Source organism: Lepisosteus oculatus, chromosome 27 (genome assembly GCF_040954835.1).
Source record: "Lepisosteus oculatus isolate fLepOcu1 chromosome 27, fLepOcu1.hap2, whole genome shotgun sequence".
NCBI lineage: Eukaryota > Metazoa > Chordata > Actinopteri > Semionotiformes > Lepisosteidae > Lepisosteus > Lepisosteus oculatus.
The window spans coordinates 1,086,764-1,157,588 of NC_090722.1; the positions used below are offsets into that span (position 1 = coordinate 1,086,764).

Genomic DNA, 70,825 nt, shown 5'->3' on the forward strand with positions numbered 1-70,825 from the left:
CTGTAGTTCTACTTCTGAGTCTGCCATCAGTGCCACATCATCAGCAAAGATGAGTTCCCAAGGCACTTCTGTTCTTACCTCCTCTGTCAGTGTGTCAATAATGTTTATGAAAAGGAAAGGACTTAGTGCTGATCCTTGGTGTACTCCAACTGTGATTTCAAACTCTTTTGTCTCTCCCTGTTGTGTTATCATCTTCGTAGTTGCATCTCTATAGGTTGCTTGAACTAACTTCACCATGCTTTCTGGTACTCCTTTCTTCCTCAAGCACCAATACACCACCTCTCTGGGCACACGGTCATATGCCTTCTCCAAGTCCAGAAAGGCCACATACAGCTTTTTCCCTTTCTCTAGTGTCTTCTCCTGTAACTGTCTCATCACAAAAATGGCATCTGTTGTGCTTTTCCCCGCTGAGAATCCAAATTGTGAGTTGTGGATCCTGATTATCTTCCTGAGTCTCTTGTCCAGAATTTTTTCCAGGATTTTCAATCCATGTTCCAGAAGTTTTATTCCTCTATAGTTTTTACACTCCATTGGGTCTCCTTTCTCCTTGTAGATGGTAACCATACTGCTTTTTGTCCATTCTTCTGGAATTCTCTCTTCCTTTGCAATATTGTTTAGCAATATTCTTCATCGAGGTTCTTAAAGTGTTCTGCTGCTATTCCTGATGGTCCAGTTGCTTTGCCCACTTTCATCTCTTTGATAGCTTCTGTCACTTCCTTTACTGAAATTTCTTGGATTGGTCCACACACTACGTCTGCCTCCACTAGGTTCTCCCTCTCATTTTCTACATTTAACAGATTTTTGAAGTACTCCAGCCATCTTTGCTTGATCTGTTCTTCTTTAATCAAGACTCTGCCTTCTCCATCCTTGAGTACCGCCACCCGGATAATATCTTTTTTCTGTCTCGCTCTATGTTTAGCAATCTTGTAGATTTGGTCCTCTCCTTCCTTTGTTTCAAGTTTCTCATACCATTCTTTCCAGGCTCTTTCCTTTGCTCTTGCTACACTTCTTTTTGCTACCTTCTTTAGTCTCTTATATTCTTGTAATTCTCCAGTGCCATCTTTCAGTGCCTTGTATGCTTTTTTCTTTTCCTTCAGTGTTTCCTGAACTTCCATATCCCACCACCACTCTTCATTTTCCCTCGGTCTGCCTCCTCTTGTCTTTCCACAAACCCTGGTAGCAGCCTCTTCTAGGATGTGGCTCATCTCAGTCCACTCTTCTTCAACTGAAGGCTCCTCTGTTTCCTCTGTGTTGTTTTTCATTTCTTTCACCAGCCTGTTGAAATCTACTTTGTTTTCTCTCAGTTTCCACACTTTTGTTCGTGCTGGGTGTTTCCTCTGCCTTATTCTTCGCTCCTTCAATATTGTGATGTCCATCACCAGTAGCCTGTGTTGTCTGGTAACAGCCTCATAGGGCAGGACTTTAGCATCTTGGACTTTCGCTCTATCAATTCTTCTCACTAATATGTAATCTATTTGGGTATCATGGTCTCCACTCCTGTATGTCACCTTTTGCTCATAATTCTTCGTGAACCCTGTGTTCACTGCAAACAATTCAAGAGCTTGGAGTGTTTCTAGTAGCCTTCCTCCTTCTTCATTTCTCTCTCCTAGCCCTCTCTGACCATGTTCATCTGGATAATCTGGGCATTTCTCTCCTAAATGTGCATTGAAGTCTCCTCCAATTACCACCATTTCATTTCCTGGGATTCTGCTAACCACTTCTTCGAGATCTTCCAAAAAGCTATCCTTTTCCTCCTGTGGTCTTCCTACCTGTGGTGCATATACAGAGATGATATTCCATAACCCACTCTCAAAAGCCACCTGTACATTGATAATCCTGTCTGAGTGTCTAACCACCCTCACTATCTTGTCTGCTAGGTCTTTGCACACTATCACACCCACTCCATTCATTTTGGTACTCTTTCCAGCATATAGAATCTTGTATCCCTCTCCTAGGTGTCTTGAGCTGTTTCCTTTCCACTTGGTTTCTTGCACACACAAGATCTCCACTTTTCTCCTTGCCATAGTTTCAACCAATTCTCTCCCTCTCCCTGTCATGGTGCCAACATTCCAACTCCCCACTCTCATTGACTTAACATTCCTTCCAGGCCCCTTCACCTTGTTTCTTTTCTGTAGCCCCCACTCTACAGTTTTCCCCACAGTAGCATAATTTCCATTAGTACCCTGTTGGGACACAGCACTAATGGCGGACGTTGTTAACCCGGGCCCCGGCCGATCCGGTATGTGCTTTGTGTTCTTTGCAACCATGGTTTTGGCAAGATGGTTTTACGTCGGATGCGCTTCCTGACACAACCCTTTTAGTCGCCTCTTACGACAGGCAGGGATACCCAGGAGGTATTCTGATCCCCCTCCCGAGGGAACATCCTTCCTCCACCAGACGCTATAAATCCCAGTATGATTTCCTCCTCTCCCTCGCATGCGACTCTCGCACTCTCGCCAGGAGGTCGGCCCTCAGCCCAGCTGGGTAAAGGCAATATCCGCTCCATAATAGTTCATCACGCTTTGATCTCGGGTGTTGTCACTCCCAGTGAAACACAACACACGTTTTGTGCAGAAACAATCTCCTTCTCTTCTCTTCCTGTGGTATAAAACAGATCAGCGGGTCCGTGTTCCCCAGTCAGGCTGGAGAACAGCGCCCCGCCCACTGTGCTCCGTCACAGAGGGGGCAGAGCCTAGCAGCACAGACTGAGCGCTAATGGCACCGATCGCGTCTGCATTTATAACTTAGTGTTTAAAATTAATCAAACAATGTTAGTCATTTCTTTTTACTTCAAGTCCTTTGGTTTTTTAACAATTTCGACTGATCATTTGATAACATTGTTAAAGCAGGATCTTATTGTACTTCCTAATTATATTACACATGAAAAATAATGTTTTTAATCATCTTTAATGATTTATACATTTTGGAAAGGTTTCACCTATACAAAACAATGTACATATAAATTACACATTTAATAATTATTATGCATAATAAAAGGTATGAATTCAAATATTATCATGAATATTAAAATAACGTTGGAGTCAATTGTTGCACTTTTTTCCACATCTTGTAAAAAGTGATAATTTACAAGACTTTGGTCAAATGTGCATTTGATCTGACAAACTAAAATCAAAATATCACAAAATGAAAGTAAACAAGTAAATTATAAAAAATAAATTTGGCACTAGTAAAATAAAATATATCAAATTAAAGTTCTAAAATAATGAGAAATAAAATGTAAAATATACTGAGAAAAGTTCCTTTTCCCATCGGCCCTGAGATGAAGCCCATCAGCAGCAAAGGCCTGAGCAACGGGCTGCTGGTTCTGCAGAAGCACTCTGTTGCTCCTGAGGAGCTGCACATGGTCCATGTGAGAGGGGAGCTGTGGAAGAGCCCGGGCAGCTTCTTTCACAGCTCCAGCAGCAAAGAGGCATCGCAGAGCCATGGCAAAACTGAGCAAATTGCCATATGAACCTTACAAGGAGATGCTCTCCTTCCTGCCACAGTCAGTTCTTTTCTAGCTCTAAGGATGTCATAGGAGGAGTCCCCCTGGGCTCTGTTATTGGTCCCTGTGTTAATGATCAGTAATATATCCTCATTCAGGGCCTGGAGGTGGTACAGGTGCTGGTGGGCACTGCGTGTTGTGCCGGGGTGCAGCCACACCTGTTCTGCTGGCATCAGTGTTTCCACGCCCCACAACATAGAGTCTCTGAGGACATACACTTTCTTTGGACCTGATGGGGAAAAAAGGCATTATCACAGGCATTGTACGGCTACATCATAAGATAAATCTTAACAGGATATAAACTGTACTTGAAAAACATACATATCCAACAAATAACAATGAACAACAGTGTAAAAATTATAACTCACAAGTAACTATAGACAATGTTGGAAACCAGCTATCACAAGGCAAGGAGGTTATTTACATCAGCCATTATATATAGAGCAGTAATTTCGTATTGCTGGCTCCAGGGATCAACTTTTCACCAGCCTCCCTGGCGCATCAGCATCAGCTACAAGATGTTTTCCTTTTCGTCTTCCTCAAAATTATCTGCATCTGACACACAGTGTAACATTAGCAACTGCCCGGAACTTAAGACATCTAAGCAACAACCCTCACCTCATTATCCATGTGATCATCTAACAATGGATAATCAATTAAAGCCTAAAACATGATCACCCTCCTCTACACAATCCACAACAAACAAGTCTCCTGTTCTATTTACACGGACTGCCCTGCCTGGCCACCAGCATTCACTCCCATCTTCACTGCTCACAAATGTGCTCCATTTTCTTGCCTACAAAGTCCTCTGCACTAACAGGAAGCAATTCTAAATAACTATTCATATAATCTTTCCACAAAGCAAACCACCACATTTTTCTAAATCCATCATATTTATTTAAAAACATACTCCTGGCCATCTAGGCTCATTTCAACGACTGTGCCCTTGTATCACACCTTCCTATCTTTCTCTTCAAAAGCATGTCTAACTCTGTTTCCTAACAAGTGTTCTGGTTTAATTAACATAAGAATTCTTAATCTTTCCATACAAACCGCTTTTCTACCTAGATCCCCAGCCTTAAAATGCTGCTTAAAAGCCTCCTTTAAAAACTCTACCTTTTCTTCAACAGTATGTCCTGATGGTGCCAAACATTAATCTTTGTCTTCTCTAGATGTACCTGGGATTTCCTCTGGCCTGCTGAAAACACTTTTTTAGTTATCAATCAGCTGTTCTAGACTAAGCCTTTTCCCCTCCTTTGAAAAATTGAAAACTCCATTTTCATGTTTCATTCCTCTCACAAATATCCTAAACCTCAACTGTGCTGTAACTGCAGGAAGCTTCTTGTTCTCATCTAAATGCCTCAGCTGCTCATCTATTTCTTCCTCGCTGTTCCAAAGTCCCCATACTTTCCTGTCTCTACCGCTAGTACTTCCTTTGTCCTTATATCTCGTTTCTTTTTCTATCTTTTTTTCCTTCTTCTCTCTAAGTGTCTGCAACCTGGCATCTCTTATCCTATCCATCCTCTCCCAAAACACAGCCCTCTGCTCTTTAACTGATACTCTAGCTTGAGATAAAACTTCTGCCTTCTTTTCAGAATCCAGTTTTTCAAGCCACTGCCAAGACCTGTTCTCCTTAAACATGATCAAACCCTCAACAGCTATTGCAGTTGCTCTGACCAGTATTTTAAGTAAATTGTCAAAGATTCCCAAGTCCCTCTCATGTGTCTTGGTGCTGATTCAAACATTTTATACATCTCCTCTGAAACCTTATCATACAGTACCTGCCATATTCCAAATGATCTGCTACCATCCTACAACACACCTTTACAAAACTAGGAAGGATCAATTCCTCTGCCTGCCTAGTCATGTCCTATAATTCAGGGCTTCTCTATTCTGTGAGCTTCTGCAGAACAGGTCCGGAATTTGCCTCCATGTTGGTAAACAAGCGTACCTCACCTCTGACTAACGTACTGCTATCAGCCTGCCATTCCTTCAGCTTACACACTAGCTCCCTGTATCTCGCATTCATTTCTAAAACGTGCTCCCAGAGCTCTCCACAACTGCTCTGTCACAACCTTACAAATAATTCCCAGTGCTCTGCATCCTGCAACTGAGCTACACTCAAAACCTTAAACAGTGCTTCTATTAATTTGTTTTCATCACCTACAGTATATCATGCATGAATTCCAGCAATTCAGCTTGCAAAAAATAAACTCTAGCTGCATTGTGGAACATTGCATTAATTCAGTTTCCTTTAAAGGGAATCAGAGGGACATGATCAGATTTTCCCTGGCTCAACAAAAAAGATCTAAACTGTACAGATTTGCCACTTTTCTCACACCCTCATTCATGGATGGCTTTGCACACTGATCTAATCAATCTAACTGTACCACTCTCTCCAACCCTTCTAGGCATCCAGTCTAAACTAACACTGCCCACCTTTTCGCCACCAACAATCATCCCAGACAGAAAGTGTAACATTTGCCTCATGTGCCAAGGCATCAATTAAATGCAATTCAGAGAACAACTCATTGATAAGTCTGATCCTAGCCTTGTCTGTCTCACTGAGGTCATCAAATCCATATACAATTTCAGGCAAGATATCAGTTCTGTACCGTGCCAGGATTTCATTAATGTTTTTTTCTGTACTTGCCCTGTCGCCAATTAGATTTGTAATTTTGTAGACAATTTCCTTCTCAGAAAGCGTTGCATCCGAATCCCTGCTTCCACTGTTAACAACATCTTGCACCACCTCTCTGCTCTCTGAGTCCCAAATGCATCCTGCTACCCTCCTGGAAAGAAGTCCCTGCAGTTCCATATTTATGGCCATATTAAGTGGTCCCATCTGTGGCAAGGCTTCAATTACTTTCTTGCAACAGTTTTTCTTTTAGATGTTTTAGAAACTTGTCTCTCGTCTAACACAAGATATTTACAAAAACTTTCCCCTGGCAATCTGTCGACCTGAATTCCTACCAATTTATCCAAAACTATTCTGACTATCTTAGAAGCCTTTCGTGCACGAATGCCCATGTTTGCTACTAAATCCATATAAGCCTCTCTTACAGCATCACTATACTTTCCTTTTTCACACGTGCTAATATTGTGACTCACTCTCCTGTCTGTCTCTGTTTTCAAGCCTTCATATTCTCCCTGCCAGAACTGCACCTGCTCATTCAGGTCCCTCTCCCCACGTGCTAAATCTGCTTCAGAATCACATTTCCTTTTGTAATTCTGTGATTCCTTTTTTTGTACTGTATATCTAATCTTTTGCAACTGTTCCTGCAATTCATCAGTACTCTTCTCTAGTTGTGCCTTTTCCTTCTCTAACTCACTTTTCTGCAGTTCATTCAAAATGACTGCCTGCTCACATTCCACAACATTTTGCTCAAGTGTCCGAAGTTTACTATCCCTGCGTCTAAGCCTTTTATAAACATTCCTAACACTTCCATGTCCTAACTTTTCATTTGCCTTGTGTAATTTTGAGAGAGCTTGAATTTCAGCTTCAGCCTTATAAAGCAGAAGTCCTCTATTTTTTTTTTCCTTCTCTACCCTAGCTCTTTCATCATCTAGTTTCCTGCATTCCTCCAGTAATCTATGTACATTTTTAAACTGTGCTCCTAATAATAATAATAAACTTTATTTATAGAGCACCTTTCATACAGAGAGCATCTCAAAGTGCTTTACAAACCAAGCGTACAAATAAAATCTTAAATTAAGAGATATACTTTTAGTTGTAAAGGAAAACACAGTAATACAGTAAAGCAACATCAATGTCAATTTATGCTTGAAAAAGAAATAGAAATTAGGAAGGTCGTAATAGAATAAGAACAATAAAAGATAAATAAAAAAGAAAGATAAATAGAAAGAACAGAGAACCATTTTAACTAAAAGCTAAATTAAAAAGATGTTTTCAAATGTTTTTTAAAACAATGTACCGAGCTTGACTACCAGATAAAAAGTGGTAGTGAGTTTAATAATTTAGAAACATAAAAACAAAAAGCAGCCTCTCCACTCTTTCTGTATTTCACATGTGGTATCTGCAGAAGGCCAGTATTTGCAGATCTCAGGTCACGTATAGGAACATATAATGACAGACATTCAGTAAGGTACATAGGTGCTAGGCCGTTTAGAGCTTTAAAAGCAAGTAAAAGAACTTTAAAATCTATCCTAGAAAATACAGGTGACCAGTGAGGATCTTTCAAAACAGGAGTGATATGTGTTCTCTTTCTTGTTTTTGTTAGGATCCGTGCTGCTGCATTTTGAACAAGTTGTAAGGAATGTATTGTTTTCTTGGGAAGCCCACTAAACAGAGCATTACAATATTCGATTCTACTGGTAACAAATGCATGGACAGATTTAACACTTGAATTTATCCTGCAAGAGTTCTTTCTGAATTTTAGTACCCAATATCAATATTTCAGTCTTGTCTTGATTAACTGTAGAAAAGTTTGGGACATCTACTGAGATATATCTAACACACAGCCGATTAGTCTGTTGAAGGAGTTTTGATCTTCAGATGGAACAGAGATATACAGTTTTATATCATCGGCATAGCTATTAAATTGATCCCACAGTTCCTAATTACATTACCTAAAGGTAACATATATAATGAAAAGAGCAGAGGTCCTAAAATGGAACCCTGCGGAACTCCACAAGAAATGTCAAAATGTTTTGATGATTGATTTCCCAAAGCAACAAAAAATGATCTATTCTTCAAATAAGATTTAAGCCATTCTAAAACTAACCCTGAAAGACCTACCCAGTTTTCAAGTCGGTTGATCAGAATCTTGTGATCAACTGTATCGAAAGCTGTACTGAGATCAAGTAAAACCAAATTATGTTTATCTTCACTCAGTCTCAGGTCATTCACAACATGGACCAATGCCGTCTCTGTACTATGGTTAGAACGAAAACCTGACTGAAGTTACTCAAAAAAATGTTAGAGACCAGATATTCTTTAAATTGAATAAAAACAATTTGAAATAGGTCTAAAATTGCTAATAACATAATAACTCCAGCTGACAGCAATTTACAATAGTAAAAACATTATCTTACACACAATCAAAAACCTTCTTAAAAAGAGTTGTAGGAACAGGGTCAAGATCACATGTGGAAGATGTCTGTAACAGTTTTAAGTGTCTGAAGATTAATAACAGAGAACAGATGTCATAACAGATGTAGGTGGCTGATCAGGACAATCGATGAGACTCGTCGTTGTTGTCTGAGCTATATTCTGTCTAATCAATAATTTTATCTTGGAAATGAATTGCAAACATCTTCACATTTTATAGAAGATACATCATAAGAAAAAATACGAGAAAAAGTAAGGTTTATTAAACTGTCTATAGTGGGGAAAAAAGTACTTTAGTGTTATCTTTGTGTTTGTTAATTACATTAGAGAAGTACAACTGTCTTGCCCTTTTTATGGAAGTATTGTAGGTGGAAATCTGTTCTCTCAGAAAGTCATAATGAACCTGCAGTTTAGGTTTCTCAGTAAGCACTCTGATTTGCGACAATTTCTCTTAAGCTGAAGTACTGTATCTCCTCATTCATCCAATGAGTGTTATGAGTGAGTGTGATATTCTTAAGTTTCCTTAAGTTTCAGAGCATGAACCAGATCGTTGCAAGAAGGGGGTGACACTGTGCATGAAACGTTATGTAAAATGTTTTTAAACTTCTCAGCTGTTGTTTAATTGATGTAGCGTTTCTTAACATAAGATTCAGATACATTCTTCCTGACTTAATTCAATTCAATTAACTTGAAAGAATACACAAAGATGGTCACATATCAGTACATCAGATATAAGTAATAGACATTTAATTTTAATTATAAAAGTAAGATTTACTGTGTGTTAGATACATGGCACATTAAGGATTCACTGTGCCACGTGGCAGTTTAGCAGAGTAATGCTGTCCTGCACCTGAACATCTGCAAATATGAAACGGTGTTGGGCAATACCTTTCGATCTGCTGCAGTGCTCTTTGTGGCAGCCGGAGCATTCCGAGTGACTGGACCTGCAAGAGCTGATTATTAAAGGTGACGTCTTGGCAAGGTGACGGAAGCCTGTCAAAGGTTCTTCATGCGCCGCCCAGCTTTCCGATAGAATTTCAAAGGGGAACTGCAGTCCCAGTTTCTCAGACCGGTTAGTAAATCTCTGTAGCAAATTGAATTGATTAACGGCATAGAAAACATTGACAAATATCGAATTCACCACAAAATCATGAACGTTTTGAAAGTTCTGTAAGTCGCCATATTGTCACAAACCCCTGTTCTCTCCACGGGGAGAGCGAGAGTTCGTATGAATTGCGCCGTGAAGCGGCCCTTCCTGCTCACTAGTCACTAAAATGATACATGTACTGTGAGGTACGAGTGAATACGTACAGGTTGTGCTGCAGACATTTGACCACAGAAAGTTTCCAGTGTGATCTGCATTCAGAATTAACAAGTCAGTTCAATTTATCAGCTAGACTGTCTTAATGTCGAGAGCAATATTTCTGTTGAATCGCAGATGTTGGGCATTTCTGGAAATTTTGTCTATTTTGTGATGTACACAGTAACTTGTAAAGCCTCCAGCTTACATCTGACTTTTATTGTGGTTTAAAATACACTCATCAATGCTGATAGTTTCTAAGCTCTAAATATAAAAATGTGTTACAGTTCCCCTTTAAAGGAATACCAGAGATCGATGGTATAATGTTTACTTTCCATTCATATGTTGTCAGTTTCTAGAATAACATATCTCAGCTTTCAGTGACTTTCTGAAGACGGTAGAACATGCTTCTCTTGAGAAAAGTACTTTGAAAATCTGCCCATCTGTCCTCATACTCCATGTATGAGGTCAGATGGGAAGATTTTCAAAGATACTCCTTGTCTGTCCATCAGTTGTGTAGAAAGAAAACGCTCAGAGAATTACAGTTTTCATGGCTGTAGAAGCAGTAGAAGCCCTGAGTCTGTGTGAGGAGTGGGAACAGATCACCTCACCTCTCTCTCTGCAGGATTCTCAAAATGAACTTCCTGTAGACTGTCCTGAAGCGCATCTCTCACAGTCTCCTTTTGAGAGATGTTCTGGGCAGCTGCACTGACACACTGGTACAGGAAGGGCTGTGACACCGGAGAAGAGGACAGTGAGCACTGAGCTCAGGAGCCTGCTCTGTACAGCTGCACTGAGAGGACATGTTAGCTCTGGAGACAACACACTGAAGTAGAGCGCAGAACGCACATTTCACACTGAATGGGCTCTCTCCTCTACTGGACAATCAAACACTGCTCATGGAAACACAGCTCACAGCTCACATGAATGAATCTAGCCTGAACAGCCACACACCTTACAACATCTAATACACAGCAAATTACAGACAAACCTGCTATGTCACTACGTCACAACACTAGGTGAGGAATAAGACATTTAGTGAGTAAAAGTCCCAGATTCTCATGTAGCTCAGCCTTTTGTCAGACTCACCTTCTCCTCAGAGGTGGAGCTGAGAGGGTAGAGCACTCTGACTGTGTCCTGAGTGAGCCTACAGGCCCACACCTCATCCGCCACTGTGCTCAGTGTGTTAGAGAGGAGCTGCAGACACACAGGGGAGGCAATCATTAGTCCCAGAACCAAGGAGCAAATTTGCTCTGGACTGGACTGTGACACTCCATCTGATCCCCAATACTAACCAAGCTCATAACTCCTCCAGGTGAGGAACTTCAGCAGGTACGACCAAAGCAGCACCACTTTCTAAAGAAACACAGTGAAAGAGGATGAAAGGATACAGGAAGAGATAATAGACAGGGTTGACAACAGTCTGCCTGAGCATCGAGCTGGAAGAGGTTTCCAGTCTCAGGTGGCAGAGACTGTAGACAGAGGCACTTACTTCAGTCACACTCTCATCGGCACACCAGCAGGCCAGCACAGCCTCAAAGCTCTGCCTCACAGTGCTGCTGCTCTCACTCTGCTCGGCCTGAACACACAGAAACACACACATTATCCCACTGGGTGTGGAGCAGGGACGTGCTCATCCTGTGCAAGAAGAGGTAAAGCCAAACACTTGGGATGGACTGACAGTTCTCAGGGCGCTGCTCAACAGGAAGTCCAAGGTTTTATTTCATGTTCATTCAGGAACATTACTGACAAAGAACCGTAAACTGCAGCTCCATACCTGGGTGGTGTCATCTGCAAGGGCACAGTTCTTTACTATGTACTCCAGAGCTATGAATGTGCCCCCCAGCCCCGGGTAGCCCTTCTGCCCCATTTCAATCAGGACCTGCGACTCCAGATACTTCACCTGAGGACAGGAATAACAGCACATCCAGTTTGCAGAGGACCAGTCTGCACACACTGAGACACACAAACACCCTCACACCTTCCACACACCTCAGGAGTACTTCACACATTCCCAGGCGCAGCAGAATACAGAGCACAGACACATGGCAGCACAGTGAGGCCAGATCACTGCAGCTCTGACTGTACCTGATTGCTGGGGTTGTGAAGGGATGCCACAAAGCTCATCAGGACATACTCCTTCAGGGCCTCCTTGACACAGACTGAAAAAACACACAACCCTGTGAGTGCAGCCTTGGTCCAAGCAGCTTGACCAGATGCAGCAGATGAAGAGGACGAAGTAGAGACTAGGAATCGGGTGTGTGATTGTACACAAATGGCAAATCTTTAATTAATCATTTAAATATTAAATACTCTGCCGATGTTTTCCAAATTAATGTCTCCTTTTCAAAACCTTGGAAATGAGTCATTTTTAAGAAAAGGGTACAGCACATGTCAGGGATTGTGCTCTGCAAAAGAATGTACAGCCATTGTGAATTTTCACAGGTTCCACAATGCAAGAGCAGGTATTCTTAAGACACCGTCTGCCGCCTGTACCAAACACTAGCGGCTGCGTCTAGCAGTCCTACCTGGAGCTCAGGGCCCCTGGGATCCTGCAGAGGCAGTAGCAGCACATCCTCCACAAGCACACGAGTCAGGTGCTCTGCACTGCAGGGAGCTCTGGGCTGCAGCTACAGTGGGACAAGAAACAACAGGACACTGTTAGCAGCTCTTCCTCAAGACTCAGCATGATGTAGACAGAGATGGAACTCTGACAAAAACTCAGTGTTACATCCTGCCAGTATATCAGTTTTAGAAAAATGAGTATAAGTTACATATGGCAATAAAGTTCAATTTGAGTTGTATTTGTTTCTCCTGGGAGCACTGTTCAGGATCCTATTTGAAATCTTCTTGCCTCATCTCTAATCATGTTGACACTTTATAAACTTTATTATATTGGACTTGATTATGCTGAATCAGATGTTTTGTTAATTGTTTTTTTTTTCAGTTTTATTGTAAAACAAGCACCATCATTAAAATAAATGATATGCAGTTTATGACCCCATGTGAAATCAATAGCTGTGATTTTAAATCTGGTATAGAATCAGGTCATTATGAGAAGGCTGTGGAGAAGACTAACTCCACATTCAACACAAAATGAATCCCCTGAGCTGTCAACCTCTGAGAGAATCCAGAAGGAGCCAGAGTGCTTTCTGATATGTACAGCAGCTCAGAAAGGTTCCATTCACTGCAGGGCGGCTCAGTTGTTTTTCACTTCATCTAGAAAGCTGATTTGAAGTCTTATGTCTCCAATCATATCAAAGCAGGTCTTTCGTGGGCAGCCCACACTGGAACAGATGTTCCACCACCACAAGCTTGAAGGTCTTTGCCTGAACCCCTGCAGCACTGAACCGAAACTCACAAGTGAGTTAATGGAGATCCAAGACAGACTGTGAATCCCATGACTGTGGCACAGTCCTGTATGAGCTCCAGATTGAACTCCACGTACTCATCTCTTTACATCTGGACTGGCAGATCAACGTTGAGAGAATCAGTGGGATGTCTTGCTTAAGACAGGGGTGACCTTCTACCTTAAACAGGGTAACAAGCAGCTACAACAACGCATCTAAGAAGATGGCGCTGTGTTAGTGGCAGCCTGCTACAGCAGCTCTGTGTCTTTTTGTTGTCTTTTTGTTTCTTTCAGTTAGTTAATGGTAGTGTGTTAGTGTTTTTTCTTCATACCCTTGCCGGCAACTAGATTTGTGATCACAACATGATGGATGCTAGGAAAGCGGAGATACTTTTTCTTGTTTTTTCTGATACTCGGACCTCTGTTTCTATCGGGTTGCAATGCCGATAGCTACAAAGGCATTGTCTACACGCGGAACCAGCTGATAGCGCTAACGCGTCCGGCTCTACTCACTGGAGAGAAGCCATCAGTTCCAGAGTAGCTGAGGAGGAGAAGCCGAGGCTGTAGGGCTGGTGTGACGCGAAAGGCAAAGAGAAGGAGATCTAAACCCTATCTTCCTTCGATCATTATGGGAAATGCGAGGTCCTTAGTGAACAAGATGGACGAACTGGTGAGGAGCCAGAGGGAGTATAGAGAATACAGTATCATGTGTTTCACCGAGACGTGGCTCAAATGTTACCATCGGCGGCTTTCAGCCGGTGCGGGCGGACAGAAGCACCGTGAGCGGTAAGAGGAAAGGAGGGGGCTCACTCTGCTTGTCAACAACAGATGGTGTAATCCTGGACATATTCATGTAAAGAAGCGCTTCTGTAACCCGGACATTGAACTGGTTGCCATAGGACTGCATCCATACTATCTGCCGCGGGAGTTTACATGCACCATCTTTGTTGTTGTTTACATTCCACCCACGGCGAACGCAGAGGCAGCGTGAGACATCAAACACACAGTCACAGCCAGGCTACAAACAAAGCACCCTAGCGCTTTTATAGCTATTTCAGGGGACTTAAACTACGTCTCTATTTCCATCACTTTGCCTACTTTCCCCCAGTTTGTTAAGTGCCCGACCAGAGAAAAGAAAACACTGGACTTATTTTATGCCAACGCTAAGGATGCATATAGTTCCACAGCCCTTCCCCCCCTTGGCAGATCAGATCACAACCTTGTCTTGCTTACACCACTATACACGCCTATTGTCCAGCGCTAACCTCGGGCATTAGGACTGTGAGGAGATGGTCTTAGGAGGCTATGGAGGATCTATGTGGTGGTCTGGAGGCTACCAACTGGGATGTGCTGTGCGAACCATCATGGGGACGACATAGACAACATGATGGACTGTGTCACTGACTACATTAACTTCTGTGTACACAACACCATCCCCACCAAAGACGTACACTGCTTTTCCAATAACAAACCCTGGATCACCAGCGACCTGAAGGCTCTTCTGAATGATAAGAAGAGAGCCTTTAGGAGGGGGGATAAGGAAGAGGTGTACAGAGGGAACTAAAGCAGAAGTTTAGAGAGAACAAGGACGCCTACAGGAGGAAGGTAGAGGACAAGCTGTAAAGGAATAGGGTGAGGGACGTATGGAGGAGCATGTGAGAGATCACTGGCTTCAAACAGGCTGGGGGTGCAACGGAGGGGAACCTGGAGATGCCCAACGAGTTGAACCAGTTTTTAACAGGTTTGATTCAGGGTCCTCTGTGGCTCAACACACATCCCCTCACAGCCACACGCTCCCTAAGCCTTCACAGCTGCGACTGCCCAACACCTCCTCCATCCCCCACAATCATGGCCGCCTACAGCTACAACCCCCGACAGCTACTCACCCCCCTATCCCCCACAGCTGCCACTCTCCAACACCTCCGCCATTAACACCTGCAGCACCTACAGCGCTATGAGCACCATCCCAAAGGCCAGGCTGACCATCACGGCTGACCAGGTGAAGAGGGAGCTGAAGAGTCTTCACCAGGGTAAGGCCACAGGACCAGATGACGTCTGTTTCAGAGTTTTGAGGGCTTGTGCGGATCAGCTGAGTGGAGTGCTCCAGCAACTGTTCAACCTGAGACTGTGCTTGGAGAGAGTCCCTGTGCTCTGGAAGACATCATGCCTAGTCCCAGTACCAAAGAAAGGGTGCCCCTCTGTCCTCAATGACTACAGACCAGTAGAGCTGACTTCTCACGTCATGAAGACACTGAGAGGCTGGTCTTGTCCCACCTGAGATCCCTGGTCAGTTCATCACTGGACACCCTACAGTTCGCCTACCAGCCCAGTTTTGGTGTGGAGGTTGCAATCATCTACATGCTGCTAAGGGCCTACTCACACCTGGACAAGGCTGGCAGCACTGTAAGGATTATTTTTTTTTACTTCTCCAGTGCCTTCAATACTATCCAGCCCTTACTTCTAAGGAGGAAGCTGGAGGAGATACAAGTCGGTGCCTCCATGATCTTGTGGATCACTGACTATCTGACAGGCAGACCACAGTCTGTGAGACTTCAGAACTGTGTGTCTGAACAGGTAGTAAGTAACACAGGGGCTCCTCAGAGACAGTTCTTTCTCCGTTCCGCTTCACCCTCTATACTTTGGACTTTAAATACAACTCAGAGTCATGCCACCTGCAGATGTTCTCAGATGTGCTGCAATTGTGTAATTGTGGGGTAGGCATCCTCTCATAAGACACCAATAAATGTAGGGGTTTTGTGCATTTACTGGGACAATTATTAATTGTAGCATTAAGTCACAAAATGATTCTTTGATGGCTATTATAAGACCGACCCAGAGGGATACTCAGCAACGCACACACGGATACTAATACACCACAATACATTTATTAATACATAAAATGTGCATATAAACATAACAGATCTTATTGTGAGGGTTCGCAGAATACAAAAGGTATATATTCAGTCATGAAGAGTTACAAACCAAGAGGGATATACGTTCAGTATATCATTCATTTAGACCGTTTTGTAAATGAACTTGGATTACAACTTCTACACTAAATACTCAAAAGCAAGTACATCACTCATAGGAATTAAATTGATATAATCTCAGGTTGAGGTAACAATTGAATTCTGGAGCTGTAATGCAGAATATTGAATACTCATCCAATCTGTGTGGATTCAGATCTCCCGCGGACACAAACAGCTGCAGGCTTGTTGCTGTGTCCAATCGGCGTTCTCTGGCTCGGTGCCAGGCAGTGCTGGTTCAGCGAGAGAAAAGTGGGAGAGATTTCTGCTGCGGTGTTCTGCTGATGCTCTCTGAAGACCGGCTAGTTAGTGTTGGCTGAAACTAGCAGAGTTTGTCCACAGGAGAAAAGTGACTGTGGGTCCAAGCAGGTCACACTCTTTAGACAGGAAGAAGACCGGTTCGTTCCTGATGTAGCGCAAGTCCTGATTCCACAGATTCAGCTGTCCACAGTTCTGACCGTAGTTCACTTGTTGAAGTGACGTTCTGACTCTCGGACACACTGGCCGTTACGAGGTGGTACGAGCTGAGTCTGAGGATGTCCAGGAGGACCTGAGTCTGAGAATGTCCGGGAGGCGCCCCAAGGAAGCCCTGTGCTGCCTATTTTACCTGGAGGAACTACGGTCGTTCATTGGTTGAAAGTTCTGTGGGCATTCGAGACCCACGTGGGCTAAACCTGCCCTACCAGTTCCTGATTGGCTGAGGATAGGTAACAATGCACTCTGACCTTAGGGTTGTAAACAACTTTGAATAAGACTCTCCCAGACAGTAAGGCGCAAGAGATGACCTTTTATTAGGGTTGCTGGAGAATCTCAGCTTTGGGAGTTGTTCCTTATCAGGACACTCTATCGGCTAGAAAAACACCTTAAATGTGAACTAACTGGAATGGCCTCTCTGTATCCAGCACCACTGAGATGAAGGAGAGAGGGACTGGCAAGGGAGCAGCAAACTTAATTCCTGTATTTTAATAAGCCTTGCCGCTACAGTGGGATGTATCAAGAATGGGCAGGAGGAAGAGTGCAGAGGAAGAGGTCAGCAGCTTTGTGGAGTGGTGTGGGGAGAACCACCTGCAATTGAATGTAACAAAGATGAAGGAACTGGTGGTAGATTTCAGGAGGAAAAGCGTCAAACATACTCCTGTCTATATCCATGGGAGTGGCGTGGAGATGGTGGACTCGTACAAGTACCTGTGAGTGCACATTGACGATAGAATGGTCTAAGAACATCGAGGCCATCTACAAGAAGGGTCAGAGCCGACTTTACTTCTTGAGGAGGCTCAGGTCCTTCAATGTATGTAGGAAGATGCTACATATGTTCTATCAGTTGGTGGTGGCGAGCGCCATTTTCTACGCAGTGGTATGCTGGGACCCTGGGATTAGAGCAGTGGATTCTAACAGGCTGAACAAGCTCATCAGGAGAGCAAGCTCTGTCATTGGGTCTGGCCTGGACCCCCTGGAGGTAGTGGCCAAGAGGAGAATGGTGTCCAAACTAGAGGCCATCATGGACAACGTCTCCCATCCCCTCTATGACATGCTTGTGAGATTGAAGAGCACGTTCAGCAATAGACTGATCGAACCACGGTGCGACAGGGAGCGCTACAGGAGGTCATTCTTGCCTTCTGCCATAAGACTGTACAACGCATCCACTGTGTGTCTGGGCAGAGGCAACATTGACAGGGACCTGTTTCTGGACTGAACAGTAAACTGATACAGCTGTTCTTTTTCTTTTTCCCATTTAAAACCGTTTTTGGGCAATATATGCCAGGGACCTGTGCAATACATTTATATTCATATTTATATTGTGCAATTTGTGTACTGTTCTGTTCTTTGTGTGTCCGCACTGTGAGTAACTCTTCGTAGTGCACTTCTCACTGTACTGATTGTACTGTATGTATAGTATTATTATTATTGTATCATTCGTTACACTGTTGCTGTGTTGTATGTGTTAAGCTGCAATTTTTTAATCATTGACATAACTTTTTACATACATGTAAACTACTTTGAAAAGCCAGGATGCCTTTCTAAATTGGCAGCAAACTGGTCCCTGTCTTGGAATTTTATCAAAGACGAGCCAGGAGAGGTGTTCTCATTCACTCAGTAATGCATTTATTCATATTGCGCAATAGGGAAAAACAGCAACCACCAGTCTGTGCAGCAAGTGAGAGCTGATTTTCAAAGTAAAATAGGAAAAGGTCCCTTATTTTATACACTTAGCTGGTGCAACACCTCAACTTGTTTACTTCATTATGGTAGGTTGGTAAAACAAAGACAGGCGAGACAGTCATTTTCCAGTCCTTATAGGTCTTAGGCTTAGGACAGAGAAGACAGCTACGTGCAGTTACCCATCGCCTTTTTGCTGGGACAGAGATCAACATATTCTTAGAACATTCCATGGCCTTGACTCGCTGGGTACAATCACACTTTGTTCTAAGAATCCAGCTGCTTTTACAACACAGCTCTGCCCGTAAACAGACATATTTAGGATAAAACACTTTTTTTCAGTAACTTTCCATTACATCCCATAGAGAAAATCCACATGGAAGACATGCAAGCTCCACACAGCAGGAAATTCAGTTGGACATCAACCCCAGGAACTGTGAGGCTGCAGTCCTTAATCCACACCACTGTGCTGTCCAAATGGTCACTCGTGAATTAAGTGCTTTAAGAGCTACAGTATCATTAATTCCCCATTCTGAATGCAGGAACTTGTGCTTTCATAGATTTTAATTATCACTAATCCTCTCCCACATGACATTAACTGAGAAAACAACACTGGACTTGGAATATTTCAGTCTAGGGCCCAGATATTTTCCTCTAATTGCTCAGAAAAATGTAATCTTTAATCTGGGAGATCAAATCTGAAATGAAAAAAAATATCTCATGACAAAGAGCAAGAGTAACCAAACATTCAGCTTTGCAATGAAACTATTTGTCTCGTTATCTAATTTAGACCACCCCTGACCTGCACTACTGGAGGATGTCACTGCTGGTATTAGTACTAATCCAGCTCATGACTATCTGAAGCACTGGGCTTCAATTTCAGTTCTTGTCGCCATGATTCCTAAACCCTGAGGATAAGGTCTATGGAAAGAAAATAATTAATGATGTCTTCTGTAATTGATACTTGAGTGATTCAATCAGCAGCTCGTTATGGTTCACAATTTAACACCTGGTTAGACAGGTGTGTGTAGGAGTTGAAGCCCAGCAGTCTTGAGTATATAAAGGCCACTGTGGGGGGTTTATACCATACATGAGGTTTGTGTGATCACTCATCAACATGGAAGGGAGAGGCTGTGTGTTGTGTTTGCTTGTAGGATTCTTTCTAGGTAAGGTTTGGGTTTCTTACTTTGACTAAAAGGAGCAGCATAAAGGCAGATGGGAGGATTAACTGCATGCTGCTAGTATTTAAGGATTTCAGTATAGGCATTTGATCTTGAGTATAGATGCTGCCTGAGTGTTAAATCCATGACATGGATGTTTGTGTGCTCTTGAAGTTCTGCAAACCTTTGATTCTCTGTGTATGGAGCTCTGTTCACTTGTGGTTGTTGCTGATTCATTAACACCCTATTGGCTTGTTTCTTCTCTCCTCGTATATTGACTTAGTCCCTCCGTGTCGGATGCTCATGATCCTATGTTGCCCTCAGCCCAGGCTGCTTCCACATGATCATTGACCCAGTGGTGTCCTCTCCTTCCCAGTGGCTGTGGCTGAAGCCCTGCAGTGTCGGGCTGTGCCTGGCAGTCTGAAGCAGGTAGATGCTGGTGCTGGAAGGGTGTGTGGAGTCGACAATGCAGACAACCTGGTCAGCTACCAGGGCAACAGCTGGGTCTCTCTGGCCATGAAGGGGAAACATGTGAGTGTGGGGCCAGCAGGGCTCTGGAGTGTGAGTCTCGCAAGCCTTGTGTTCAAGTGGCTTCGGGGGAGGTGGATCCAAGTACAGCCAGGTGAGGCTGCAGCTGATCTATATGGGTTAGAAATGGTAGCTTTCAAGTTTATCCATAGTTAGTGGCTGCTTTCAGCCAGAACATCTTTCATTCCTCAAGTGTTCATGACCAATACTGAGGAATGAGCACTGCACTGCCCCCTGCTGAGAACAGCTGTTTCTTGCTCTCCTCTGCAGGCTCCCTCATCCAGATTGATGCTGGTGGAGACAAGTTCGTGGTTGGTGTCAATGCTGCCAATTCCATCTTCTGCCTGAACAGCGGGCCTGTGCTGCAGTATGCTGGCCAGGGCAACATCCCCTGGACTCCTGTTGTGGGCTCCCTCAAGTACTATTCCTGTGGACCTTTTGGCTGCTGGGGAGTGAACAGGTTGGACCAGATCTTCGTCAAGCTGGATGTGAGTGGGGATTCCTGCAAAGGCTCTGACAGGTGGTACCCCATTCAGGGCTCCCTGTCCCTGGTGGAGGTGGGCTCAGATGGCAGTGTGTATGGGGTGAACAGGAATGGAGTGGTCTTCAAGAGGTGAGCTGGGGGAGGGTTTAATGCACATGGTTGCATGAATGACTGTCCTAATTCTAGGCTGCTCTAACCCTGTTCCTTTTCCTGCAGGCTTGGTGTTGATGCCTGTAACCCCTTTGGCAGGAGCTGGTGGGCTCTAAGGGCAGCTGGTGTGGCCAGGCATGTGTCCTATGACCGAGGAATCCTCTGGGTTGTGTGCAAAGATGGCCGAGTCCAGAGGTGCCAGGTCTGAGCAGCCTGTGTGGTCTGGTCCTGAGTGGAAAGTGACGGGCATGACTGGGCTGCATGAAGGGTTCCGAGTGGAATGAGGCACTAATGCCCGTCTTGGGTTTTCTCTGTGCTGCAATAAAAATGCCTGAAAGACCCTGTTCTTCTGTGGTGTCTAATTCTGTAGCTTCAAATTGGTTAATGAACTTAAAACCAGTCTTCCTGATTTAATGAGGAAGACTACCTGGCATGTCCCATTAGGCATTAATATCCACACCTGAAAGCCCTCTACTCACATGGCCCTTTGCCTGAAAGATAATGAAACACCTAGTCTCTTTCCACAGTGGCTTAGTCCCAGTTTTGTGCATGACTGGATTAGCTAGAGTGCCCCCATGTTTCTTGGGGAGCATCACTGATCGGTCTTTTCCAGTGGCCCTAAACAGGGATGTAAGTTGAGGCTGTGACTGGGGTCCTCAAGGCCTTTCACTCTCTTAACCCTAAACCACTTCAGTGTAACACTTGTTCCCATAATGTGTCAGTGCAAAGCACTTGGTCTTAACTTTCTATTACATCCCTAACCATGTTAACTGGGTGCTTTTTTTTTTTTTTGTTTACAGCTGAGTTCATATTCATGGTTGAATACTCACCTGAGGTTTAACTCAGGTTTAGGTGTGATACTTCATTGCTGTAACTAGTTGAGTGGGATGTGGCTTGGTGAACTTGTACAATTGAAAATGCAGTTGCCATATGAATACCTACAACACATTACAAAAATAACACCTATTAGTACTTTACCAAGTTGTGTGTGTGCATTTGTAGTCAAGTGAAGCAGTATTGTGTACAGTCCACTCAACTGTGACTTTTTTTCAGGTGCCTGTTTACATTTTTGCTTCCTTACTTGTAATCAGTTTTTCCATTTATCTTTAATGTAGAATTAAACTTTTAAAGTAGGCTGAGTATGTAACAATTGCTGATACAATGTCATTGAGATTTGTTTTTGTAAAAGATCATTACCAACTGCAACAATATGGTTCCACACAGTACTTTTGACCACACTTTGTGAAGTGACTCCTGTTTCCAGAAAGGAAGGTGAAGGTCATACAGTAGATTTGTTGTTGCCCTTCAGGATTTTCAATACATAAATTGGGCCCCTGAACAGTGCAGGACAATCACGTGAACCTGAGAATGTATCTGGTCACTCTTCACAGTTTGGGCTGATTCCAGAGCAAAAACTTTGTTGCAACAGACAGCAAATTTGAAATGAAGCATTACTAGTGGTACAGTTTTTGTATAGCATCTCCTTATTTAAATGTTACACTTAACTATGTATCCTAACAATATTTGCTTTATAATTTTTCCCACATTATCCCTCATCTCGTTATAGTCCTACCCGTCTGTGCTCAGCTTTCTGACCACTAGGTGGCACTGCTGCTTGGCTGACTGGCCTCTGGATAGACTTCTCTGGGATCTTCAAAAAAGCTTTGATATTTTTAATGAGAAACATGAAAAACAGACAATAGATTAAAAATCCTCAAATTTGCTGCTGCCTTTTTAACAGTTTTCTTGTTAAGTCAAAATTTGCAACAGCCATAATCACACAACAACAACAAAGCTCTATGTTTTTAAATATATTGAGGAAAAGGGCCCCAGATCTCATGGCATGGCTCCAGATTGCTTGTGCTATAGAAGCAATTTTGTTCAGCCACAATTATTCCAAACGCCAGTGCTGATGGTTAATGTGAACATTGTCGCTGAACAATCAGAGAGTGCTAATTCAGGGTCTGGGGTATATTCTTCCCAAACACCTTTGAGTACCACTGAAATATTTCTACCTAAAGTTTATATAACTTGGGGCACAGCCTTCAGAAGATCTGCACCTGTCACATAAAGGAGAAACAGATATATCTTCAATTTAATTTGAGATTTTAGTCAAATTAGTTTTAAAATAATGCAGTCGACCTACGACTTCTATTGCAATATCTGGTGTCTAACATTATTAGAGCACCAGTGGATATTGTTCTAATCCTCGTTAGTTCCTGACATCAGGTGTCCTTCATGTGATTAACAGACAGCTCTGTGTGCCTAGAAAAGCAGGAAACAAACTCTGATATTAGTTGTCTAGAGATGTGAGGTCATTGCACAAGATTGTTAAACAGATCAACTCTTGTAAATTGAACATAGAACAGCTAAAATTTTCAAATTGAGAACATCTTGCTTAACAATGTCTGACCTGTAAATAAAAACGCATGTTTGTGAGAGGTCAACACTGTGGGATATTCTGCCTGAACCTCAGCAGTGAGTTAGTGAAGTCTCTGTTGATCCCATGTGAGAGCTGGTCCACAGTTCTGCTGGACTGATGTCAGGAGAAAAGGTCTTGTCTCATCCCAGCAGCTCCCCAAATAAGCTCACAAATATAGACTTGACTGTGGCTTTGACCTGCTTATAGAACTAATGGTGGCTTACAATGAGCTGAACAGCTGTACAAGTCACTGACCAAGTCACTAATAGGAAATATCTTCAGTAAATAATACTACAATATTTATTTTTTAATAAATATTTTGCTTTCTTGTTCCATGTTAACAGACAACAATATGTGAAAATGTTACTGCAGCAAAAAAAATTGCAGATCATGGGGAATTTCAAGCTTTTCAAGAACAATGGACAGCGCTTTGTGAAGAGTGGCAAATCTCCGTGTCCTTTGTGAGACCACTCTTACTGAAAGAGTGCAATGTTAAAAGCTTTTGCATGTGTAAAGTATAGACAGTGCCTCTGTATATTGACTTTTTCTTTTGCAATACTTTACATTGGATTATTATATGGTATTGTAGCCTATAAAATAACTTGTCCTACAGTATATATATATCTAACGATGTATGTACAAGACTCTTGTAAAACACATTGTGCGAAAGAATTAATTGATATTGATACTCTCCATGGTTACACAAACAAAAGGTGGTGTCAGAGGTTATATCAGTCTGAATGGAAAGAGCCTCTCTGGAGTTTGTATCAGTAAGACACTGAGTTCAAGCAGCAGCCAGGTAAGACTACAGCAGATGTGTATCATTCAGCAGCTGAGCATAAAGCATGTTAGATGAGTGACACCTGCAGGAAAAGGAAACCTGTTTGCAAGAGGGAATTATTTTCCTTCCACCAAAAAGGAGCCCTGGAAGACATACTATTCTGTACAGTTGTTGAACACATTCCATTCTGAAGCACAGATGAGCTGTGTATTGGGCAAAGTGTAGTTTAGTTTCTGCCATAAACCCTCAGATGGAGGAGGTGAATAGAAATGCCCAAGTTACAACACCCAGCTCTACTTGGGAGCCTCGTTGACTAACTCCTGAGTAACAGGGCTCTATACAGCCGATGTTTGAAAAAAATGCTCCTTTGCTACTTGTTATGATCCCCGCTTCCCTGTTGCGTAGACCACGCTGAATTAGGAAACCTACCGGATCACTCATTCACCACCACACCACCATCTCATTATACACTGAAGCACAGTCTTCCCTGACCTCCTCGCTCGGAGTCCATGTGAGCTTTATTATTGCTTTTCGCTTGTTCTCGTTTACACCTCTTTGGCTTGGAACTGCTTGTCCCTGTTGGACCTGCGGTCTCTGGATTGCGGAAAGTACACTCCTCGGTTTCAGACTCCTGGCTTTCTGCTTTGAACGACGGCTCCTGGATCCCGGCTTTGATTTAGGATTTCTGGTGTAGTTTTTTTCGAATTGCGGAAAAGATCGGTTGCAAGATTCTTTTTCAGCTCCCGCGTTTATATTTTGTAATCTAAAATATATTGTAGGGCCCTCGCCCGGTGGTGAGGATGAAGCACACCTAGGCACTCAGGGTACCGCGAAGCAGGCTGGGAGTTGTAGCCGGGGGGAGTCTGAGGGTCAGCACAATGACCAGCAGCTGACCCTGCTGATGTAAATAGTGTTATAGTAGCTTTAGTGTCCTGTGTAGCTTTATAAGTCTATAGCCTGTAGTTAATGAGTTACCACCCTAAACTGTGTACGTTTTCCGTCGGTCTCCTCATGTGTGCATATATTTTGCGTGGTTTCGATAGCAGAATAAAGCAGTCGCTTTCTCTTCAGTCAAACTTCCTCCTACTGTAAATACTGTAAAAAGGCACCGTCCTTTGGATGAGACGTAAAGTGAGATCCTGACACTTTGTGGTCATTCTAAATCCCAGGGCATTTCTTGAAAAGAGTAGAGGTGTTACCCCAGTGTCCTGACCAAATTTCCTCCTGGCCCTTACCAATCATGGTCTTCTAATAATTCCCATCTCTGAACTGGCTTCATCACTCTGCTCTCCTCCCCACTGAGACCTGGTATGTGAGGAGTGTACTGGTGCATCATCCAGGTGGGGCTGCACACTGGTGGTTGTGGAGGGGATCCCCATTACTTGTAAAGCACTTTGAGTGAAGTGTCCAGAAATATATTTTTTTATTTATAAGTGTAAGCAAATAGGCTAGGATTTGAATACTGAGATTGACTCGGCATCCTGAATATAGAGTGAGAGACTGTTCCATAAGATAGGGGTCCTGTAACCAAAGGCTTTACAGCCAACTGTTATTTTATTAATTCATAGAATATGAAGATGACCTGCATTCTGTGAACTAAGCAGGCGACTTGGGTGGTATACATTAATAAGTGCCATTAGAAAGACAGGTGTCTGACCTCTGAGAGCCTTGTAAGTAAGTACTGTGTAGAAGGATTTTGAAGTCCGCCCTGTACCTGACAGGAAGCCAATGAAGAGAGCTAAGTATGGGGGTTATATGGTTGTACTTTCATCTCCTAGTAACGATTCTAGCTCCTGCATTCTGAATTCGCTGTAAGGTGTTGAAAGTGCGATATGTGCTCCCTGATAGTAAGGCATTGCAGTAATCTAACCTGCTGTTACAAGAGCATGTATGAATTTCTCTCTGTCTTGAGTGGAGAGGAACTGCCTTAGTTTTGTGATATTTCTAAACTATAGGAAGCATGTTTTAGATACTGTTTTAACATGAGAGTTAAATGAGAGCCTTGTGTCTAATATGACGCCTAGGTTACGTGCAGAGTCTTTGAGGCAAATTTTTAAATCCTCTGAGTTAAGTGCTGAAGTTATAGTAGTCCTATCAGTATTGTTGCCTCCAAACAATAGAACGTCAGTTGAGTAACACGTTTTCACACATCCTAATCTTTACTTCATTAATGCAATTAACTAAAGTGATAAGAGAAGAGTTGTCATTTGGTGTAAACAAAATGTATATTTGAGTGTCACCAGAATATGAATGAAAGTTAATATTATGTTTTCATGTTTTCCTTCTCTCGCGGCAGCATGTAAAGAGAGAACAATATCGATCTAACAACCGCTACCTTAAATTGATCAGGTACAACACCTGATGCAAGGGACGTGTTCATCATACTAATTATAGGTCCTGCCAGTACTTCGAAGGAATCTTTGACTAGCTGAGTGGGGATGGGATCTACCGGGGGGTCTGTACACTAAAAGAATGTATGTAGATGATTCGGGAGCTATTTTAAGGAGCATTGTTTCAAATGTGTGAAAGTCATTAATAGTTTTTAATTCAATTCTCAGAGACTCACTGAAGATGGCTGCTAGGCCACCTCCATGCCCTGAGCAAAGAGCTTTCTGTAAAAAAGTTTCGCCATTAGGTGAGACTTCAACTAAAGGAATAGTGTCAGTGGGTCGAAACCAGGTTTCTGTTAGTAGGCAGAGGTCAGAGTTGGTGTCAAGAACCATATCATTAACCAGAACTGATTTGTTGCCTAGTGAGCGAACATTTAACAGTGAGCATTTTATGGTAGTTTCATGTTTTAACTGATTTAGGTTTACCTTCCTTTAGGTTTAATTTCCAGTGGAATGGAAATTAAATTGTCAACACAGGAGCCCCTAAAGGAACGTCTGAATTCTAATCTAGGTCTAGTGATAGTTGCAATACTCTGTCTATTCACACTCATAGCTGGTTCTGGATAGTAATGTGATTGATGGGATGCCGTGTGGTAGAGAACCTGGGTCGGTACAGGAGGTGAACTAGAGCTGGGAGTACAGACAGCACGCGATTTAAGATCACATGGCTGAGGCCTGGTTGGTGCTCTTAGTAGTCAAGCAAGCAGCTTCTCTGCTATATTTTGGGATAGAATTAATGATCCCCTCTGGTTAAGGTGGAGACCGTCCCATTTATAAAAGCCATTCCCAAAAAATATCCCAATTATTAATAAAGGTTATTCTATTGTATGCAACCAGTGATTTAGGGAGTATAGCCTACTATAGGGTACGTCCCCTCTGTATAGGATTGGTAAGGGACCAGACACAACTAAATTCCGAAATGTTTCTTTGTGCTCTTTTGCACATTTATATCATTTGTTCCAGCGTGAACAACCAAGGTGGAAGATTCATTACTGGAAAATGTGTCTAGTTTCGCCTCAATGTCAGAAACTCAGGCCCCAGGAAGGCATTTTACAGAGACCACTGCTTTGTGATGGTTAGGATTTCTAACATTCCTAATTATCGAGTCGCCAATTATGAGCACCTTATCTGCATCAACAGACGCACTGCCTAAAGCAGAGAACCTATTGTTGAGTCTGATTGGTGACTGGTGTGCAGGGGGTCTAGTCCTTGAGCTCTTAGACCCCTGTCTGCGACCCAGGGCTCATGTGTGGTTGCTGCTGGTGCCGGCGCTGACCTGGAGACAGCTGGGCCAGGAGGGACTGCAGCCACTTCTGAAATGATTGAGTGTTCTGACTGAGCTGAATCTATCCTTCCCTCAACCTGGTTAATATCTAATAGTGTGCTAATGCACCCCTCCAAAATGGGAATTCTGTCCTACAACTCTACTATAACTAAACATTTCTGGCATTTAAAATTATCAACACAGTGAAGACGTGAGCTGGACATGGCTTCACGCTCGTGACAAGTCAACGTAGTGCTCACAGGCCAGCAGCAACACTCACTAGGTACCACAGAACTCTCTTTTACCAACTTCTTGTACTGGAATACAATCCACCTCTGCTAACTGGCAGAATGGGGAAATGAAAGACGCAAGGAAGTCCTGCACTTCATGAACAGAAGCGACAATTCATTTCTCCTGAGATCTGCACTCTGTACATAGTCTTCTAGTGAATACAAACCACCCATAAGTTAAGAGGCTTGAACTCCTTCCTGCTCAGACAGTCATGTTCCCACAGTAATAACTCGATCTGCCCAGGAGAAACAACACTAGAACAATCCGATCTGTATGACCGAGCCTCAGCACGTCCCTGCCTAGTCCAGTAAACAGCTATGACTCTTGAATCCGCAGTGGAAAAAGAAGCTCAGAAGGTGAGATTTTTTCTTCGCTTCGTACTTGAGCTCTTTAAGTCAGTAAAATTGGAACGCGCTCCTGACTGCCGAATGTTACGTCACAATCCTGGTGCCACTACGTGACACATGCGCATGAGTGATTATAATCATTAATATTATTAATTGATTGAAAGTTATTATACAACTTAGTATTCTTCCTGCTCTCCCCACAAGCAAATGGTTCTCTTATTTCCAGTGTCAGTTGGAAAGTGTGTGAAGACACAGAGCAGCGCTTCTTCTTTATGACATGACCTCAGACATGCGTCTCCCCACGATCACTTCAGAGTGCGGCTTCCTCCCACTTTCCACAGACCTCCTGCTTTGTCTTTCACGCTACACCATCACCGTGGCTTTTCCTGATCATAAAAATCTCCAACCAAACCAAACCAAGACAATTCATGTTCATTTGCTGCACCGATTGTATGAAAGAATGATCTAGATTTGCAACAGACAGATCTGTCTGCTATACAGTGCATTATAATGGTCCTACTTGATTCCCTCACACACAGACCTCGTGCTCTCAACAATCTGTAAAAGCAAATCGCACTTTCAGAGCAGCTCGACTCCCAGCACACTGCAGCAGGGCGGCGGTGTGAGAAATCCCTGTGGACCAGGAGAGCCAGAGACCTGCCGCTGTGCCGCAGGAGGTCAGCGGACTGATGGGTGGACAGACTCGCCGGTTTGGGCTGAAGCTGAATCACCTGAGCTCTCCTGCGCCCCTCTGTCTCTCTCCTGCACTTCACTGCTCTGTATTCTGTACTTCTGTGTGAAACAGCTTGTTTCCAGCTTCTCCTGTCTGAACACTTGCAGACTGAAGACAGAAAAGCGCTTCATACACTTCAGTGTTGGTTCAGCACCATTCATACATTCTGGAATGAAAACCAGCTTCTGTACATGCTGTGTAATTTATTTAAACACAAATGTGTGTGTGTGGGAGAGAGGTGTGCTGTCTGGTCCAGACTGAGCTGGGGCGCCCAGGTGTCTCTGCAGTGGCTGGGGAGGGGCGCCCCGACTCCAGAGTGCTGCTCAGGGCCGGGTGAAGAGCCCCATGGCTTCAGCAGCCCTCTCCCGCACCTGCGGCTCTGGGTCCTGCAGCAGGATCCTCAGGGCTGCGGAAGGAAAGAGACGAGGCTGTTACTCGGGGTCCTGCAGTCCTGCTCAGCTCCTGACACACAGCTGCAGTGCTGATCCAGCTCTTGCCCAGCAGGTGTGAGTTAGGAGACACTGTGCAGAGCAGCAGGTCTGGACCTCATGCAGTGGGGTTAAAGAAGGAGTGTGAGATCCTTTCTGTGTGACATCTGTGTTCTCTTCACTGTCAGAAGGAACAGTAGTCAAAAATGTCAAACTATGAAGCTGGAAGAAACGGCCACACTGTAATTCACAGACCGCACAAGTCTCTAAAAAGAATAAAATAAAGCAGAGCAACTACAGATGTGCAATTCCACAAAAACCTGCTAAACAGCCCAACTATACATTTTTCATCTCCATGCTCTGAACTTCTCAAAACGCTGTACACTGCGTATCTATGGTGTGAGAGGCTACAGCCAGAATTTCTGGTTAAACAGACTCTAAAATACTAAAATACTAAATACTAAGCCACTGAAGCAGGTGTGAGCCTGGCCAGTAACTGGATGGGAGACCTCCTGGGAAAAACTAAGGTTGCTGCTGGAAGAGGTGTTAGTGGGGCCAGCAGGGGGCGCTCACCCTGTGGTCCATGTAGGTCCTAATGCCCCAGTATAGTGAAAACTATTAGCATTAGTATACTGTAAACAGGTGCCGTCCTTAAGATGAGACGTCAAACCGAGGTCCTGACTCTCTGTGGTCAGAAAAAAAAACAGGGTGTTTCTCGAAAAGAGTAGGGGTGTAACCCCAGCGTCCTGGCCAAATTTCCCATTGGCCCTTACCAATCGTGGCCTCCTAATAATCCCCATCTATGAATTGGCTTTATCACCCTGCTCTCCTCCCCACTGATAGCTGGTGTGTGGGGAGCGTTCTGGCGCACTATGGCTGCCGTCGCATCATCCAGGTGGGGCTGCACATTGGTGGTGGTGGAGGGGATCCCCATTACCTGTAAAGCACTTTCAGTGGAGTGTCCAGAAAAGTGCTATATAAGTGTAAGCAATTATTATTATTAATTATTATATACTGTACAAGAACAACTGGTCAACATACTGGACACAAAACACAAGCATCGTTACCTCGCTGAGCTCTTCTCAGAGCGAAACAAGAGCAGAGTCTCCTCTGCAGCTGCTGCACTTGGAGGCCTGAAACACAGAGGGGTTGAACAGCAGAGCTCCTGCACACACAGCACCACACAGGATACTGCACCAGCGCACACTGCCAACACTCTGAATGGAGAGCAGCTCATGGAAATGTGTTTCCTGGTGACATTGGTAAGTCTGATTAACCTGCCTCATTACTGACAGAAAAATGCATTTCAAACACTAGACAGACGAGGCTGAAAGTGGTGCCCAGTGTCCTGCTGCCGAAATGAGACTACTGTAGCTAGACATACTAGAGCCTTCTAACTAGAGGCCTTTTACTAGTGTGACATATCAGAGCCTGAGTCCTTTGAGAAAACCCCAGTGATCAAACACCTTCAGACTCAAACCTGTTTCAAGGGAAACCTACAGAGTAGCGTTTTAATGCTTGAATTCCCATCCCGGCAATACCCTCATCACTAACCACAGCACAACTCACTTTTACCAGTGGAGCATCATCTCTACACTGAGCCTCAATCACTCTTCTCATTGTCACTGAGCTCTTACCAATGAAGATGGCAGCACTTTCCCGAACCCAGGCCCTTCTGCTCTGTGCACCCTGGAGTGCAAGCCTCTGGGCCAGGCTGAACTGCCCACTCGTTATCTGGACACAGGGAATATTGCAGGGCAGTGTGAGACAGCACGCTACTACTGTACAGGAGCCCCCATGTGAGAGACAGCCCTCCATTACACATAAACACCTCTAATCCATCTAATGAGAGTGTATGAACTCATCAGCACTACTGTGATTATAATCTGGATATAAACTGCTACTCACTGTAATTAGTGCTCAGTGTAAGTCTGGTTTAGCACAAATATATTTCCTAAATCTGACACAAGTCTTTGTGTGTTTGTGTCCCAAAAGCAGGGTGTGCTCCCCTCTCTCACCAGCAGCCCAGAAGCCAGCCCCAGGAGAACCTCACTCACCAGGATCCTGCACATCTCCTTCATGGACAGCACACATTCCAGGGTGAAGTGCTGTAGGACTGTCCAGCAGGCCTGGGGAAATCCACATTGTCAAAACCAGTTTATCTTGAAACAGAGCCCAAATTAAACAGAAACTACACAAATGTCAGAAAATAGAAGCCAGCCCTGAAACCCTTTGACACATCCTTGATAGTAACCCTCTGAATGTTTAGATTTACAGGCTACAAGTTCGTACTGACTGTAGGGTTTTTTTTCTTCGCCAATTGCAAAGCTGGTCAAACACTGGATAGGTGACAAGTATCAATATCAAAGAAGGACGTGAGAAGACCCATAGTCCCAGAGGCTCAGCCCAGCCAGCGGCAGCTCTGTGTCTTTACCTGGATGACCTCTGGGCTGGGGTCAGTCAGGTTCAGCAGCACGCTGACCAGGGAGCTGTGGACCTCCTTGTTGAGCCGGGCTTTCTCAGAGCCCAGCCTGACCAGCTGCCCCAGCAGAACCACTGTGACTCTGCGGACCTCCGGGCTCTCCTGTAACACAGACACAGGACAAGAGGGAAACTTTACACACAGACACGCACAAACTGTCACCACTTATTTCTCCTCTCAGGGCTGGAGTCTGAGCCCACTGTCACTGTAGCTCAGTAGCTCAAAGAACAAACACTGTAATCATGGATATCCAATTGATTACAATTACAGACGTTATATTTAAATTTAATAGACAAAAACAAATGACACAATATTTGAATAAAGAACATCCTAAAAAACTTACACTTTCCAAGCAGGGCCTGGCTCTACAGTACACAAAGGGCACCAGTGCTTTGGCTTGACTCTTGTCCGCGATGGACAGGACAGTGATCAAGCCCAGTAGAGCCCGCAGAACAACTGGCTCAGCTGGGGTCTCCTGCTCTGTCAGGGCTGAGCTCTGAGCTGCCAGCTGCTCCTCTGTGTGTCTGTGGATCTGAAGACAGGAGGACACCAGTCAGCCTTCATTCCCAGTACTGCTGGGACAAGGGTTACACTGAGGGAGGGTCATGCTGGTCGCTGCTGGTCAGCAGAAGGGACAGCTAAAATTGACGTGCTAGCCAGCCACATCTGAAGATAATTGTCCACCACGCCTGACTCAGGTGGTTCAAGCTACACAAGCCCTTGGTCTGGCAGCGCTCAGGAACTCGGCCAAAAGTCTCGAGCTTCTCCCTGTCTTCCGACTTTGCTCCTCGGATACTGGCCCCTAGCTTCACCCTGCCTTTGTTGTCTAGATTACCCTCTTGTGCTTGTGTGCTGTGTCTGTCTGTTTACAGACTGTGCTTATTACCATCAGCTCTGAGTTTGGAGTTTGCTGTGTGCTGAGCCTCTGTGTTCACCCAGCTTTGATCTGGCCTGTTCTGGACGTGGCTTTGGGCTGCTGGTCTGCACCACGCTTTTCTGTGCTCACCAGCCTGTCCCTGTGCTGCAAACAGGGAGCTGTTTGCTCACACAGCCGCTTGCCTGTTTGCTGGTGTCTCTCTGCCTGCTCTTGGGCAGCGACATATTACAGGGAGACAGTACCTCCGTGCTGTAGCTGTCAGCTGTCTGACTATCTGTCCTCTGCTCAGTTAGAAACACCAGCAGATTGGCTCTATAGTCACTTACATCCAGTTCTGGATCATCCACCTTCATCTCCCTCATCAGGCCGAGATGATCAGCCAGGTCCTTCACGGTCTCCGAGACCACCTGGCTGGTACTGAGGACCTGCCACACCTCCGGGAGTGAGCTGTAAAAAACATCCCCAGCTGTCAGTGCAGGGCTCTGCATTCAAACTCATTCTCAGAGCTAAAATACACAAACACTGACGCCAAAACACAGTGCTGTTGTTGTGATGCTTTTATCATTGCAAAGAGCTTCTCACTGTTAGAATTGTGCTCTACCTCTCAGAGGGAGATGTGAGGGTCACTAGGGACTGGATGGTCTGTCTGAGGTCCTGTGCGGCGAGATATAATATCCCCTCCCTCAAACTCTCTTTCAAGCTGTCATCCAGAGTGTAACTACTGCCGAAGAATTGCAGCAGGTCAAGAGCCTACAGGGAACAAGAACAGCAGGTCAATCTCAGACAGATCACATGAGCTCTGTTACACTGACTGTTGAAGTTGTCCACTACTGCCCCTTTGTTGCAGTTCTCAGTGCTGTCTTCAGAGACAGGACACAGGATCATGTCACTAGGTGTGAACAAAGGAGTCATTTTTCTGAATACTTCTGGAGCAGTGTTTCCAAAAAGCTAAAAACACAACTGTATTGATCAATAGCAAAACAGTTTCCCGTCCAATCACTTCTCAAAAACTATCTGTTCTCCGATTCACAGTGACAGGATACAGCTTGTCCAGAGCATCCGTGTAGGAAAACAGCAGACAGGCGGCTTCGTCAGACACACTGACCATCATTGTCGCCAGGAGCTTGGCCTTGGCAGGGAAGCTGGGAGCTCCGGAGGGACTGGCGCTGCGCACTGCCTGTGCCATCATGCCCACACTGCGGCACAGGCTCAGTCTGACACTGGGCTCCTGCAGGGGGACACACAGAAGCTCACTCACTGACAGCCCAGACGCCACCTCACCTCCACCAGCCCTGGGCTGTGATGGACACTCACAGCCTGGACAGCCTCGGACACTGTATCCCTGTGTCCTCCTCCCCAGAACAATCCAATCAGGTTGAAGTATAATTAACAATGTCTACCCAGACACTGCAGGAAAGTAGCAGAACAAATAAGGAAGAACTTTTGCCTGAGAGTTGTTACGAATACCTCCCTGCGTTAGAGAAGCACATTAAAGAATGTATCAGTGGTTGAATACACTCTTCAGACAGGAGCTGTGAGGTTCTCTCTGTCAGGTCTCTTGTTCTTAAAGGAGGACATGTTGCCTACCTTCGTGGTGACATGGTGTCTCAGTCTCTCCATAAAGTCAGTGTCCATTCTCTGCAGTAGATCCTCTGCAGGTGCTTTAAGTGCAACTTGCCCATAGCACAGAATCAGGGCACAGGTGAAATCACTCTGCAGTAACAAGCATGACAATCCAGATCAAGGTGCTGAAACTTGTAGGTAGAAGCTGACATTAAGAGCAGCTTCTGTTTGTCTGTCAGGACTCTGATGCAGTACACCTACCCTAGAGCCTTCATTGCAGGGGAAGGCTGGGTCAGTCAGCTGGATCTCCAGTCTCTTCAGCACAGACAGCACCACATCCAGGTGCATACTGGCACACAGCCCCATCAGCACAGCCAGATCCTGGGACACCAGACAGGCATCAGAGCACTCTTACAACACCCACAAGGGCATCATGCACACTCTCTCATGGACTGCTGTTCTAATGCCATGATAAAATGAGCCGAGTCATCAATATCCGTTCAACTGAATGAATAAGGGCTTCAGCAGTCAGATACATGGCACTTCTGTGTTGCCATGAGCTGTGGAGAGGGGTAGATCACAGCACTGAGCTGCTGTCATTGATGAGGCTCCTGAGGGCTTCACCCCTCAGACAGACACTCTTACTGACTACTGTGACGTCTCTCTGTGCAGGTGAGCGGGCTGCTGTCCCCATTACCTGGGCGTGGACCATGGTCAGCAGCTGCTCCAGCTGGGATTCCAGCACTGGTCTGGCCTTCGGCACTGCTGCCCCCACAAGCACACTCAGACTCTGAAAGAAGAGCACGTTGGAGTCAATCTGGAGAGGCACTGCTGCTTCATCAAGAGGCCTCACTCTCTCAGTGTATGCAATAACACGTTAGCATTAGGATTTTGGTAGTTTGATCACACACAAAAATCTGACAGAGCAGGATAACGCCTCCCCTGGACTCTACCCCTGGCAGATCCATCTTGTTCACACCCTTCCACAATCACATGGGGCACCACAGACCATAATCCTCTTCTGCACTGGGCCTCACCAGCACATCACTGGAGCTTGTACAAGCAACTGGAAAGTGCTCTATGATTGTTTTGGATCTACAATTTAAGGAATCAAAATAATTTTCTAAAAAGAACGGACCCTCGCAATCCACCCTGTACACCTAAAGGCCCATCATCGGTCACACCCTTACTTTAGTCTGGATGTACTGATGTCCATGCTCAGCTCAACAGTGGCTGGAAGGCCTGTAAACACGCTGGCAGCTCCACTCTTAAACTTCTCCTCAGGGAGCAGCAGCACATAGCTGCCAGGGCCAAGACAATGGCCTCCGTCACCTTCAGACAAAACACAAACACCATCATCCTCAAGAAGATGGTTCATGCCAGAAAAGCAAACTTGTCTAAAACCACAGACAGAACAGCTTTGAGCAATGAATAAAACCTGCTTCATAAGTGCCCCCTATCCTTGCTTACTGTGATCTGAACCCTGGACCCTGAACCCTTCCCTAATCCTGCTGGACTCAGCTCTTTTGCATGGCACAGACTCATCTTTCCTCCAGAACATCTGAAATCAGATGCATATGAATGTTCAAATAACCTACACTGGATTAAAGATCCATACCTTTGGCTCAGAAGATGGCAGCCATCTTGCACTATATCAAAACTTATGATGACCTGGCTTGAACAGTCCTGAACACACTGCCCGGGACCCTGGAATTTTGCCCAGCTCTCATACAGGCCTTCCAATGCTGACAACACAAGAGAGGAACAGCCTGCTACACTCCTCAGATACATCAAAGCAGTCCTGTAGTTCAGTGGGAAGCGGTCTGAACAGGCCTTGTCAGTGGATTGCCAGTGGAACCAAGCATTGATAACAACTGTCCCCCTAAATGAGACAGCTTGCACACTTACCAAAAGCCATCATTGCCTTCATTTTATCAGTCACAGCAAGGGGAAGAACAGGCACCAGCAGGTCCAGAAGTCTCACTATATCCCTTGCTATGTCACGACCTTCAAAGAAAACACATTTCACACTAGGTAGGGACCAAGGCTCATGATAACACTAGAGACTCAGAAGCGGCATGAGTAACAAACACTGAGCCTTCATAATAAGCTCATGTATCAGGGCTTGAATGGACAGATATGACCAGTATCATGAAGTTTGAAATACAGCACAGTAAAAAATCTGGAATATATCTGTGCAGATCACACCCCATTAGCAGCACAGAACTTACTGCAGTTGCGGGAGATATCTCCTACAGCATTCAGCAGCGTGTGGTGAGGGAGCACTCCGGGCTGGAAGAAGGACAGCACCATATCCATGGTACTGTCGTAGTGGTCTCTCACCACACAAACGACAATGTTGCTGGCTGGCTGTTGCCAGTCAGGCAGCCATTTCTGAAACAACAGTAAAAAGAGATCAGAGCGTCTTGGGAGTCGATAGTATTGGAGTTGAAGCTGCAGCTTGGATCAAGCCAATGAGCACACAAGTTAACATACAATGATTTGCTTCCATTAGATGCATCATGTGTGCTACAGGCAAGGAAACAGACCACAGCACTATAGCAAGACAACAGTTCGATAGGCAGGAATAAAAGGGGTTTACATACCGGTGACATCGTCATCTCATTCAAGGCCATCGAGACGGTGCTCTTGGCCAAGGACTCATCCAGATGCTGCGCAGATGTTTTGCGCAGCAGCTTCTCCACTGCCTGGAGGACAGCAGAGCGATGGGCAGTTGTCACCTAGAGCAGGGAAGAACCAAAGCCAGGGGTGAGACTGCTGCTCTCATCACAGCACCAAGAGTGTCTGTTCAAAGGCTTCTCCTTCAGGGCCAGTCAGCCTGGCCAACGGGCACTGAGGGTGAAACAGCAGAACCACCCCAGCTCACCACACGAGGGAGTGGAAACACACAGAGAAACCCCAGGCTTCCACTCAAGCACATCTGTCAAGATGACAACACGTTAGGGCTTATCTTCTGACTTATAGTTGTAAGAAACAGCAGAGACAGTATCTTGGAGCACACTGGGCTCCTGATTAGAGTGCGTTTGCAACGAGTATGTCAGGAGGTGTGCAGGGAGCTCCTTCATGTTACCTGGGGGCTCTCGAGGAATCCCAGGATGACTGGCAGTGTCCCCTTGGTGTTCCTCTGCAGGAGGGAGAGCAGCTCTTCTATCAGGAGCTTCCCAGATTCCTCATCAGAGCTGCTCATTCCCTCCAGAACAGCCAGGACCTCATCTACAGCAGACACACAGACAGGGGAAACACTGGTGTCGCCGCAGCACAGACTTCTAGGGAGAAAACTCTTAAACTGACCTGTTGTCTGAGGGACCTATAACCCTACTGACACGTGTCTGAGAATTAGAAAGATGAAAATGATTTTTGATCCACAGCCCGTAAAGGCTGGGACTCTTTCACCCCGGACAGTTTTCCAGTAGAGAGGAATACAGATCTGCTCTAAGGGCAGGAGGCTTCAGAGTGCAGGGTTTTGTTTTCATGGTCCTGAATAACAGCTGCAGCCACTGGGACTTCTGAACCCTGAAGAGCCCACAAAGAGAGCTGCTCTCTGGGTCACATCAGTCCTGTTAGCAGCTGCTCCTCCGCAAACAGAGGATCTCAGTGTTGAAGAAGAATCAGGCAGCAGCTCTGCTCCCAGGTGGAGAACCTCCTTCTGCTGCTCTAAGGGGATTAGAGCCTCTAATTCAGCGTCTCTAACACCCAGTCAAAAGGACTTGGACAGATCTTCATCAATATACATTTGCTTTTCCCAAAGTTACAATTAAATGTAAATGAAAGAATAATTGCAGTACATCACTCAGACACAGCTCATTTCATAACCACTGTGAGTTACTCATTTTAAACACTTTCAATAGTTTCATACCTTACATGGATCTTAGTCTTCTTAAAAATACTCTCATACTAAATTATTTTATTTTATATCTTATTATTTTAGCTCAAATCTTCTGTTTATTTTTGCTCAAATCATCATTAGTTGAAAAGATGAAGAGACTGCTGTTGCTTTCCCTGCCTCGAGCTGAGGAGACCTGCAGGGTGACAGCGAAGAGCCCCTCAGGTCAGTCAGAGCTGAGCCCAGGGATGGAGTCCCAGTGGAAAGGGAAGCCAGGAGTCAGTGTGTGGGGGGACTGGCTTCAGGGGGCACTGGTCTAGATCCAGCTGTGTCATACCTGGCCCGGGGCACTGGCAGCCTGTGCGCTGCACACAGGAGGAGAGCCACTTCACCCTGCTGGGCTCACAGCTGCACTCCTTCGGGCTCATCTTGGACCTGTCAGTCAGCCAGTAGAACAGCACAGTGAAGCAGGGAGCTGGGCGGCGCTTCTCACACACTGGGAGTCAAGGTACTGCTGACAGGCCAGTGCAGCCCCACTAGACACCACAGAACTCTCTCTAACCAGCTGGTCCTACTGGAATACAACCCAACAGGCTGAAGGGCAGACAGGGGATATTGAGAACACAAGCAAATTCTTCACATCAGTGAAAGCAGAGACAGGAACAGAAGCAGCAATGAATTCCTGTTCAGATCTGCACTCTGGGATTTAATAAAATTCCAGCAGGTTAAGAGCTTTTAACCCCCTCTCACTGAACACAGTGTTAACACAATAACCGCTCGATCTGCCCAGGAGAAACAGGTCAAGAACAATCGGATCCGCGATACGGAGCCTCGGCAGGTCCCTACCTCGTCCGTAAACCACCAGGATCTTCAGTGAAAAGACAGAGAATATTGACAAGCCGTGTCGAGCTGAAGTGTTTTCTTCGCTACGAGCATCAGCGCTGAGCGACTCAGCAGCACCGGAGCGCTTTCCCGGACCGCAATTGTTGCGTCACAATCCCGATGTGTCGACGTCACGCTCACGTTTAATAAGTCATTATAATCACTATATTTAATTATAAAATTACAATTTTATATGCTTTCTGATTTTTCCCAACTCTACCAACAGAAGCACTAATTGTCTGATTTCCAAAGTGTCAGCCGGAAAGTTTCAGAAAACACGGAGCGGAGCGTCTTGCTCACGATATGACGTCAGACACCCCTTCCTCCCTCCATCCAGACTCGCCTCTCCCTCCTCTCTCACACGACTCGCTCATCAGGGCTTCTACTGTCACTCCAGTCTCCTGCCAGACCTCTCCCAGACACAGCCTGCTCATTAGTCCTCCTGTGACCCAGACTCGCCCTGCAGATCTGCTCTCCGGCTCCTCCTCATGGTCACTCCGCTCGCTCACGCACAGACCTTGTGCTCTAACCAGTCCGCAGCGACACATCTGGTCTTGAAGCAGCTCGTCTTGCAGCGCCCTGCAGCAGCGCCACGGTGTGTGAAGCCCTGCGGCCGGGAGCAGCAGAGACCCGTCGCTGGGCCGCAGGAGGTCCGAGACTGACGGTCCTGCAGACCCGCTGGTTCTCATAGCGGCGGAGCGGGGCTGCAGGTCTGCCCTCGGCTCTTCTCCGCAGTGACAGGAGGCAGAGAGAGCCGCGCCTCAGGAGCCCCACACGCCTCCACAGGGATCAGCCGCAGGGAGACGATCGCTCCTCCGACACACAGCCGCTCACAAATAACGGCTGCGCTCCTCTCGCGCCCTCAGCGGAGCGGGCAGCCGCGAGCCGGAGCCGGAGGAGGCGGAGACGCCGAGCGCGCGGACCTGCGACTCAGCCAATCAGAAGCCGCGATCTGCAGGGGGCGGGGCCTGAATGAAGAACAAGAATACAGTAGGAATATGTTAGATTATTAATATAATAATAAAACAGATGGATATGAAAATACTTGTCAGATACACCATGAGCTGGAGCCATTTCTGTGTGAAACAGCTTGTTTCCTGTCTTCATGACAACTTGTCCACGACATTCTGGATGAAAAAGAACTGAAGTTGAATCGGTTTTTTCCTCATTTGACTGAAACCCAAATGGCTGGAGGTTTAACAGCAGGATATGCAACATGTGTTTCTTCCAAGTGGTCATTTTCCTTCTGCTTCTAAAACCAACTGAACTCTGAGAATTTTTGTTTTCAGTACATTCATTTCACCAGAAGAGTAGTATCAAAAAGCAGCTGCACATAAAATAAGCACTTCTGTCAGAACTCGTCAGTTTCATCTACTGCTGAACAGGCAAAGTAAGCTTTCCTGCAGGCAGTCACTTTCAAGATTCAAGATGTTTTATTGGCCATATACAACAAGTGTGTTGGAATGCCTACTCGTTCAGCTGTACCCAGTAACAGTGGAGGAAAAAGAAATAACAAACAGACATGGACAATACATTTAGACAATAGACATTATAACACACCCAAGACAGGACATAGTGCAAACAGTGCAGTACCTTAAAGTGCAGGTGCTAATTTGAGCTATTTATGATGCGGACTGCCCTGGGGAAAAAAATGTTTTTGAATGTATTGGTCAGTGTTCTGACACTGCGATACCTCCTACCAGAAACCAGATTGTGGCCAGTTTAGGTCCCAGTTTCTGTGAGACACCCCCAGACTGTCCTGATTTGAGTATCCTGTGGGACTGGTGGTGACTCGAGTTTGGCAGCAGAGCAGCTGTGTGCTGGGCTGATTCCTTACCTTGGCCTCGGTCTGGCTCAGAGCCCTCAAGCCTAGAACAGACACACTGACGGTCACACGCAGCTGGAGATCCGCAAACACTATCAGACCGATATCCAGTCCCTGCAAAAGCATCTGGAGACAAAGCGAAGGAGACCGTGAGTGAAGCTGAGGCCAGCCTCACACTGTGAGCTGCAGGTGAGGCTCTCCAGGCCTGCTTCTGGTGGGCCCTGCTGTAGCTCAGCCCTAGTTCTGCTCCTGGATACCCAGGGCGTCGGTGAGGTTTCCAGGGGTCTTCGAAGCAGCAGCTCCTGAAGAGCTGGAAGAAGCTGTAAAACTGGTCCAATTAAGCCAATAATGAGCTAATTGAGGTCACTGAAAGTCCAGCTGGACTGAAATCCTGCAGACACACAGGACTGGGGACCCTGGTCACAGGTTTTCATTCCTGCTGAGCTCTTAGTGTATCGATGGAGCCGTTTGCTGAGCTGATCAGCTGAGACTCCAAGTTAGCTCTTCGATCGAACATCTACAGCCCTTTAAGCACCTGAAAAGGGGAGTAAAACACCAAACGGAAGAACAAAGACAGACAGAGAGAAGCAGCGAAAGGGAGGTGGATTTTGTCCTGATCAGTTTTGGGGACCAGATTCTGGCTGAGAAACTTGATCGTTTGTTATATCAATGTTGTAAGAGAGCTTGCAGTTCCGTTATTTTAGGAAACTCTGATTATGGAAACATCTGTCCATTTTCACTTCATCCAAATTAGGGTCACAGGGAGCTTGAACCTTGTCAGGATACACCCTGGACAGGACACTAGTCCACTGCAGGGCAGACTCACACAAACACAAACACAGACACGCACACTGGTGGTAGATTTCAGGAGGAACAAGGTCAAACCTACTCCTGTCTACATCCATGGGAGTGGCGTGGAGATGGTGGACTCCTACAAGTACCTGGGACAATAGACTGGAATGGTCTAAAAACATCCAGGCCCTCTATAAGAAGGGCCAGAGCCGACTTTACTTCTTGAGGAGGCTCAGGTCCTTCAATGTACCATTTTTTGTGCAATATATGCCAGGTACCCGTGCAATACATTTATATTAATATCTATATTTACATCTATAATTATATTCATATATGTGTTCATATATGTTTTATATGATTTGTCTGGGTCCTGTTCTGTTCTAGTTTGTTCTTTGTGTGTCCGCACTGTGAGTAACTCTTTTAGTGCACCTTCACTGTACTGATTGTATTGTACGTATTGTATTATTATTATTGTATCATTCGTTACACTGTGGCTGTGTTGTCTGTGTAAAGCTGCTGTTGCACTGCAATTTCCCTCATGGGATCAATAAAGTATCTATCAATCACACGCTCAAACACACTCACAAACACACACACTCAAACACACTCACAGACACACACAAACACAGACACGGACACACACACACTCAAACACACACTCACAGACACACACACTCTCACACACACACTCACAGACACACAGAGACACGCACACACTCAAACATGTCACAGAGAATATTCCCAGAAGCCAGTTACCCTACCTGTACATTTTAGGACTGTGGGGGGGTGGGGGGTGGGAATGGAGCACCTTGAGGAAACCCACACAAACACCGGGAGAACATGCAAACTCCGCACAGACCACAGCTCCAGAGTTGAACCCAGGGCCCCAGCACTGTGAGGCAACAAAGCTGTATTTAATTTAAAATCATTTCAGCATTTTGAACAGTAAAGGTGAATATACATCCACACCCACGCACACAGTACTCACTTGTATCTGTATCCAGGGAGCTGTGCTGCAGACAGTATTTACAGTCTTTCCTCACAGCTAACGAGACATGAGACACATTAATGTTTAGTGCACATGCAAGAAACAGATTAATGTCAATGATGAGCTCTTGAAACATCAATCTGAGCTATCTGGGATCAGATTTAGTGACAATCCAATGTGTTTTATACAACCAAACTGACCTAATCATTGAATTAACAGCTCAAATTCCAGGGCTGTTTGACAGGGGTCCGAGAGAGGAAACACTCTGGTGGAGAAGCTGTCCTCACCTCCAGATATAATGAACATCCTCAGCTGAGACATCAAGCTGAGACACTGGCTGTGTGGGTGTGGAAACTCTCACTGGCACTGATCGCAAGGGTGGGCGCGTTCCCCTTGGTGCCCCTGTTTGGCTGCTGTGTGTCTCTCAGGCTGGTCTCCAGTCCCTGGTGGCAGCACTGAGCCCCACCCTTCCTGTGAAGCGCTTGCTGAAAATGTGAGGCAGCTGAAAAGAGCTCTTCCCATTCACACGATTCTTATCATTTGTGCACCAATAACACACAGAGGGACAGGAGCTGTGCTGCACCAGATTCTTCCAGGAGGAAAACACTCAGCCAAGGTATTGTACCGGTCAGAGGGACTGAACTGCTCGCCCTGCTAGTTCCGTCATTCTCACCAGGATCTACTCCTGGGGACTGCTCACCCACACGCTGCCTGACACTGTTCCACTGGGGCTGGGGGTCCTAACAATGTCAATGTAGTTTACAGGCATGTTCTTGCAGGTGAGAACCCCTCCATCACCTCATGCATCAGGTCCATCTTAAGCAAGACATCCCAGTGATTCTCTCAACGTTAGCGTGCCAGTCCAGATTTAAGGATGAGTGCCTGAGGTTCAATCTGGAGCTGATACAGGACTGTGCCAGGATTTACTGATCTGAGTAGATCTCACAGATCTCGATTTACTGATCTGGCCTCACTTGTGAGTTTCGGCTCAGTGCTGTAGGGGTTCAGGCAAAGACCTTCAAGCTTGTGGTGGTGGAACGTCTGTTCCAGTGTGGGCTGACCATGAAAGACCTGCTTTGATATGACTGGAGACATAAGACTTCAAATCAGCTTTCTAGATGAAGTGAAAAACAACTGAGCCGCCTTGCAGTGAATGGAACCTTTCTGAGCTGCTGTACATATCAGAAAGCACTCTGGATCCTTCTGGATTCTCTCAGAGGTTGACAGCTCAGGGGCTTCATTTTGTGTTGAACACTGTTGAAGAAAAGTTTAGAAATTGTAGAAGAAATGTCTTCACACAGGTTAGGTGTGGTCAAGCAGAGTCCTTTATTCATGCGCATGGGGAGAATATAACCATGCAGATCTGAGAGCAGCCTCTCATACAGATCTGTGAGTAACCTCTCCACCAAGATGATAAATGCAATGAGTTTTATCCAGCAGATTCACACAGGAAAGCGCATTCTAAGTTTCCATATTAGGAGTTGTTTTATCTCTACAAACATTCACATTCTTCTTAAGGAGCACTTTTACCTTATATACAGACAAAAGGAAGTATATAAATAAAAGGTGTGAAATGAGCTAGACATTCTGCTATTGTAGCATCAATATCAAAAAGTAAAAAAATATGGCATTTTTCAAAGCCAACTAGTCACTATCTTTTAAACTTTAGAAAAGGTAAATGCTAAAATTCTTCCTCAATGCAGAGTTAGCCTTCTCCACAGCCTTCTCATAATGACCTGATTCTATACCTGATTTCAAATCACAGGTATTGATTGCACACGGGGTAATAAACTGCCTACCATTTATTTTAATTATGGTGCTCGTTTTCCAATAAAACCAAAAAAACAATAAATGAACAAAACATCTGATTCAGCATAATCATGTCCGATTTAACAAAGTTTATGAAGTGTTAAAATCAATAGAGATGAGGGAAGAAGATTTCAAATAGGATCCTGAACAGTGCTCCCAGGAGAAACAAATACAACTCAAATCTCCCTGAATGGGACGAGCCTTTCACTACAAACATGAATTGCCGGCGTGTTAAAACTGGAAAGGAAGATACAGGAGTCTCTCAAGAAACTGTCCCAGTACATGGAAATGTTATTGTTGGAGTGTGGAACAAGCTGCCCAACAGTGGCGTCTTTCAGGAAACAGCTGGACATGACTCACCAGTCAGGACAGGAGTGAGTTCTTTACACAAAGTATTGTAGGAGTGTGGGACAAGCTACCCAGCCATGTTACTGAAACCTCTTTTAAGGAAAGGAAGGATGCTGAACTGAGGTGTATCTGACAAGCATTTTCACTGGCGCCTGTGTTATTACTGTGTGAATAATTAATCTGAAATATTCCTACTGTACTATTGTTCATCATTCAGGCCCCGCCCCCTGCTGATCGCGGCTTCTGATTGGCTGAGTCGCAGGTCCGCGCGCTCGGCGTCTCCGCCTCCTCCGGCTCCGGCTCGCGGCTGCCCGCTCCGCTGAGGGCGCGAGAGGAGCGCAGCCGTTATTTGTGAGCGGCTGTGTGTCGGAGGAGCGATCGTCTCCCTGCGGCTGATCCCTGTGGAGGCGTGTGGGGCTCCTGAGGCGCGGCTCTCTCTGCCTCCTGTCACTGCGGAGAAGAGCCGAGGGCAGACCTGCAGCCCCGCTCCGCGACGGGTCTCTGCTGCTCCCGGCCGCAGGTATTTCCAGCAGCAGTGTGTCAGTCTCACACACTGACAGCGAAGCTCTCAAGAGAGGTTTTGCCTTCAGACTCAGCGAGTCCGGGTTGCAGCGGCGATGGGCTTCAGTTCCCGCAAAGCACTCTGGGAGAGTTTGCTCCGGCCCGCTGCAGTGACGTCAGGGAGGAAGGAGAGTTCCGGCGTGTCTGCTCCTGAGAGGGTGTGCTGGCTCTCCTGAAGCGTGTGGAGTGGGGATTGATAACACACACAGTGAGCAGGAGGGGGTATAGACAGGGAAAGTGATCTTCTTCCTCTCCTAGGTAATGTCATATCATTCAGATGCAGTAACAGCTGTCTTGTGCTTCCTCTCCTGAACTTTCCACACACAAAGTGGGAACTTTAACACACAAGTCTTTTTCATCGGTAGCCTTTTCTAGTTCAGTGTTTCCCATTTAGGATTTATATTTTGTCTTTACAAAGCACAGAAATGCGCTGCAGCGTGAGAGAATCGTTGTCAGTTCTCATAGCTGTGCAGTAATTTCAGCTGCCAAGTGTGGTGTGTGGGTGTGTCTGCTCATTCTGCTGTGGACCTGATTGCCTCCCCTGTGTGTCTGCAGCTCCTCTCTAACACACTGAGCGCAGTGGCGGATGAGGTGTGGGCCTGTAGGCTCACTCAGGCCACAGTCAGTGTGCTCTGCTCTCTCAGCTCCACCTCTGAGGAGAAGGTGAGTCTGACAGAAGGCTGAGCTACATGAAAAGCTGGGACTTTTACTCACTAAAAGTCTTATTGCTCACCTAGTGTTGTGATGTAGTGGCATAGCAGATGTGTCTGTAATGTGCTGTGTATTAGATGTTGTAAGGTGTGTGTCTGTTCAGGCTAGGTTCATACATGTGAGCAGTGTTTGATTGTGCAGTAGAGGGGAGAGCCCCTTCAGGGTTCTGCGCTCTGTGCTCTGCTTCAGTGTGTCGTCTCCACAGCTAGGGATGCTCCCATCAGGCTGTTGAGGGCTGATTCCCTGTCATTTGAATCGGACGCTTTTTTCTGTTAAAATCATTACAATAAGCCCTGTACACGCCTCATGTCCCATGGCTAAGTGTTACCCTGGTTATTTTTTCCAATTAAAATAAACTAGACTACTGGTATAATTTGTTTATTTTTATTAACACAGTGATATGTAGTGGGCTTATTGTTCATTTATCATAAAATAAACACTCCTGACTAAAATAAATAAAATAATCACTTAAAATAAAATAAAAACTTTTTACTCATCAAACATGCACACAAAACCTTTAAAAATATTACATATACATTTGGCACATATATAAAAATAACAAAAAAACAGCTAAAATAAAATTAAAGGCTTGTCTTAATCACAACCCACAATTTTAATAAAATAAAATAAATAAAATGTTCAATAGGATGTTTAACAAGCCGACTATGACCAAAAGGAAACAAGTCAGAATAATTAGTCTCTTTAGCTACTGAGCGTCTTGTTTACTAATCATCGAGGGCAGATTCTTGTTTATGAATAGGAGCAGCTGTGTGTGTGTTGAATACAATCTGTTCCTCTTCTCATGGAAAATGTGAGCTGCTGTACTGAATAGACGCTCGCTGTCCACACTCGTACAAGGAGCACCAAGGCAGACCTGAGCTGCTTCTGCCAAGGCAGGGAAACGGCTTGGATTGCTCTTCCAGAAAGCCATTGGCTCTGCGCTTCTTGGGATGAGTTGCTGACTGAGGTCGAGATTAATCTCTGATGCTGTTGAGTCATTCCTGTCCCGACCATCGGTTTTATCTTCATTCAGAATCTCCTCATGCGTCGCCTACAGAGATCCTGCCCGTAGTTCTTTCGGCTGTCTTGCTGTGCCTGCTGTAAGGCTCCAGTGTGTTAAGTGTTGCCGTTATTGATGGCTGAGCGAGAGTCGGTTTGCGTGTCGCTGCAGCTCTTGCACTTGCTAATTGTTCACACTGTGCGTATTCTTTTTGGTGTTGAGTTCTCAAATCTCTGTTCATGGTGTTGAATGTTCTAGCCAGGATCCCCCACGAGCGACTTCTTTTGCACATGTATTGCAAACTGCAAATTCTTCATAAAAAATGTGTAGCAGTGTTCCACACATCAAAGGACCTGAGAGTCAGCTCTGGCCTTTCTTTTACAGGGCGTCAGTGTTACCAGACCACTCCAGCTTATTATCCAGGTGTACCCCTAAGTACTTGTAGGACTGCACCCCCTCTATGTCCTCACCCTGGATGGAAACAGGGTTCAGCAGAGACTTATTCCTTCGAAAGTCCAGGACCATTTCTTTGGTCTTGCTGGTGTTTAGCTGGAGATGGTTAAGATGACACCACTCCACAAAGTTGGTAATCAAGCTCCTATATTCCTCCTCCCTCCCCTCTCTAATACACCCCACAATTGCAGAGTCATCTGAAAACTTCTGCAGATGACATGCCTCAGAGTTGTACTTGAAGTCAGAGGTGTAAAAGGTGACAGTCCCCTGTGGAGCCCCAGTACGGCTAACAATCTGTTCGGACACACAGCTCTGTAGCCGTACATACTGTGGCCTGCAGGTGAGATAGTCTATAATCCAGGACACCAGGGGAGTGTCCACCTGCGCCGCCCTTAGCTTGTCTCTCAGTAAAGGTGGATGGATGGTGTTAAAGGCACTGGAGAAGTCAGAGAACATAACTCTCACAAAGCTCCCAGTCTTCTCCACTTCAATAAGTGCCATTTCCTAACATCAATATGTGGTGCATCAACTACAGTACTCCTAAGTCTAAAACAATACATTACAAATATATGATGTGATGTATTTTCAGACCTTGATAATGGCAATAGGACTGGCCTGTGGTCATGCTTTTTCTAAAAGAGCTATAGTGACAGGTTGTATAGTTCCATCTGTCTACATCATGATGAGTCTTGAGGAAGAGCTGCTAACAGTGTCCTGTTGTTTCTTGTCCCACTGTAGCTGCAGCCCAGAGCTCCCTGCAGTGCAGAGCACCTGACTCGTGTGCTTGTGGAGGATGTGCTGCCACTGCCTCTGCAGGATCCCAGAGGCCCTGAGCTCCAGGTAGGACTGCTAGACTCAGCCGCTGGTGTTGGGTACAGGCGGCAGACGGTGTCTTAAGAATACCTGCTCTAGCATTGTGGAACCTGTGAAAATTCACAATGGCTGTACATCCTTTTGCAGAGCACAATCCCTGACACATGTGCTGTATCCTTTTCTTAAAATTGATTCATTTCCAAGGTTTGGAAAAGGAGACATTAATTTGGAAAACATATGGAAATCTTAGTATCAAAATAATGCTGACCCAATGAAGTTCACTACACATAAATATAATGGTGTTAAACTGAAATACACTCAAGCTGATCTCCTCCGTGTTTCTGAAATCATCCTCCTGAAAAACATTGGGCTGTAACTCATGTTGGTCTGAGACTGCAGTTGGCTGGGTGTCAGAAAGTGGCTCAGCCAGTCAAGCTGAAATCTACCTGTGTCAAGATAACAGAAGGAGGCAGAGTTTATTTCCAATTTGTGATTTCAGTTACATTGCGGTTCATCTGTATGCAATATTTAAATGATTAATTAAAGATTTGCCATTTGTTCCCGATCACACACACTGATCCCTGCAGCTTACCTTTACCAACAGAGTGTGATGAGACTGTCAGCAGCGGAGAGCTCTCATGATGGTGTAATATTTCCATCCAGTCCTCAGTGCTGTCTGTTGGGTTTAGCTAATATGGACGTGATTTGGACTCATGAACAATAAGTCTTCACAACTGTCTGGTCTTTTAAATTCAACAGTTCATTGCAGAGCATCAATGTCGATAAGCAGGTGAGGATAAAAACAGAATTACAGAACCTCTTCAGAACCGAACTAAGCTTGACAGTGACACATTGATGACACAAAGGGTGCAAATTATATTTATAGTTACAGTCAAACCTGAATTCTGCTGGGGAAGCTGATCAGAATTCGCCAGATACATTTTATAAAAAGGTTGGAAAAACGACTACTACATAACAGAAAAATGTCATAATTAACCAGATATTTTTTTTGCTTGAAATAATAGGAGTAATCTAGTTTTAGGAAAAAATATTTATCCACAGCTAAAAATATGAGTAAATTAGAAAAATGTTAACAATGTAAAATACAGACTAGCTATTGCTGTATTCTAGCTTTAGTCATCAGTTCAATACATCTGAGGAACAAAAGCAGCACAAACACTACTTTCTGTGGCACAAATCACATTGTTAATACAGCTCATCATACTGGAACTCAGCGTTAAAAGCAACTCACAGTCTGTTCACAGGTAGGGCTGTGATTCCTTGTGACTGGAGCGGTTTTTTACTGTGTAGGCTACTCGGAGTGCTTGCAATAAGGAAAGTGGTGTCTGAAGTGTGTGAATCATTACTTTCAGTAACTGGCACCTCCTCAAACAGAAATGACTTGGACAAAAGCTGTCCTGTATTCAATTTCAATTCAATTGAATTTATTTTATTTTTATATAGCGCCTTTTACAACAAGGTTGCCCCAAAGCACTTAACAAAGCTGTGTGACAACACATGACGTTACAGCAGGGTGCGAATGATATCTTGGCATCAGGGGGAGCTCACCCCTGGTTTGGGGGGGGACGCATCACGCGTGAAAGGCCAGTCAGCTAGCGCATACAAAGTGAGCACTGGATTATATAGTCATAGTTTAACTGGAGTTACTCTTACCTTACAATAGAAGTGTCCACAGAGGTCTGGACTCAGCTGTCTGTGGTGTCCGTCCTGTTGCCCATGAGGTGGACGAGCGGTGGCCTGCTTTACTCCAAGATGATACAAGAGGCAGGGATCGAATCTCCCCAAAGGAGGTCCATTCAGATCAACAAAAAGAAGAGAGGAGAGGCTTCGTTTTCTCTTAGTGTCACTCAGGGCAGAGAACCCCCGCTCGCAGTCGGCTGAGGTGGTGAGGCACGTCCGGCCTGCTGTGGAGTTTTCCCAGCGTCTGTCCTGATGCTTTGCCTTGTAATTTCCAGTCGCGGAATTCCTCCACTGCCTCTCTGATGGGTGCGCCCAGTGCTTTAGCAAGCGCACCAACTTCCCTGTAAAGAATTAAGACATCACGATCCTGTGGCCAGAAGCCCTTATCCAGCGGTTTCAGCATCTGGACTTATTCAGAATCAGAGTCGCTTTGTAAGGCTACTGATCACAGACTGATAGAACTGGAGCCAGTTTATCTTTCCTGTACCCTCTGAGATTTCAACATCTTTGAACATACCCAGTGACGAGACCGGTGTCTTTCCTGGCTGTCAAGATATCGAAGGTCTGCTGAATGTGGCAACTGGAGTCCACCAGAGATGTGTCTGTGTTTTGGAGTTTCAGGGAGAGGCCCAGCAGCTCACGGAGAGCGTCTTTCATAGATGCCAAATCAGCAACAGATGAGGAGTTAGTGAGGTGTTTGTGTAGTCCCTTGTGTTTCTGTCTCTCAGTGGCACTGCGTGATGCATCCTTCCTCGCTTGCTGTTTGAAAATGGTGTGCTAATGCAGGGAATTCTTTCCATACTGCTTTCACGGTATTAAAACTGCTTGCCACTAATATTTAAAATCTGGCCAATTTTCAAAATCTGCACATTTAGGTCTGCGGCTGCTTTCTCAAGTATCTGAGGGTTCTTAGTCGATTGGTGATAAAGTGAATATAGTTTTGCGATAAAGAATTCAAAATGGTTACACCCAGCCACTTCTTTGAGAGCGTCTTGTACTGCCAGTTCATGGCGATGTGCCAGACAGTGTATGGACTGCACTTTAGGAAAGTCAAGCTTTAGCCTAGCAGTTAGTCCAGAGGATTTACCATTGAGCACTGCAGCCCCGTCAGTGGCTATGCTGATGAGATATTTCTTCAAGAACTCATCATCCAAACCCACGTTAGTAAGGCTCCCTCTCGGGCAAATGTAGATTGATTCTGTGTCTCTGCCATCCGTCAGCTCTGTGATGTCCAAAAATACATTGTCCACGTCCCCAGCCGCTAGCAGCAACAGTCAGATCGCGCAGTTTAGGTTGTTTTGTTAACCCAAAATTAGCGAGTAAAGTTCCCTGTCTTCTCTTGGGCATTATCGCCGCTTTTCAGAAATATATATAGAAAACTGAATTTTTTATATTGAAAACTGAACGTCATTGGAAAGTTTCTCTGCCTTTTTGTTTTGAGAAGACATAACCAAGAGTGACTTGTTAGCTTGTCTGTTTGTCACTTGAAAAGGAACGTTGCCTACTTTTGTAACAGCACCACCATGCCTTGATCGGTAATAGTATTCAATTGCTTAGGTATTTCTTTGGTTGCAACACACTCAAAACAGAAACTCAAATGTAGTCTATACTGGAAAAATTGACCCATACTGTATAAATAGGATTTTTTTTAATTGACAGTTTCCATATTTTAGTGACCCCCCAAGATTTCGCAAATGGTTTCTTCAGGGGAGCTCGTGTCTTATTCAAGGGAGCTAAGCTCCCCCTAGCTCCCCGTAATTTGCACTACGTGTTACAGTACAGAAAGAGAAGAGGCCAAAACACAACAGAGGAGAGGAACCCAAAACTCCTCAGTAAGGAGAAGAAAAGCCTCTGGGGGTCCAAGTGTGTAGTATTAAACCTTCCATCATGTCCCTCTGTGTGACAGTACTCCATGCAGATCCCTGTAGACCAGCAAATCCTCCCTAAACGATAGCTATACTCACGATGTCCCCCTTAGATTCATGGCAGTGATGCAGCATCCGACTCAGATGGTCCCCAGCCCGGGCGCCGTCCGGACATGTGGGGAGGAGAATAGGATAGTCTGGTCAGAACAGATGTATCTACCTGGTGGGCCAACACAGAGACACACAATGGCATGTACAGCAGCACCAGCAGCCATAGCTCCAGCGGGCTATGATATAAGGTGTGAGTAGGCTGGGCTGAAGTCATAGGTTTTCAGTCGGGATTTAAGTCCTGAGATTGACTCGGCATCCCGTACGTAGGCTGGCAGACTGTTCCATAAACTAGGGGCCCTGTAGCTAAAGGCTTTACCGCCAGCTGTTATTTTATTAATATGTGGATTAAGAAGAAGACCTGCGTTCTGTGATCTAAATGGGCGACTTGGATTGTATACATTAATCAGCTCCATTAATCAGAAAGGCACCTGACCTCTGAGAGCCTTATAAGTAAAAGAATTTTGAAGTCTGCCCTGTACCTGACAGGAAGCCAATGGAGAGAGCTAAGTATAGGTGTTGTCGTACTTTCTACTCCTAGTAACAAATACACAAAACCGCGTTTTGAATTCGCTATAAGGTGTTGAAAGTGCGATAGGTGCTCCCTGATAGAAGGGCATTATATTATTGTAATCTGCTGTATACAAATGCATGTATTAGTTTCTCTGTGTCTTGAGTGTAGAGAAAATGCCTTAGTTTTGCAATGTTTCTTAACTGTAGGAAGCATACCTTCGATACTGTATTGACATGAGAGTTAAATGAGAGTCTTGTGTCTAAAATGATGCCTAGATTATGTGCCGAATCTTTGAAGCAAACTTTTAAACCCTCAGAGTTGAGTGCTGAGGTTATAGCAGTCGTATCTGCACTGTTTGCTCCAAACAACATAAGCTCAGTTTTATCAGAGTTGAGTGACAAAAGGTTTTCACATATTCAAGTCTTTAATTCATTTACGCAATTAGCTAAACTGACAATCGACGAGTTGGGTGATTAGTTACCGAACTCTTAGTAACCATTAGTCTAGTTACAATGACTCACCTAATCCAAACGTGGATTTGTGACAGATCAGTGAAATATTGTAAGAAGCTGGAGATGAGCGGTTTGCTCTGTGTTTCCATTGGTTTCTGTGGGGACTTGGTCGAGGCATGACTGCGCACAGTATCTAAAGAGGGGGCGGGGCCATGGGGAGGTCAGTCCTGCTGGGATTCACTTTCGGGATTTATATTGCACTCAAGCCAGAGGGCTAAATCTCTCCGTGTGGAATTGACTTGATACACTCCAGTCATGTTCTTACTATTATTTTAGTAATTGAATTATCAGCTGAAAGGATCATCTGTCAGATGGGCCGATTTGTGGAACACTGAGTAGAATAAAAAATGTATAGTTTCAAAAATGTAAATGCAACGTTTCATCTAGTTGTCAGTGTGCCTTTATGTGAGATTTAAATGACCTGTTACAGATGTAGACATCCAGAATGCGCAGTAAAACCCCGTAACGTGGGACTGGGGCTGCAGGTTGCCACGGCACGTGATTCGCTGGGCAGAGATGATCGACAGGTGGCACTTGTGGTGCATTAGATGTTAGTGAAACGATTGCTTCATTCAATCTCTCTGCTGTGCATGTTTAAATCCTCTTAATCTGGAATATTAATAACTAAAGGGAAATTTTGGTAGCTGAGTATAAAAATGACAGGAACATAACGTCTCTGAACGTCATATCATCATAAACGATATTAATTTAAGAATATAAATATATTATACATACTGTATATGGCTGGTAGCGGTTGCTTAAATAAAAAGTACACAACAGTATTCCACTTTCTTCATAAACATTTTATGCATCAAAGTCTTTAATACGGTCACTTACGGTGGATATTCTGGAAAAGTTTTGACGTGCTCGTTCTGGCTATATTAAGTTTATATACTTTGTAAAAGCTATAATGTTTTAACCTTTTCTATGCATGCTTGCTGTTATTATTACAGTAAAAAATGTGTACCTTTTAGAATCAGTTTAATAGGGAATGTAATATGGAATCGCGTAACTAAAGAAATTAATAACGATATTAATTTAAAGATATAAATATGATATATAAATCAGGTAGTATTACCGTAGTCCACTTTTAAAAAAATAAAACAATAAATATTATGGGGACTATATTAACATTTTAAATTATTTTTTTTGTATATCACACTGTATTCAGTGTTAAATGATATTAATAATAAAATAAAAACATGAATGAGCAAATGTGAATACTGTCAATAGTGGGAGTACAAACCTGTTCCACCGGTTTAATTAAGTTCAATTCAAAATACTTTATTCATCCCAGTAGGGCAGTTTAACACAAGCCTTTACAACAAGCCTTAAAACGAAATCATATACATACCTTGTAATTATAATCGGGAATAACAAAGTGGTATAAAAAAGGCAACTGAAACTATAATAATATATCTGATCATTATTAACAATATTAATTTATTAATAATAAATGATCATTTCAAATTTCTTGTATTTTTTTCAGTTTTCAGAGTTTTTTCCGTTTTTCATTACCTCTGCTTTCTAATTAAAATGCCTGTTTATAAGACAAATTTCTGATGTCGGTAACACAGAACCTTCAAAGCACAGGCATTTTAAAGATCGCGATTTTCACAACTTTTATTTAAACAATATCTAGTACCAGGTTGCCTTTTTAGAAACCTTAGTGTGAATTAAGTGGATCCCAGGTGTAAACGAGTTCATAACGTGAGAATGCATTGTGCTACATTTTTATGCATCAGTCTAAGTGTTCTTAAGTGTCTTAAAAACATAAAAAATGTAACATCACACTGTATGGCACAATGGGCAACTGATTCTTTTAACGTTGTAAAGAAAATCCAAAATAAGAAACAAGAACATGTCCCTTCCTAAATCAGACATTGCATGACTTTAAAAGCTATAAAAAATGATAGTTAAAACAACTTTTTATGTGCGATAAACAGGTGATTTTTCTTTCTCATGATCAGCTTATGATCTTAAGTGTTTTTGTACTTTTTAATTAAACTTTTAAAACACTTTAATTTTGTAAACATAACAATGTGTTTTCTACAGAAAGAATCACATTGTCCTCTCTTCTTGTGGTGTGAAGCAGGTCAGCAGGTCTGTAAGTAACAGCTTGATGAATGAACCAGGAGACCCTAAAAGCAGGGCTATTTCGTGCCAGCCAGCGCATTACCACCTTGCAGTGGGGGAGGGAAGCAGGCTGTACTTCCACTCTCCATCAGTACACCTTCCCGATTATCACTGACGCAGCTTTAGCCAAGTCATTCCTGGTTTTAAGAGAAGAATGTGATTTGTGTGCATAAGTTTCGTGTTGCATTGGCAGTCTTATTTTAATTTACAGCGCTCACAAAGATTCTAAGCTGATCACGAGGAAGAAAAATCAGCTGCTTTTCATGCATAAGTGGTGTTTAACTATCTAAAAATGTTTTATAGCTTTTAAAGCCATGCAATAAAGTTAGGCAGGGGCATGTCATTGTTTCTTATTTTTAATTTTCTTTAAAAAAATATAAAAATCACCTCCCCACTTTCACCTTGCTGTTAATATAGTGGGGATGTAGCATGTTTAGGGACTTGTTTTGTGGAGCTGATATTTTTTCCTTGGTTCACGCATGCTGCTCTTGGGCTTGTTTTAGTTTGTGGTGGTCCTTTGTATTACAGATATTACGGTACTGCAGTCTGTAATACTGACAAACAGAAGACATGATGGATGGATTAATGCTCTCATTTATTTATTTCCTTTTTGAATTGTATAATGTTAGCATGCCCAGAGGGGTTGGGCAGCCAGTTGACCTTGGACCCCCAGAGGTTTTTCTTTTCCTAAACAAGGAGTTTTGGGTTCCTCTCCTCCGTTGTCTTCTGGTCTTCTGTTCTGTATTTACAACATGCATGGTTACTTGCATTGTTAAGCACCTTGGGGCAACCTTGTTGTGAAAGGCGCTATATAAAATAAATTGAATTGAATTGAATATTACGGGTGATTGTGGAGTCCATTGTGGCTTTCAGTTTAGAGGATGATACTCTGCGCCCGACTTTGGAGCAGTTTGAGAAGTGTCGCAAAGCAGATGTTTTATCGATAGTGGGTTTTAGTCTCTCGGTTTACTGCGGACGTATCAGACTTTAAACTGAGGAAGAGATACAGCCCCACACCCCAGACAGGCAAAGGTAATAAAGGTGATAAAAATCCATTCAAAGGGGTGCAGTGTGTTAACTCAAACTCTGCTAACAGAACCGCTTATAAGAGCCCGGTGACTTTCTGCTCAATTACATGAGATCTGCAGTAGTCAGACGGATTTTAAATTCTTTAAGCAACTTTAGCTGTTGGTCAACGTCAGCTACTCTGCGCAGTTCACTGCGCCCTTTTCTCTCATGCAAGCTTGTTTTTTCCCTCTTTCAAAATATTGGACGGTACGCCCCAGGGACTCATTCATTCATTATTCTTTATTGCCACACAACAGTAGTTGGTGGAATTTGCTTTCGGTACAGCAAAGAACACAGATGAGACATACAAACAACATATACAGTACAAATTCAAATAGGACAGAAGACAAACATTGTCACATATGTAAACAACTTTCCATGTAACAGCATCATTATACAACTAAATGTCAGAGTTCAACGTGAATTCACAGTTCGTCTGGCAGAGGGATAGAAGCTGAGGTTGAAACGGGCAGTCCTTGAGAGGAAGGATTTGAAATGTTTTCCAGAGGGGAGAAGCTGAAAGAGATTTTGAGCTGGATGAGAGGGGACTGAAACAGTGGTGGGCAGTATAACCCATATAGTCGGTATACCGGTAGAAACATGTGTCCGATATGGATTTGGCTAAACCGTTTATACCGGTAGAGAATGGATTTTGATGTTTACACAGATTGCGCCACCAGCACCGTCATAGTTTACAATTCTGCCATATTTTAGCTCCAATTCTCTAATTCTGAAAATGTTCATCTTGCTGATATTTGGAAATCGGATAGGTTCAGAATAATTGATCTTCGGTGGTTCAGGCGTCCGGTTTATGACGCGTCTGAGGTCATGGCGGCCAATATAAACACGCGGGCGTCCTCTTCCCTTTCCCTGAAAACAAACACCAGTTCGCCGGGCCGGTCTGCGAACACTAACAAGCGGAAAACGCGGAGAAATGCAGAAAGGCAGCGCTAGCGAGCCGGCCACAAGATACGGAATTGTTGAGAAGGAGGGCGCTTCATCGGTCGTTTGGAAATGGCGCGGATTTAAAAAGTCGGACCGCGAGCAGAAACCGGTTTTCTGCCAATTCTGTCGGGCGGCGATTTTAGCCAGAGGCGGTAGTACAAGCGCCCTCTTCCATCCGCTCAAGACGGAACAGGGGTGCGAGTCCAGCAGCTCTCGTGTCGGGGTGAAAAGACATTGCTGCCCGAGTCATTCACCACGCGGGCTTCCATGTGGACACGAAGCAGCCGTTTGAATACTGGAGGGGTTATTACTTTAATGCCTGAAGAGTTTTTATCTTATTTTTTTACTTTATTTTGTTTTAAGAAGTATTACAAATTTAAGTCGATAAGAATTTTACTTGAAGTATTACATATTTACTTATTTAATTCATGTTCATAAGTTTATTGTATTGTTTCAGTTCTGCAAAATAAAAATGTGCTTAAACTGTTCGACATGCACTTCAGTTCAGTGTGAAATTTCAAAACTACTAAAGGAACAACACGGTAGCTAACCAACAGTTAATAATAACCTAATAGCTAACTCCAGGCAATAAAAAAGTTGTACTCCTTTTAAAGCATGTTCTATTGAAATTATGAGAAAACAATCTATATCGTGATATATATCGTTACTGTGCAAAATTAAAATCTTGCTGGGCAAACGATTTTTTTAAGTTTTAAAAAAAGAAATTGAAAATATTGTAGCGTTTACAGGTTCTTTTCAGAACAAAGGACCAGTGGAGACGTGATTAACAAGGCAAGCGCTGCTTTATTCATTAACAACCGCACAAAAACAAACACAGAATATACACGCACATGAGGAGACTGACGGAACACATACACGTCTTTAGGGTGGTAATTACTTAACAACACGCTATACTCTTCTATGACTACACAAGACACTAGAACTACTATGACATTATTTGCACAGGTAGGATCCCTCAGACTCTCCCCGGCTACAATTCCTAGCCTGTCTCTAGAGGCTCCCCACACGGCTCCTCCTCCCGGGCCCGGTAGGGGGCCAGGCGGTCTCGGTGCAGGACCACCACTCTCCCCCGTGTTCGCAATCGGACACGGTAGCAGACCTCGCCCACCACCCCGAGTACCTCAGCGGGCCCCTCCCACAACGGCACCAGCTTAGGGCTGAGGCCTTTGCGGCGGCGCGGGCTGTACCCCCAAACCTAGTCCCCGGGCTGGAAGGCAGGCCCCCTGCAGCGCAGGTCGTAGTGCCGCTTCTGCCGGACTCCCGCCTGAGTCAGGTGGGTCTGTGCAAAGCTGTGAACCCGCCGCATCTGCTGTCGCAGGTCCCACTCGTAGTCCGGTCCAGCCGGCAGTTCCGACCCGTTTCCGGGCAGCGGGCTGAAGACCAGGTCCACCGGGGTTCGCATTTCCCGGCCCAGCATGAACGAGGCCGGGGTGCACCCGGTGGATTCCTGGACCGCGGTCGTATACGCCCAGAGCGCAAGGGGGAGGTGGCGGTCCCAGTCCCGTTGGTGCCGGGACACCAGGGTGGCCAGCTGGGTGGCGAGCGTCCGATTAAACCGCTCCACCAACACGTCGCTCTGGGGATGCAGCGGTGTGGTCCGCGTCTTAGTGATCCCCAGGCGCTGGCACACTCTGGCGAAGACCTGGGACTCGAAGTTACGCCCCTGGTCACTGTGTAACTCCTCCGGCACCCCCAGCCTGGCAAACATCCCCTCCAGCAGTGCATCGGCCACCGTGGGGGCACTCTGGTCCGGGAGGGCGTAGACCTCCGGCCACTTCGTAAAATAGTCCATGGCCACAAAGACGTAGCGGTTCCCGGCCTTGGTGCTCGGAAATGGGCCTAAAACGTCCACCCCCACCCGCTCCATAGGAGCCCCCACCTGGTGTTGTTGGAGGGGGGCCCGAGAGCGCTCAGGGGCGCCCTTCTGTGCCACACACACAGCACACGTTCAGACTTTGGGTGCGGGGCGAGCTCCTCTCGCGTAGGCCGCACTCCTGCTGCCCTCCAGCGGAGCACCGGCCCCACGTCAGGATCAGCTGCCTGACGCTGCGCCAACTCTGACAGGCCCACCCCCAGCGGCCCCTCCCGGGCCGTGGCCACGGTGCTCGCCTCCGCCACGGTGCGGACAGCCTCCTCACGCTGCTCCCGCCGGGCGCAGTGGTGGCAGTCCGCGGCCTCGCAGGGGCGCCGCGAGACAGCGTCGGCATTGAGATGGCGAGACTCCGGACGGTGCACGACAGTGAAGTCGTACTCCTGTAGGATCTCTATCCATCGCGCCATCTGCCCCTCCGGCTCCTTAAAGTGGAGCAGCCAGGTGAGGGACGCATGGTCGGTCCTCAGCCGGAACCGGGTCCCGAACAGGTACGGCCTGAAGTGGTGGACCGCCGCCATCACCGCCAGCAGCTCGCGACGGGTCACGCAGTAGTTCCGTTCAGCCCTAGTCAAAGCCCGACTATAGTAGGCCACTACGCGCTCCCCATCTGGCCCCTCCTGTGCCAACACTGCACCCACCCCCGAGTTACTCGCGTCGGTATCAGGAACATACGGTAACCACGGGTCGGGGTAGGCCAGCACAGGGGCCCCCACCAGAGCTTCACGCAACCGGCCGAAGATTCGGGTGCCCAGCAGAACCGGGCTCGGTGTCCCCTCTTCCCGCAGCGGTTGCAAATCAGCGTGCGGGGCTGTTCCGCGGGGGTCGCTGCACTGGCTGGCTCCTCTTCCCCCTCGCTGGATTCCTCCGTCGCTGCTTCGGTCAGCCGGCAGGGCGCACTGCGTCTGCTGGTGCTTCTAGCCACCCGATCACGGCCTCAGCCCGTGTAGCAAGGGCCAAGGCCTGCTCCAGTGATGTTGGCGCGGCCAGCTGCACGTGGCTCCGCAGCTCCTCGGGTGAGAGGGACTTGAGAAAGGCCTGGAGAGCCATCTCCTGCTGCCCCTCCCGAGGAAAAGCTGAGTATCCTCGGCAGGCGAGGAACGTGACATCAGCGGCAACCGGGCCCAGCCGCTCTCCTGGTCGGCGCCGCCGCAGGGCCAGCCTCTCCAGCATCAAGTCCGGCGCCTCCTCCACACCGAAGCGCAGCTGTAGAGCTGCTGCCAGCGCCGTGTGTTCGCCTCTGTCCTCCTCCGGGACGTCCAGGAGCACCTGGCAGGCCGCTCCTTCCAGCGCCGCCGCCAGGTGGCCGGCCATCTCCGCCCGGCTCCAGCCATTCGTCCAGGCCGCGAGCCGGAACTGCGCCTCGTAGGTTTCCCAAGGTGCTTCACCATCGTAGCGACCTGGTCGCACCCGCGCCGATGGGTGTGGGAATCACTGATCGGCTCCGGCAGGGAGAGTATCCTCTCTCTGGGGTGCCCGCTGACCAGGAGTAGCGGCCAGTTGCCCCAATTCTACCGGCAGGACCACTACTGGGTAGCCCTGGTAAGGGCTGTGGCCACCTGTCGCACCCAGGAGTTGCTCAGGCTCCCTATGTGCGCTGCCGATGGGTTCTGTTTCTTTCAGCGTCAGCCGGCGCTTAACAGAATCGGGTAGTGTCTGCCACGATTTGTCCATCCTGCCCGCTTCTGACACCCATGTAGCTTTTACAGGTTCTTTTCAGAACAAAGGACCAGTGGAGACGCGATTAACAAACCAAGCGCTAGTTTTATTCATTAACAACCACACAAAACCAAACACAGGATCTACATGCACATGAGGAGACTGACGGAACACGTACAGTACATATCTTTAGGGTGGTAATTACTTAACAACACGCTATACTTTTATAAGACTACACAGGGCACTAGAACTACTAGGACATTATTTACACAGGTAGGGTCAGCCGCTGGTCATCGTGCTGACCCTCAGACTCTCCTCGGCTGCCACTCCCAGCATGCCCAGCGGTACTACGAGCACCTAATGGCGCTTCCTCCTCACCACCAGGCGAGGGCGTTACAATACGATACAGTGAAGTGTCCCAGCTTGGAACATTGCATGACTTTAAACGCTATAAAAAACGGTATTAGATCATTAAGAAACGGGTGATCAGCTTAGAATGTTTGTGTACATTGTACGTTTTTTACTTTATAATTAACCCTTTAAAATACTTGAATTTCATGAATGGAGTTTATAACGAAAGTTCGGGAAGGGTGACAACAACCACGCTCAATCGTACTCAGCTGTCGGTAATTAGCAATCGCTCCCGTCATCCTTCCTCCACCAGACACTACTGTATAAATCCCAGTATGATTTCCTCCTCTCCCTCGCATGCGACTCTCGCACTCTCGCCAGGAGGTCGGCCCTCAGCCCAGCGGGTTAAGGCAATATCCGCTCCGTAATAGTTCATCACGCTTTGATCTCGGGTGTTGTCGCTCCCAGTGAAACACAACACACGTTTTGTGCAGAAACAATCTCCTTCTCTTCACTTCCTGTGGTGTGAAACAGATCAGCGGGTCCGTGTTCCCCAGTCAGGCTGGAGAACAGCGCCCCGCCCACTGCGTCCATCACAGAGGGGGCGGAGCCTAGCAGCACAGACTGAGCGCTAATGGCACCGATCGCGTCTGCATTTATAACTTAGTGTTTAAAATTAATCAAACAATGTTAGTCATTTCTTTTTACTTCAAGTCCTTTGGTTTTTTAACAAATTAGACTGATCATTTGATAACATTGTTAAAGCAGGATCTTATTGTACTTCCTAATTATATTACACATGGAAAATAATGTTTTTAATCATCTTTAATGATTTATACATTTTGGAAAGGTTTCACCTATACAAAACAATGTACATATAAATTACACATTTAATAATTAATAATTATTATGCATAATAAAAGGTATGCATTCAAATATAGTCATGAATATTAAAATAACGTTGGAGTCAATTGTTGCACTTTTTTCCACATCTTGTAAAAGTAAAAAGTGATAATTTACAAGACTGGTCAAATGTGCATTTGATCTGACAAACTAAAATCAAAATATCACAAAATGAAAGTAAACAAGTAAATTATAAAAAAATAAATTTGGCACTAGTAAAATAAAATATATCAAAATAAAGTTCTAAAATAATGAGAAATAAAATGTAAAATATACTGAGAAAAGTTCCTTTTCCCATCGGCCCTGAGATGAAGCCCATCAGCAGCAAAGACCTGAGCAACGGGCTGCTGGTTCTGCAGAAGCACTCTGTTGCTCCTGAGGAGCTGCACATGGTCCATGTGAGAGGGGAGCTGTGGAAGAGCCCGGGCAGCTTCTTTCACAGCTCCAGCAGCAAAGAGGCATCGCAGAGCCGTGGCAAAACTGAGCAAATTGCCATATGAACCTTACAAGGAGATGCTCTCCTTCCTGCCACAGTCAGTTCTTTTCTAGCTCTAAGGATGTCATAGGAGGAGTCCCCCTGGGCTCTGTTATTGGTCCCCGTGTTAATGATCAGTAATATATCCTCGTTCAGGGCCTGGAGGTGGTACAGGTGCTGGTGGGCACTGCGTGTTGTGCCAGGGTGCAGCCACACCTGTTCTGCTGGCATCAGTGTTTCCAGGCCCCAAAACATAGAGTCTCTGAGGATATGCACTTTCTTTGGACCTGATGGGGAAAAAAGGCATTATCACAGGCATTGCACGGCTACATCATAAGATAAATCTTAACAGGATATAAACTGTACTTGAATAACATACATATTCAACAAATAACAATGAACAACAGTGTAAAAATTATAACTCACAAGTAACTATAGACAATGTTGGAAACCAGCTATCACAAGGCAAGGAGGTTATTTACATCAGCCATTATATATAGAGCAGTAATTTCGTATTGCTGGCTCCAGGGATCAACTTTTCACCAGCCTCCCTGGCGCATCAGCATCAGCTACAACATGTTTTTCTTTTCGTCTCTTTCTTGTTTTTGTTGGGATCCGTGCTGCTGCATTTTGAACAAGTTGTAAGGAATGTATTGTTTTCTTGGGAAGCCCACTAAACAGAGCATTACAATATTCGATTCTACTGGTAACAAATGCATGGACAGATTTAACACATGAATTTATCCTGCAAGAGTTCTTTCTGAATTTTAGTACCCAATATCAATATTTCAGTCTTCTCTTGATTAACTGTAGAAAAGTTTGGGACATCTACTGAGATATATCTAACACACAGCCAATTAGTCTGTTGAAGGAGTTTTGATCTTCAGATGGAACAGGGATATACAGTTTTATATCATCGGCATAGCTATTAAATTGATCCCACAGTTCCTAATTACATTACCTAAAGGTTACATATATAATGAAAAGAGCAGAGGTCCTAAAATGGAACCCTGCGGAACACCAAAAGAAATGTCAAAATGTTTTGATGATTGATTTCCCAAAGCAACAAAAAATGATCTATTCTTCAAATAAGATTTAAGCCATTCTAAATCCAACCCTGAAAGACCTACCCAGTTTTCAAGTCGGTTGATCAGAATCTTGTGATCAACTGTATTGAAAGCTGTACTGAGATCAAGTAAAACCAAATTATGTTTATCTTCACTCAGTCTCAGGTCATTCACAACATGGACCAATGCCGTCTCTGTACTATGGTTAGAACGAAAACCTGACTGAAGTTACTCAAAAAAATGTTAGAGACCAGATATTCTTTTAATTGAATAAAAACAACTTTCTCCAAAATTTTCTTTAAAAAAGGAAAATTTGAAATAGGTCTAAAATTGCTAATAACATAATAACTCCAGCTGACAGCAATTTACAATAGTAAAAACATTATCTTACACACAATCAAAAACCTTCTTAAAAAGAGCTGTAGGAACAGGGTCAAGATCACATGTGGAAGATGTCTGTAACAGTTTTAAGTGTCTGAAGATTAATAACAGAGAAAAGATGTCATAACAGATGTAGGTGGCTGATCAGGACAATCGATGAGACTCGTCGTTGTTGTCTGAGCTATATTCTGTCTAATCAATTATTTTATCTTGGAAATGAATTGCAAACATCTTCACATTTTATAGAAGATACATCATAAAAAATACGAGAAAAAGTAAGGTTTATTAAACTGTCTATAGTGGGGAAAAAAGTACTTTAGTGTTATCTTTGTGTTTGTTAATTACATTAGAGAAGTACAACTGTCTTGCCCTTTTTATGGAAGTATTGTAGGTGGAAATCTGTTCTCTCAGAAAGTCATAATGAACCTGCAGTTTAGGTTTTCTCAGTAAGCACTCTGATTTGCGACAATTTCTCTTAAGCTGAAGTACTGTATCTCCTCATTCATGAGTGAGTGTGATATTCTTAAGTTTCCGAGCATGAACCAGATCGTTGCAAGAAGGGGGTGACACTGTGCATGAAACGTTATTTAAAATGTTTTTAAACTTCTCAGCTGTTGTTTAATTGATGTAGCGTTTCTTAACATAAGATTCAGATACATTCTTCCTGACTTAATTCAATTCAATTAACTTGAAAGAATACACAAAGATGGTCACATATCAGTACATCAGATATAAGTAATAGACATTTAATTTTAATTATAAAAGTAAGATTTACTGTGTGTTAGATACATGGCACATTAAGGATTCACTGTGCCACGTGGCAGTTTAGCAGAGTAATGCTGTCCTGCACCTGAACATCTGCAAATATGAAACGGTGTTGGGCAATACCTTTCGATCTGCTGCAGTGCTCTTTGTGGCAGCCGGAGCATTCCGAGTGACTGGACCTGCAAGAGCTGATTATTAAAGGTGACGTCTTGGCAAGGTGACGGAAGCCTGTCAAAGGTTCTTCATGCGCCGCCCAGCTTTGCAATAGAATTTCAAAGGGGAACTGCAGTCCCAGTTTCTCAGACCGGTTAGTAAATCTCTGTAGCAAAATGAATTGATTAACGGCATAGAAAACATTGACAAATATCGAATTAACCACAAAATCATGAACGTTTTGAAAGTTCTGTAAGTCGCCATATTGTCACAAACCCCTGTTCTCTCCACGGGGAGAGCGAGAGTTCGTATGAATTGCGCCGTGAAGCGGCCCTTCCTGCTCACTAGTCACTAAAATGATACATGTGCTGTGAGGTACGAGTGAATACGTACAGGTTGTGCTGCAGACATTTGACCACAGAAAGTTTCCAGTGTGATCTGCATTCAGAATTAACAAGTCAGTTCAATTTATCAGCTAGACTGTCTTAATAGACTCCAGCTTACATCTGACCTTTATTGTGGTTTAAAATACACTCATCAATGCTGATAGTTTCTAAGCTCTAAATATAAAAATGTGTTACAGTTCCCCTTTAAAGGAATACCAGAGATCGATGGTATAATGTTTACTTTCCATTCATATGTTGTCAGTTTCTAGAATAACATATCTCAGCTTTTAGTGACTTTCTGAAGAAGGTAGAACATGCTTCTCTTGGGAAAAGTACATACTCCATGTATGAGGTCAGATGGGAAGATTTTCAAAGATACTCCTTGTCTGTCCATCAGTTGTGCAGAAAGAAAACGCTCAGAGAATTACAGTTTTCATGGCTGTAGAAGCAGTAGAAGCCCTGAGTCTGTGTGAGGAGTGGGAACAGATCACCTTACCTCTCTCTCTGCAGGATTCTCAAAATGAACTTCCTGTAGACTGTCCTGAAGCGCATCTCTCACAGTCTCCTTTTGAGAGATGTTCTGGGCAGCTGCACTGACACACTGGTACAGGAAGGGCTGTGACACCGGAGAAGAGGACAGTGAGCACTGAGCTCAGGAGCCTGCTCTGTACAGCTGCACTGAGAGGACATGTTAGCTCTGGAAACAACATACTGAAGTAGAGCATAGAACACACATTTCACACTGAATGGGCTCTCTCCTCTACTGGACAATCAAACACTGCTCATGGAAACACAGCTCACAGCTCACATGAATGAATCTAGCCTGAACAGCCACACACCTTACAACATCCAATACACAGCAAATTACAGACAAACCTGCTATGTCACTACGTCACAACACTAGGTGAGGAATAAGACATTTAGTGAGTAAAAGTCCCAGATTCTTATGTAGCTCAGCCTTTTGTCAGACTCACCTTCTCCTCAGAGGTGGAGCTGAGAGGGTAGAGCACTCTGACTGTGTCCTGAGTGAGCCTACAGGCCCACACCTCATCCGCCACTGTGCTCAGTGTGTTAGAGAGGAGCTGCAGACACACAGGGGAGGCAATCATTAGTCCCAGAACCAAGGAGCAAATTTGCTCTGGAGTGGACTGTGACACTCCATCTGATCCCCAATACTAACCAAGCTCATAACTCCTCCAGGTGAGGAACTTCAGCAGGTACGACCAAAGCAGCACCACTTTCTAAAGAAACACAGTGAAAGAGGATGAAAGGATACAGGAAGAGATAATAGACAGGCTTGACAACAGTCTGCCTGAGCATCGAGCTGGAAGAGGTTTCCAGTCTCAGGTGGCAGAGACTGTAGACAGAGGCACTTACTTCAGTCACACTCTCATCGACACACCAGCAGGCCAGCACAGCCTCAAAGCTCTGCCTCACAGTGCTGCTGCTCTCACTCTGCTTGGCCTGAACACACAGAAACACACACATTATCCCACTGTGTGTGGAGCAGGGACGTGCTCATCCTGTGCAAGAACAGGTAAAGCCAAACACGTGGGATGGACTGACAGTTCTCAGGGCGCTGCTCAACAGGAAGTCCAAGGTTTTATTTCATGTTCATTCAGGAACATTACTGACAAAGAACCGTAAACTGCAGCTCCATACCTGGGTGGTGTCATCTGCAAGGGCACAGTTCTTTACTATGTACTCCAGAGCTATGAATGTGCCCCCCAGCCCCAGGTAGCCCTTCTGCCCCATTTCAATCAGGACCTGCGACTCCAGATACTTCACCTGAGGACAGGAATAACAGCACATCCAGTTTGCAGAGGACCAGTCTGCACACGCTGAGACACACAAACACCCTCACACCTTCCACACACCTCAGGAGTACTTCACACATTCCCAGGTGCAGCAGAATACAGAGCACAGACACATGGCAGCACAGTGAGGCCAGATCACTGCAGCTCTGACTGTACCTGATTGCTGGGGTTGTGAAGGGATGCCACAAAGCTCATCAGGACATACTCCTTCAGGGCCTCCTTGACACAGACTGAAAAAACACACAACCCTGTGAGTGCAGCCTTGGTCCAAGCAGCTTGACCAGATGCAGCAGATGAAGAGGACGAAGTAGAGACTAGGAATCGGGTGTGTGATTGTACACAAATGGCAAATCTTTAATTAATCATTTAAATATTAAATACTCTGCCAATGTTTTCCAAATTAATGTCTCCTTTTCAAAACCTTGGAAATTAGTCATTTTTAAGAAAAGGGTACAGCACATGTGTCAGGGATTGTGCTCTGCAAAAGAATGTACAGCCATTGTGAATTTTCACAGGTTCCACAATGCAAGAGCAGGTATTCTTAAGACACCGTCTGCCGCCTGAACCAAACACTAGCGGCTGCGTCTAGCAGTCCTACCTGGAGCTCAGGGCCCCTGGGATCCTGCAGAGGCAGTAGCAGCACATCCTCCACAAGCACACGAGTCAGGTGCTCTGCACTGCAGGGAGCTCTGGGCTGCAGCTACAGTGGGACAAGGAACAACAGGACACTGTTTGCAGCTCTTCCTCAAGACTCAGCATGATGTAAACAGAGATGGAACTCTGACAAAAACTCAGTGTTACATCCTGCCAGTATATCAGTTTTAGAAAAATGAGTATAAGTTACATATGGCAATAAAATTCAATTTGAGTTGTATTTGTTTCTCCTGGGAGCACTGTTCAGGATCCTATTTGAAATCTTCTTGCCTCATCTCTAATCATGTTGACACTTTATAAACTTTATTATATTGGACTTGATTATGCTGAATCAGATGTTTTGTTAATTGTTTTTTTTTTCAGTTTTATTGTAAAACAAGCACCATCATTAAAATAAATGATATGCAGTTTATGACCCCATGTGAAATCAATAGCTGTGATTTTAAATCTGGTATAGAATCAGGTCATTATGAGAAGGCTGTGGAGAAGACTAACTCCACATTCAACACAAAATGAATCCCCTGAGCTGTCAACCTCTGAGAGAATCCAGAAGGATCCAGAGTGCTTTCTGATATGTACAGCAGCTCAGAAAGGTTCCATTCACTGCAGGGCGGCTCAGTTGTTTTTCACTTCATCTAGAAAGCTGATTTGAAGTCTTATGTCTCCAATCATATCAAAGCAGGTCTTTCGTGGGCAGCCCACACTGGAACAGATGTTCCACCACCACAAGCTTGAAGGTCTTTGCCTGAACCCCTGCAGCACTGAACCGAAACTCACAAGTGACTTAATGGAGATCCAAGACAGACTGTGAATCCCATGACTGTGGCACAGTCCTGTATGAGCTCCAGATTGAACCCCACGTGCTCATCTCTTTACATCTGGACTGGCAGATCAACGTTGAGAGAATCAGTGGGATGTCTTGCTTAAGACAGGGGTGACCTTCTACCTTAAACAGGGTAACAAGCAGCTACAACAACGCATCTAAGAAGATGGCGCTGTGTTAGTGGCAGCCTGCTACAGCAGCTCTGTGTCTTTTTGTTGTCTTTTTGTTTCTTTCAGTTAGTTAATGGTAGTGTGTTAGTGTTTTTTCTTCATACCCTTGCCGGCAACTAGATTTGTGATCACAACATGATGGATGCTAGGAAAGCTGAGATACTTTTTCTTGTTTTTTCTGATACTCGGACCTCTGTTTCTATCGGGTTGCAATGCCGATAGCTACAAAGGCATTGTCTACACGCGGAACCAGCTGATAGCGCTAACGCGTCCGGCTCTACTCACTGGAGAGAAGCCATCAGTTCCAGAGTAGCTGAGGAGGAGAAGCCGAGGCTGTAGGGCTGGTGTGACGCGAAAGGCAAAGAGAAGGAGATCTAAACCCTATCTTCCTTCGATCATTATGGGAAATGCGAGGTCCTTAGTGAACAAGATGGACGAACTGGTGAGGAGCCAGAGGGAGTATAGAGAATACAGTATCATGTGTTTCACCGAGACTTGGCTCAAATGTTACCATCGGCGGCTTTCAGCCGGTGCGGGCGGACAGAAGCACCGTGAGCTGTAAGAGGAAAGGAGGGGGCTCGCTCTGCTTGTCAACAACAGATGGTGTAATCCTGGACATATTCATGTAAAGGAGCGCTTCTGTAACCCGGACATTGAACTGGTTGCCATAGGACTGCATCCATACTATCTGCCGCGGGAGTTTACGTGCACCATCTTTGTTGTTGTTTACATTCCACCCACGGCGAACGCAGAGGCAACGTGAGACATCAAACACACAGTCACAGCCAGGCTACAAACAAAGCACCCTAGCGCTTTTATAGCTATTTCAGGGGACTTAAACCACGTCTCTATTTCCATCACTTTGCCTACTTTCCCCCAGTTTGTTAAGTGCCCGACCAGAGAAAAGAAAACACTGGACTTATTTTATGCCAACGCTAAGGATGCATATAGTTCCACAGCCCTTCCCCACCTTGGCAGATCAGATCACAACCTTGTCTTGCTTACACCACTATACACGCCTATTGTCCAGCGCCAACCTCGGGCATTAGGACTGTGAGGAGATGGTCTTAGGAGGCTATGGAGGATCTATGTGGTGGTCTGGAGGCTACCAACTGGGATGTGCTGTGCGAACCACATGGGGACGACATAGACAACATGATGGACTGTGTCACTGACTACATTAACTTCTGTGTACACAACACCATCCCCACCAAAGACGTACACTGCTTTTCCAATAACAAACCCTGGATCACCAGCAACCTGAAGGCTCTTCTGAATGATAAGAAGAGAGCCTTTAGGAGGGGGGATAAGGAAGAGGTGTACAGAGGGAACTAAAGCAGACGTTTAGAGAGAACAAGGACGCCTACAGGAGGAAGGTAGAGGACAAGCTGTAAAGGAATAGGGTGAGGGACGTATGGAGGAGCATGTGAGAGATCACTGGCTTCAAACAGGCTGGGGGTGCAACGGAGGGGAACCTGGAGATGCCCAACGAGTTGAACCAGTTTTTAACAGGTTTGATTCAGGGTCCTCTGTGGCTCAACACACATCCCCTCACAGCCACACGCTCCCTAAGCCTTCACAGCTGTGACTGTCCAACACCTCCTCCATCCCCCACAATCATGGCCGCCTACAGGTCCAGATGACGTCTGTTTCAGAGTTTTGAGGGCTTGTGCGGATCAGCTGAGTGGAGTGCTCCAGCGACTGTTCAACCTGAGACTGCGCTTGGAGTGAGTCCCTGTGCTCTGGAAGACATCATGCCTGGTCCCGGTACCAAAGAAAGGGTGCCCCTCTGTCCTCAATGACTACAGACCAGTAGAGCTGACTTCTCATGTCATGAAGGCACTGGAGAGGCTGGTCTTATCCCACCTGAGATCTCTAGTTAGTTTATCACTGGACACCCTACAGTTCGCCTACCAGCCCAGTTTTGGTGTGGAGGTTGCAATCATCTACATGCTGCTAAGGGCCTACTCACACCTGGACAAGGCTGGCAGCACTGTAAGGATTATTTTTTTTTTCCAGTGCCTTCAATACTATCCAGCCCTTACTTCTAAGGAGGAAGCTGGAGGAGATACAAGTCGGTGCCTCCATGATCTTGTGGATCACTGACTATCTGACAGGCAGACCACAGTCTGTGAGACTTCAGAACT

The 70,825-nt window shown here is 45.1% G+C and overlaps 3 protein-coding genes and 1 long non-coding RNA gene across 10 annotated transcripts; 2 read left to right on the forward strand and 2 right to left on the reverse strand.

Annotated features, from left to right (window-relative positions):
- Nucleotides 1-3,035: 3,035 nt before the first annotated feature.
- Nucleotides 3,036-12,680, forward strand: LOC138225257 (uncharacterized). The gene is made up of 2 exons (XR_011183799.1): nt 3,036-4,453; nt 6,106-12,680. It is a non-coding gene; the product is annotated as an uncharacterized lncRNA (long non-coding RNA).
- Nucleotides 12,681-19,466: 6,786 nt separating this feature from the next.
- Nucleotides 19,467-21,070, forward strand: LOC138225239 (fish-egg lectin-like). Of its 2 annotated transcripts, none has more exons than XM_069184764.1 (4): nt 19,467-19,574; nt 19,945-20,190; nt 20,367-20,709; nt 20,797-21,070. In XM_069184764.1, the coding sequence occupies exons 1-4, from the start codon at nt 19,526-19,528 to the stop codon at nt 20,936-20,938; spliced, it is 780 nt and encodes a 259-aa protein (XP_069040865.1). In that variant the 5' UTR covers nt 19,467-19,525; the 3' UTR covers nt 20,939-21,070. The 2 variants fall into 2 exon arrangements, with proteins under 2 accessions (XP_069040865.1, XP_069040866.1); XM_069184765.1 differs by having other exon boundaries at nt 20,367-20,584; nt 20,797-20,909.
- Nucleotides 21,071-29,141: 8,071 nt separating this feature from the next.
- LOC138225236 (maestro heat-like repeat-containing protein family member 1) lies at nt 29,142-35,342 on the reverse strand. Of its 6 annotated transcripts, none has more exons than XM_069184752.1 (12): nt 35,006-35,337; nt 34,570-34,689; nt 34,333-34,458; nt 33,851-33,973; nt 33,347-33,495; nt 33,072-33,192; nt 32,212-32,400; nt 31,821-31,970; nt 31,444-31,515; nt 31,024-31,120; nt 30,454-30,519; nt 29,142-29,364 (listed from the first exon to the last, which is right to left on the reverse strand). In XM_069184752.1, exons 1-12 carry the CDS (start codon nt 35,018-35,020, stop codon nt 29,282-29,284), a joined length of 1,311 nt encoding a protein of 436 aa, XP_069040853.1. In that variant the 5' UTR covers nt 35,021-35,337; the 3' UTR covers nt 29,142-29,281. The 6 variants fall into 6 exon arrangements, with proteins under 6 accessions (XP_069040853.1, XP_069040857.1, XP_069040854.1 ...); XM_069184753.1 differs by having other exon boundaries at nt 29,275-29,364; nt 30,956-31,120; nt 35,006-35,341; XM_069184754.1 differs by lacking the exon at nt 29,142-29,364 and adding an exon at nt 29,379-29,567 and having other exon boundaries at nt 30,956-31,120; nt 35,006-35,342.
- A 152-nt stretch (nt 35,343-35,494) lies between these two features.
- On the reverse strand, nt 35,495-39,930 carry LOC138225402 (maestro heat-like repeat-containing protein family member 1). Its single transcript, XM_069185519.1, has 8 exons — nt 38,999-39,930; nt 38,490-38,726; nt 37,400-37,542; nt 36,915-37,049; nt 36,540-36,702; nt 36,217-36,315; nt 35,927-36,053; nt 35,495-35,609 (listed from the first exon to the last, which is right to left on the reverse strand). Exons 2-8 carry the CDS (start codon nt 38,578-38,580, stop codon nt 35,495-35,497), a joined length of 873 nt encoding a protein of 290 aa, XP_069041620.1. The 5' UTR covers nt 38,581-38,726; nt 38,999-39,930.
- Nucleotides 39,931-70,825: the final 30,895 nt, after the last annotated feature.

Bases quoted from the DNA above. Each gene is read 5' to 3' on its own strand.
- LOC138225239 (XM_069184764.1), top strand. From the start codon at position 19,526: ATGGAAGGGAGAGGCTGTGTGTTGTGTTTGCTTGTAGGATTCTTTCTA. The intron at 20,191-20,366 runs GTGAGGCTGCAG...TCTCCTCTGCAG, and splicing joins GTGGATCCAAGTACAGCCAG to GCTCCCTCATCCAGATTGAT. The intron at 20,710-20,796 runs GTGAGCTGGGGG...CTTTTCCTGCAG, and splicing joins AATGGAGTGGTCTTCAAGAG to GCTTGGTGTTGATGCCTGTA.
- LOC138225236 (XM_069184751.1), bottom strand. The intron at 32,401-33,071 runs GTAAGTGACTAT...TCCTGTCTTCAG, and splicing joins TGGATGATCCAGAACTGGAT to ATCCACAGACACACAGAGGA. The intron at 31,516-31,820 runs GTAAAGACACAG...GGATTTCCCCAG, and splicing joins CCAGCCCAGAGGTCATCCAG to GCCTGCTGGACAGTCCTACA.
- LOC138225402 (XM_069185519.1), bottom strand. From the start codon at position 38,580: ATGAGCCCGAAGGAGTGCAGCTGTGAGCCCAGCAGGGTGAAGTGGCTC. The intron at 36,316-36,539 runs GTAAGTTCTGTG...TTTTCTTTGAAG, and splicing joins AGATATCTCCCGCAACTGCA to GTCGTGACATAGCAAGGGAT. The intron at 36,054-36,216 runs GTAAGTGTGCAA...TTGTGTTGTCAG, and splicing joins GAAGGCAATGATGGCTTTTG to CATTGGAAGGCCTGTATGAG.